At 34.5% G+C, this 61516-nt stretch overlaps 3 protein-coding genes and 1 non-coding gene across 5 annotated transcripts; 2 read left to right on the forward strand and 2 right to left on the reverse strand.

Annotated features, from left to right (window-relative positions):
• Nucleotides 1–2759: 2759 nt before the first annotated feature.
• LOC112535362 lies at nt 2760–2866 on the reverse strand. Its single transcript, XR_003079517.2, has one exon. It is a non-coding gene; the product is annotated as a small nucleolar RNA R71 (small nucleolar RNA).
• A 37025-nt stretch (nt 2867–39891) lies between these two features.
• Nucleotides 39892–52343, forward strand: LOC8286566. Of its 2 annotated transcripts, none has more exons than XM_048373159.1 (4): nt 39892–40293; nt 40515–41155; nt 42009–42227; nt 51937–52343. In XM_048373159.1, the coding sequence occupies exons 1-3, from the start codon at nt 40068–40070 to the stop codon at nt 42225–42227; spliced, it is 1086 nt and encodes a 361-aa protein (XP_048229116.1). In that variant the 5' UTR covers nt 39892–40067; the 3' UTR covers nt 51937–52343. The 2 variants fall into 2 exon arrangements, with proteins under 2 accessions (XP_048229116.1, XP_048229115.1); XM_048373158.1 differs by having other exon boundaries at nt 39893–40293; nt 42009–42209.
• Nucleotides 46079–50311, reverse strand: LOC125369880. Its single transcript, XM_048373160.1, has 2 exons — nt 47267–50311; nt 46079–47141 (listed from the first exon to the last, which is right to left on the reverse strand). The coding sequence occupies exon 1, from the start codon at nt 49356–49358 to the stop codon at nt 48426–48428; it is 933 nt and encodes a 310-aa protein (XP_048229117.1). The 5' UTR covers nt 49359–50311; the 3' UTR covers nt 46079–47141; nt 47267–48425.
• A 4152-nt stretch (nt 52344–56495) lies between the features above and the next one.
• On the forward strand, nt 56496–57272 carry LOC107260986. Its single transcript, XM_015717258.2, has one exon. It carries the CDS (start codon nt 56496–56498, stop codon nt 57270–57272), a length of 777 nt encoding a protein of 258 aa, XP_015572744.2.
• Nucleotides 57273–61516: the final 4244 nt, after the last annotated feature.

Here is a 61516-nt window from a genome sequence, read left to right on the forward strand (position 1 = left end):
ATCGGATCAACATACTGACCCTTCAACTATCAGCCTTGCAAAGCCAAGGGATGGATGCTAAATTAGATGGCGAGATGGATAGTTCAGGAGGGAACTCCAGCTTCTGACTTCCCTTTGCTTGTACTTTTCTTCTGATCTTATTTCTTTTAATTTCTACATTTGTATGAGCTTGTGCTTGTCGAAAATCAAGTAAGCACTTGAAAAATTGCCAAAACGGGTTAGAAATTGCATTTGGAAGCCGTGCAACCAAATCTCTTTTCTTTTGCCTTAATTTTGCCTAAGCCACCCTTTCGGGTTTTCAACTTAGCAGGCTAATGTCTTAAGTTTTTCCTAACTCGCTCATTTAGGTTTTCAACTTATCAGACACTATTTTTGCCTAAGCCTCCCTTTTAGGTTTTTAACTTAGCTTTTTCCTTTTCTTTTTGTTTCTTTTTTCTTTTCTTCTTTTTAGCTATAGGAGGAGCCTCATATATTGATTTCCCCTAGCTTTTCCCAATTCAAGAGGACTCTAGAACTAGCTGCTCTATCTAAGGATATAAATGCAAATGCAAAGAGAAAAAAAAATTATGCTTCTTTTCAGATCTCATTTATTTTACTTAGGACTTTCTAGCTTTGTTTTTCTTTCAGTTAGTGCATAAAATGGTAAATAGATATACATATGTTTGATAACAATTCTAAAAAACTTATTCATTTAAAAAAAAAAGCCTAGATGAGTACATTTTGATTTCTCATAATATAACTCTTGTCATCAGACAATCTTTTCAGATTTTCTAGCTAATTATTTTCTATCTCTTGCCTTGACTTTTGCCTGACCAAATTTTCGTGTTTTCCCGATCAAACATGCCATTTTTCTTTATTATTTTCATCATTTCATTTTTATTATACATGGTATTTCTTGAGATGATCTATATTGATTGGCTCAGTGAACTCGTTCTCCTCTAGGTCTGAGATATTAGCAGCACTTTTGGGCAGAATCTTCTTTACCAAGTACGGGCCTCCTAGTTCTACCTAAACTTTCTTCTCGGGTCAAACGCGGTAGGCCTTGTATGCTTCAATACTAGATCATCAGCTTTGATCTTTCTTAGCTTTACTTTCTTGTTAAATGCCATGGCTATTCTTTTTTGATACAACTGCATGTGGTATAAGGCTTTTATCCTTTTCTCATCAACCAAAGCCAATTGCTGGTATCTTTGCTCAACCCATTAGTACTCTAGTATTTCAGCCTCTAATACAACTCTCAAAGACTTCAACTCTACTCAATTGGCAAAACTACTTCAGTCCCATAAACCATAGAGTATGCGTTTGCCCAGTCGATATTCACTCGGTTGTCCGATATCCGAAAAATGCAAAGGGCAATCAAAATGACTAGTTCTTATGATTCCAAACCATCTTCGAAGGCATTTTCTTCAAACTCTTGTTGGTTGCTTCTACCGCTCAATTCGCTTGAGTTTTGTACGAAGAAGACTAGTGATGCTCGATCATATATTCTATAAGTTTGTTGTCTCACCCATGAACTGTTACCCCATTATCCATCACAACATGAAGCGAGACCCCATATCTACAAATCAAGTTCCTTTCTATGAATCCGACCATCTCTCTTGACCCTACAGTGGTGAATGACTCGGCTTCAACCCACTCAGAAAAGTAGTCAATTGCTACAACTATGAACCTATGACCATTCGAATGAGGTTTTATTTCTCCAATAATGTCGATCCCCTAAGCTACAAAAGGCCAAGGAGGGAAATGCCTACATGTTTTGGGTCGAAGCCTTGTAAGATGTGGGCTTCAAACTCTTATAGAGGAAAATATCTCAAATAGCAAGCAATTAGATACTTAGTGGAGATTTCTATTGTCATTACCATTTGTTGAGTCTTGGATAAGTGTGAGTGGTTTTCTTGAAGCCCGCCCCAAGCAATTGCAGCTACGTCACTAAATCCTTTCAGTCTGTCTGACACTTAGTTAATCATTTGCTTACATTTAATCATAGAATAGCAACTTTATTGATTTTGTTAGGGTTAGATATCATAAGATGCTGTAGTAGTTCTACGATCACCCTTACCCGAGAATACGACCTTGATACTCACCATTAGTGCTAGTTTGTATCGATAGGTTCACTATCTTAGATTGTAGCTACACAAATAGCCTATCAAGTTTTTGGCACTGTTGCCGGGGACTCTTTTATGTGAACTAGAGTGAATTTGTGTTTGTGTTAATCTAGCCATTTTTTTTGTCTTTTCATTTTTTCTATATATATTCTTTATTATTGTATTTATTCCTGTGTTCTTTGGTTGCTACCTTTCCATTTCAGGAAGTTTATGACCAGGAGCTTTAATCCTACTCCTATACATCCTCTTGCTGAACTAGAGTGATCCCTCCAATTGTTGAGGAAGCATATGCAAGAAGAAGAGGAGGCACGGATAGAGTTTGAAGCCCCTATGAATAGACCAGCAGGGATATTGCGACCACCTATGGCGGCCAACAACTTCGAAATAAAGCCAAACGTGATACAGATGGTCCAAAATCGCGTACAATTTGGGGGACTACCGAGCAAGGACCCAAACGCTCATATCACCAACTTCTTGGAGATCTGCGACACCTTCAAGATAAATGGAACAACTGATGATGCCATTCGGTTGAGGCTATTTCCTTTTTCTCTGAGAGATCAAGCGAAAAGATGGTTGAAGTCACTCCCGGCCAACACTATCACGACATGGAGATCATTGGCTGAAATTTTTTTATATAAGTACTTTCCTCCTACTAAATTGAGAAATGATATATCTTTTTTTGTGCATTTCGATGACGAGAGTATGTACGATGCTTGGGAAAGGTATAAAGATTTGCTCTGGTGTTGCCTGCACCATAGACTACCAGTATGGATGTAGGTCCAGACCTTCTATAGCGGTTTGAACCTTGCTACTAGGCAGATGGTAGACGCTGCAATAGGTGGGGCCTTGAACAATAAGATGTCAGAGTAGGTGCAAGATCTCATAGAGAAGATGGCCATGAATAACTACCAATGGCAATCCTCTAGGAGTTGGCCAGTCAAGTAGGGAGTAGTCAACCAGCTAGACTCCACAGCAACCTTGGTAGCTCAAGTGGAGCTTCTAGCTAAGAAGTGAGACCAGCTTCAGATGCCGGTTCATGCAGCCTAGATAAGCTATGAGTTTTGTGGTGGACCGCACTACGGTGCAAACTATAATGCGGGAGGTATGTTTGCTTCAACTTCTAATTTTTCATCTTCCATTGTTTCTGCTAACCTTGAACAGGTAGAGTACATGGGTAATGCACCTAGACAGCAGAATAACCCATACATCAATATATACAACCCCGGTTGGCATAATCATCCAAACTTTGGTTGGAGAAACAACAACACCTGTGGTCCACCAGTTTTCGGGGATCGCATCAAGAAGAACTATAGCAAAGAAGAATTTGGACCATCACAGCCTTCCTCCACCGAAATGAGAAGAAATCTAACTTGGAGGAGCTGATGATGAAGTTTGTCACGTCAATTGAGATGAAGTTCCAGCAGACCGACAGTGCTCTTAGAAATCAGCAGGCGTCCATTCAGAACTTGGAGAGTCAGATTGGGCAGATTTCTAAGATGTTGTCTAAGAGGGAACAAGGATCACTCCCCAGCACTACAGAGTCAAACCCAAGGGAGCATGTGAACGCAATCATGTTACGGTGAGGTAAATTTATTCCCAGTCCTTCTTCTATTTCTAACACTAATGTTGATGCACAGGTAGATTCAAGCAGGAAAGTTGAAGCTACCAAGGCAAAGGAACTAGAGAAGGAAGAGGCAAAAGAGGTTCCACTGAGGGAATACTAGCCTAAAATTATGTACCCTGCTAGATTAAAGCAGGCGCAAGTCGAGCAGCAGTTTAGTAAATTCCTAGACATTTTTAAACAGCTGCATATAAATTTACCTTTTATTGAAGTTATTCCGCAGATGCCTTGATATGCGAAGTTCTTAAAGGAGATTCTTGGCAACAAGAGGAAGTTTGAGGACTCGACGTGCGTGACGTTAAACAAGGAATATTTGGCAATTTTCCATAACAAGTTACCAGAAAAGCGACATGATCCAAAGAGTTTTACTATTCCTTGTGTTAAAGGTAACTTATCTATTAATGATGCCTTAGCTGATTTAGGGGCTGGAATTAATGTAATGTCGTACAGCCTGTTTGTAAAATCGAGGCTGGGAGAGACCAAACCCACTAGGATGAGTGTACAATTAGCTTATAGATCTGTTAGCTATCCTAAGGGTATTGTAGAGAATGTGCTAGTAAAAGTAAATAAATTTATATTTCCTATCGATTTTGTGATCTTAGATATGGACAGTGAGAGTAGTGTAGCCTTAATTCTAGGAAGACCTTTTCTTGCAACATCTAGAGCAATGATAGATGTTTGTGATGGAAAGTTAAAACGTAGGGTAGGGGATGAGACTGTCACCTTTGACTTGCATATTCCCATAAGGCAGTCTTTAGATTATAATAATGTTGTATATGTTGTTAATGTAATTGACGATGATATTGAGACACAGTTGCAGGAAGTGTTAGTTGAAGACCCTCTACATGTCACTTTGCTAAGGGGAGAAAAGTATGAGCTGTCAAACGAGGAAGTGTTGGAGCAGCTTGAATTTATGTTAGCAAATGAGCCAAATGGAAATACTAATGAGTTTACTGTGACTGACAAGATAGGTGTGCAGAAGCTGAGGCCATCACTTGAGGGACCGCTGGTTCTCGATTGGAAAGAGCTTCCACAGCGTCTTGACTATGCATATATGGATAAGGATAACGGGCTGCATGTCATTCCAGCAGCAGACTTGACAATTGAGGTGAGGGAAAGGACATTGCCCACTCGAAGGAAGTACGAAAAAGCAACTTCTTAGAGGACTGCTGACATTCTAAGGACCCATAACCTGGCAGCTAAATCGCAGCAGATGTCAAACCCGCACATGAAGGGAGTTATCACCGAGTCCAGCTAAATGACTCGAGAACCAAAAAGAAGCGCTTTTGGGAGGCACCCTAAATTTTATTTTATATTTTTAACATTTTAATTTAATCAGTCATTTGCATGCTTGATGGTAGTTAGAACACTTACTTAGTAATTAAACATAATTGTATGAATCTAGGGTTTTAGTAACTTAAATCAGATTTTTGGTAACTGGTGAAGACGAACTTCTCTATTTGATACATTTTACTTGAATTATAGCCTAAATGTGTGTGCGTATATGTGTTCAACACAAGTAGGGAGTTTGGCGACTTGATATGGCGAAGAAAAGCTTGGACTTCAACCGTTCACCACGGTTTCCATAGGCAGCACGGGTTGGATCCCCAGGTCATGCTGATCAGCACGGCCGGAGTTATACCCGTGATGAATATGCACATGAAGAGATTGGGAAATTAGCCGTCCACCACGATTTCTGAGGCCACCATAGGCTGCAACACGAGGCTGTGCCGGTCACCACGCTCGTGCCCCTGCCTGTGATGGACATTACGTAGAGCACAAAAAAAAAAAATCAACCATCCACTACGGCTTACGAAGGCACCACGGGCAGCAACACCAAGTCGTGCTGACCAGCACGGCCATGCCCTCGCCCTTGGTGAATTGGCATGAGGATGAAGCTTCAAGGTTTAGCACGAGCCAAGTCTTGGCCGTGCTGACCAGCACGGCCTTGCCCTCGCCCGTGCTGACCCCCGTGACTATATAAGCATGCCATTTCAAAAAATTTCCAACTTTTCCTCCTCTAAATCTAAGGTGCTGTTTCTCCTTCTTTTCGATATTTATTACCTGTCACGGCAATTTCAAGTAAGTTTCTTCGCCTTTTGCTTTTATTTGGTTTAATTTGATTTTTTATGTAATTTTTATTATTTGGGACATTTTGATATACTCTAGTAGTTGTCAATATTTATTGCTTTGGTTGGGTTATTGTTTTATTTTTGTTACACTGCTTAAGTTTAATTTGGATTAGATTTAGTTTAGATTAGTTGCTGTGTTTGTTTAATTTTGAATAATGAAATGTTAAGTGTGGGGTTCGGCAGCAATAAAGTTTATTTATGGCACTCTATTCTGAAAAAAAAATTAATAGCATAAACTTTTTTTATTTGGTGCGCAATAATGTGGGCTGGAATGCCATTGTGAATTGGAATTCTGTAAGAAATTAAGGCTTTAGTCTTAGCTTTAAGTCTAAAGCTTTTTGTTAGTCAAATTATAGCCGTTATGCTGCTAAATTTTTGGTATAATTTATGTTAACTTGATTTCTTGTTTGAATACTAATGATTGACTGTATTAGGCAATATAAGGGACTGCGATCAATCCCGTCGAAAGCAACCGCAACACGCCGCTATCAGCAAGTGCCCGCATGGTGAAGGAACCTCTTCCTCCACTTCACCTTCATCAGCACCAGCACCCCCAACACAACAGCAACTAGTCCAAGCACGAAGAACACCAGCTCCAATTCCACTCGCACATGGTCGACATCCCTTATGGACATTTCAAAATACTGATAATGAGAGCCGCTTCCAAGTCATGAGATGGAAGTAAGTAATGGTTGGACGTTGCATCGACTTTGTATCCTTGGAGAGAGTGGGATTGGGGTGCACTATTCGACACTCTGCCTTACGCACGGTTCTTCGACATCATTGAGCCAACCTACAGCGAGCTCACAATTGAATTCTTCAGCACCTTCTTTTTGCAGCAACAGATCACAAACTAGCATCAGCCTGATGCAGTTTACTTCAAACTTGGAGGAAGGGAGTTCTCAATGTCAGTTCCATAATTCGACATGTGTTTGGGTTTATGGACTGAGCAAGAGACCTCAGGCGAGGAGTATCCGGGATGCATCTACGTCAACCCAATCTTGTACAACACCATGTGGGATTCATTAGTACTCAGGCCAGAATCATACTACCTCAGTAGGTCTAAGGCGTCTAGCCTCCCGGATCATCTCCGCTATCTCCACACATTGTTAGCTTACACGATTATAGGTATGGGAGATAGTTTTTGAGGGTCACACAGACTGATGTATTCATCCTCTAGGCTATGTAACATCGTAAGAAGCTTGACATGGGATATCTGTTAGCTCGTCAAGTCCGTTCTTTCATAGTCGACGCCCAGAAGAAGATACACTACTGTTTTGGTCCGTATATGACTAGGTTGGCCAGGAGACTGGATGTATTGGACGATTGTATGTTCGAGATTTTTCTCAGATTGGTGATATGACACTATTAGGGATCAGACAGATGATCAACATGCAGATGATCCTGGCCACTCGACACCCACATGGCATTAAGCACAGGCTCGTCAGTGCAATAGTAAGGGAGGCTAAAGAGGCAGCAGCTCGAGGAGCCCAAGACCCTATGGTTGAGATTCCAGATGTTAGGATTCCTAACCCAGTCAGAGTGTTATGCCTACATCTGGAGCCTCCTCTTCTTATTCTGCAGGGACATCGAGTGCTCAGATTAGTGCTTTGGCTGACCAACTAAATTGAGTTTGTGATTTACAGTAGCAACACTATACTGAGTTTGTGCAGCACAGAAAGGAGTTTGGGCAGTTTTAATAGGAGACTAGGGCACAGTTTTAGGGTTTAAACGATATGCTCCAGCAGCTTATGCATGGGCTGGATAGGCAGGCCACCCAAACAAACCTGATGGTGGAGCAGATATAAAAGATGGCGGAGACCGGAGCACAAAATCAGCGATTCATCAATGATATGGAGTTCGATCTAGCAGGTTGCTTCACGGACCCTGTGCCACCACCACCGCCCCCTCCTTCAGCGCCCTCCCCTACTCCTCACCCTCCAGCCGATCCAACAAATGAGGATGCGCCTTTGGCAGACTACCAGCAGTGACAAAAATTTGTGCTTTATTTCTTCTTCCTTTTACTTTTTTAATTTTCTTTCTTTATTTTTATTTTTATTTTATTTTACTTTATTTTCTTTTCTTTTTGCATTTTCATTTTATTTTATTTCATTTTGCTTTCATGTTATGTTATTTTAGTAGAACACTTTGCTTTGCCTTCTTGATATATACATTTAATATAGTTATGTACTATACCTGATTTTATTTTTCTAACACTTTGGGCAGTGTTATACTCAAGTGTGGGGTAGGTATCTGTCGTTATATCCCTTGATTGTTTAGGCAATGATAATGGACTATTCTTAGGATGTTAGGACCTAGGTTTTTCATGACATTTAAGCTTAGTTTATTCTTTCGTAATTAATGACTTAATTCACACACTAGTAATTGATTGTCCCTCTCAATTTTTGTTCGTAGGAAGCAATTTCACTGTATTCAATATGTCAATTTGGCCGGGTTAAACCAGTGTTACTTGAGTTCCTTGCAAATTTACAACCTTTGACTTTGAACTTTGATTATGCCAATCTCTTATACAATTTATGTGATGATTCAATTGATAAGTCTGGGCACCAATTGCAAATTTTAGCCACTTCAAATGTGAGTTTTTGAACTAAAATTTAAGCATCCATTACATATTATGCTCATGATTTTTCTTGCTTGAGTGTGCGCTGTACTTAATTGTGTTTCTAGAACTTGCTCTATAATTCTTATTGAGGTTACATGAATTTTTGAATACCATTAGTTGATTTGGGCAAATTAGGAATTCACCATATCTGGCCAAAAGCCTACCCTTTGTTTCCATTAGTCAGCCAGTTTTGAGCCTTAACCTTTTCTTCATGATTTACACTTATACACTACACATACACAATTTTATACATTTATCTTTCCTTTCACCCTGTATACTGAATAATTATGTGTTATGCCTCTTCTTTTATGGAATCATAGTGCCTAATTTTGTTATAAATTCACTTAGTCTTTTTAGTCATTCTTTGATGCTTCCTTCAATCCAGATTGGATAACTGTTCTCATTGTCTATGTCAATAATCATGCAGCCCCTATGTAAGCTGTTGTGACATATATATATATGTTAAAATAAATAAATAAATAAAAATAAAAATAAAATAATATAAAAATATAAAATTTCTGACTTATTTCTTAGCTTTTAGCTCTTTTGAATTTAAGTCTTGTGAGCATCCTTTACTTCAAATAAGGCTTAGTAAGTATTTTTGTTGTTTTGGCATTCAGCTCCTAAAGCATTCATAATTGCATGATTTTTCAGTATACTTTACACTTCCATCCAAATATTCTTACCTTTACCTTAGCCACATTTCAACCCTTGAAAAGACCCTTTGATTTTGGTATTCATTTACTCGTAGTAGTAAAGATGAGATTAATGAGCAAGCTTATGGTAAACAGGTTGTGTGCAGCTGCGTTGAGGGAATTTGCTTGTTTACCTGTAAACACTGTGAGTGATTTGAGAGATTCCTATGATGCAATGGTTCCTAGTCCTTAATGCTGAATTGTTATATAAGTTGTACTTTGAGATGCTATCATTATAGTTTTTCTTTGAAGGTGTATAATTTGTTAGTTACTTGAATTTAATTCATTATATGTTGAATTAGGTTGAGTTGTGAACTTTAACATGGATTTTGAGGGGTGATTGTTGCTTGTATATGTATTGGGTTATTGATTGCTTGAGGACAAGCAAAAGCTTAAGTGTGGGATAATTTGATGTGCATCATTTTATACATGTTTATATGCCCAATTATTTACATTTTTGTGCATAATTATCTTGTTTTATGCCAGAATCACCTGTGTTTTGGTTCCTTTCATGTTTCAGGTGACTATCGACGAACATTATCAGTAATTGAGGGAAATACATGCAATTACAATCCAGAATCCATCAAACATTGAGCAAGATTAGCATTCCAAGGTTGAGCACTGCTTGGACTTTAGCCGTGCTCAACCATCAACACTTGACCCTCAAGAGTGCCATTTTGGCACAGTTTTTGAGGCAACCACGGCCCGTGGTGGCTCAGCACCGGCGAGGGCATGGCCAGAAAGAAGCCTTAAGTTGCGAGACGCGGAGGTCCAGCATGGCCTGGACTCCGCCCGTGCTGATATCATAAGACGTTGTAGTAGTTCTAGGATCACCCTTACCCGAGAATATGACCTTGATACTCATCGTTAGTGCTAGTCTGCATTGATAGGTTCACTGCCTTAGATTGTAGCTATACAAATAACCTATCATGGTTCTATTGTTGGCTTGTGATGTAGGTGCAGGCGGTACTATAGAAGCAGGAGCAGTCAATTATTGTTGTATGGTTAAAGCTTGGTGTGCTTCAACTTGTTCTCTCATTAATTCCATCAGACTTTGCATCTAAGTCTTGACACTCTCCATACCATTGCGAATGACTAATTCAGCATTGTAAGAGTTTTCTAGATAGTTTTCCATTTTACTGCTTTCTTATTTTTTGTCAACCTACCACCTATTCTGACCCAAGCAATTGTGGTCTTTGACGAATGGAAAGGTTAGAAATAATGAGTGCAAGTGCAAAATGCATGTATGAATGCATGCATGGAAATGCATGTATATATGTATGCTCTCTTCTTTAGTGAATAGCTGATTTCCTGAGAGGAACAAAGGATCCATTCTAAAGCATGAGATAATAGCCATACTTTTCATTAAAACACTAATTCTTTTTTCATTAAGAATGAGCAACCCTAACATTATTCTTAAATAATAAGAAATTACCAAGTATTTTTCCAAAAGGACTTGATTATAAAACATAAAAGAAATTAGGAAATTGTAATGGCTATTCATATTCCAATGATTCCATCTTAAAGAGCTAGCCCTTAGTGATGATCTTTTTGTCTAGCAGCTGTTGGACATCCTTCTTGAGATGGATGCACTCATCAAATCATATCCATACACACCATGATACAAGCAGTAGTTTTCCGTCTCACAGTTAATGCAAGTAGGTACCCTCCGGGATGATACTTACTTGGTAGACAATAAACCTTGATGATAAAGATCCACCAGAATGTTGGAGTAAGACATGAGGGGTTGAGTGCACTTCTTCTTTTACTTACCTAAGGCACTCGCCTTTGTCTTGGGCTTCGGTTCATCTTTTCAGTGAGCTTTGTTCCCTCTCTTCTCAACCTTTTTGTCCATCACCCTTAAAGTGATAGTCACTGTTTCTTGACGGCTCGATTCCAGGAAATATGCCATCTTGTCCAGCTCATACGACATTTGCCTAACCGAGCGAAATAAGGACCATACTTGAGACTTGAGGTTGTTAATCTCATCCTTAAGGCTCACGAACTCCATTTAAATCTTAAAATCCATCAGTATCTGATTTATATCAAGAAAAGAAATGGTTGTAAGCCAAAAACAAGGTTAAGTGTGTGTATGTCATGAATGCACATGTAATGTCCATCAAAAGAAAAGAGGTTAGCAACCATAAAATTTTATTCATAGCTAATCACAACCAAGTATGTGTGCACAATAGATGTAAATAAATCAAATATCAATGTAACTTCTCATGCAACACTCTCTTCTAAAGTCGAGTAGTGGCAAACTCTTCTTTCCTAGGTGCTTTGGTTTAGCTAAACCACTAACAAGGGATGATCAAAGTTTGATTCTCTCTAGTGTTTGAAACTTAGGCTTGAGATAATTCATAATTATAAATTCCCTATTAGACATCTTATGAGTCTCACATTCTAAGGGAGATTAAACTTTCATTTGTTATCCCTTTATCACGTATTTCTCAAACATTCATCATAGAAAGGAATTTTTTCATTATAAAAAGCCCAAATCTGGGTCTAGGACACTAACAAAGGAATAAAGTCATGAATCATACTCATCTTTGTTTAATGGATTCGTGCTACTCTTTTACCATTTATCTAGGTATTGCATCGTTGTGCCAATCCTGATGAGTGTTGGTCTTTGAGTAGTTCTGAGTGCTTTTAAGGGAATAATGAGAAAGAGTCAAAAGGTTATTCTAGGCAAGCATGCATTTACATGTTATTTGGTAACCTAGGCGAAGGATCTACGTCATTATATGAGCTTTGGCTGGGATAAACAAGCTTAGTTTCCCTTAGTAAGGAGAACGCTTTTTATACTAGAAGAGGCTTATCCCTTTTATATAGCTAGGTGGGAGTGTCGTCGCTACTTGACACGATAAGCCTTTTGCTCCCTAATACGTGCGCAAGGATGGTTGTCATCACTAATATGCGTCGTCTCCCATTCAAATAGAATTTGGATATCCCACATATCAGTGCCATCGGGTAAAGATAAGGCTATCTTAACTCTAATGCAAATGATGCAAAGCTAGATGAATAACATTAGGAAAATGAAAAGCCTCAGAGTCAATTGGAATCAACTTCTCATTATGTCCCCAATAAAGTCGCCACTATGAGTGCAGTTTTTTTACAGCCTACCCTAAGCGATTGCGGCTACGTCCTTGCGTTAAAGGTTGTCTCATATATTCTAGGCTCGATTCAAAAATGAGCTATCTAGAAAGAAGCCTCAAGAGATCACAACAACCGTGGTGACTAGGGCTGAGCATGGATCTCGGTGATTCCCGCCTGAACCGAATAACCGTACCGAAAAGTACCAAAACCGAAAAAATCGAAAGTTTTTATAACAGAATTGAATCGATCCGAATTTTTTTACTATTACGGTATGGTACTGGTTCTTTAGTAAAACCGCATCAGCAATCTGCATCAACCGCATTCGTAACCAACTGCCTCTTGTATTCGATTCTGACTAAACCGTAGAACCAAATTTTTTACATATATTTATAAATAATTATTTATATTATATAAATAATACATATATTAAAAAAATAATACATATACTCTATAAAAAATTATTTTATATTTATCATTTATATAATTCAAGCAATTGTTATCGAAATACAAAAAATAATACATATTAAAAATAACTATAATATTATAATATATTTTATACTCTATAAAAAATATAAGTTATATATTAATATGTCACATAGTATATTGATACTAGTAATCTAGTATACATACTATAATACTAGATTTAAAATTTATTTACTATCTAGAAATTTTTGACAAGTTAATTAAAAAATTACTTAATTTAATAAAGAGTTGTATAAATTAGTAAAATTTATAAAAAGATATTATTATATAAATATAATATTATTTACACTATATTTATTAATAAATTAATTTTTAATTATATAATATTTTTATTTTAAGAATAATAATATTAATTATACTAAAAGTAATTAATTTATATAAATATTAAAATTAAGAAATAAATATTTTAAAAATAATTTTTATATTATTATACTAATAAAACTTAAAAATTAAATATTTAGAAATAATTAATTTATTAACTTTTAAAATATTATAAATTAATATTAAAATATAAAAAAAAATGTATTAAATATAGAAGTTCTTTAACAATATAGAAGTTCTTTACTTCCTACAACAGCGGAGGTCCTCATTTGTTGTCAAGATTGGCTTAGAAGTTCAAATAAACCTATCCAACTAGAAGAATCAATAGAGGATATTGAAAGCGTAGAGTCAGGTAACATTTCTTTACTTCTTACATATGTTTGTTTATTGTTGATGCTGTTAAGTCTTATTGACGTAATCTTTTTCTTTTATTGTAGAAATTATTCAAGATCCTGAGATTGGTGAGTCCCTTATGCCAAGATTAAATGTGGAGTGCTAATTTTGAGGGGAGGTAATAACATTCTTTTGCTAATTTTGGACATTTATTTTAGTGCTACATAAAGTTTGTAAATTTATTTATTTTAATGACTGTCAGCTGTAAAATATTTTTATGCTAGCAGTAATATATATTTTAATGGTTTGCATTTGAATATTGAATGAATTATTGTATTTGCAAGTGACTGAATTGTGAAACATGTTGTTCAAGAATGTAATTGCAATTTTAATTCAGATTTTCATGCTACTCTTTTTAGGTTGGTAATCATATTTTCTCTAAATGTATTTGATTAAAGATGAGATTAAAGTTGTGTTTTTTAAATTTTTTAAAACCGAAAATAGCACCGAACCTAACTGTATTGAACCGTAAAATTGGTACAATACGGTATTGGATCCTTTTATGTTTGGTACGGTACTGGTACCTTCAATTTTAAAATAACCAAGGTTTGATATGGTACTGGTGATTTATAAATAACCGAATTGGACCGATCCGTGCTCAGCCCTAGTGGTGACCACAAATTATCGGAGAAAAGTGGGAGTCGCCACCTGGATATGATAACCAAGACAAATAGAGAGGGGTGAAAGATGGTTGCTCGGGTTCCTCGCAGAGAGCCTAACTTTCCCCTCCTTAAAATAGAGATTTGGGTTAAAAAACTTAGGTACGTGCAGGGAAGGGGTTAGGCACTCTAACACTCCTGAACACATAGTCCGACCTCCACTAGATTTTAAGGCTTTTGATTTCCCTAATCGTACTAACCTAGCTTGGTTCCTACCCATTTTATTACAATGACATTTCATTATCTTATTTAATCATGAATAATGTGAGGAAAATAGAATACTAATCTAGCATACATCTGCCTATATAGAAGGCATATTGGTGTCACTAAACCTAACAGAGATACGTTGGTACCTTAGATTTTATTTGACATGTCAAAGTGACCAAATAGAACCTTTTATTTAAGCATGTGGATGCCTGGTTCATTTTATCTTTGAGCATTTAGGTGAATGAAATATGGAAGGTAGGGGAGTCACATTGGTGAGTTGATTTATTTTAGTAAGCATGTGAAGTTATTAATCAACCCAATTCTAGTTTACCCTCAACATATGAGGTGAGTAAATAAAAGAAATATAAAGAATATGAAGGAAGGAATTAATGGGGTATAAAACAGATTAACAAAATATAACGAGGGGATAACTAGCATCTTAAATAAATTTAAACCAATAATCGACAAGGTATATAAATTATCATAATACCCAAGCAAAATTAAACCCATCCTCATCAAAGGGGGTTAGGCCCATTTTGGCTAACCAAACCTATACTTATAAATTATGAAGTTAGTCTAACACTCACAGAATAATTAGAATAATAAAGGAAATACAACCAAACACATTTGACATAGAAATAGTCACTCAAAAAAGACTAATCATGTCGAATCTAACCTAAAGAAAACAAATGGATAGTAAAACATTTAATTAAACATAATTATGCCACTAATCACATTATTAACCTATTTATCATGCCAACTACATTTAAAGCCTAAAACACATCAAGTCACACATTTTATCCTTTAAATGAAACAGCTTTAAACATATGGCATTGAACCTTAAAACAATCAATAAGATAAAAAATAATCAAACCCGTTTCACCCAAATCCTTTACTAATCATACATTAACAACTAATTAAACACACTCAACCATTAAAGCAAATATTAACCTTAAACTAATTAAACACGTTAAATGATATCAAACCAACATTAAAATTTACCCAACAGAAACTAAACATGTTTATCAAGTAATTAATATAATATATAAAAGCTTTTAAGACCTAAAATTAACCAAAATTATCATAAAAATGGAAGCACTAAGCTTCTATGAGCTTACCCTACGTGGGGTAAGCCTTAGCCCACTTGGGCTAAGCGAAAGCATGCATGACCTAAGGCTTACCCATGTGGGGTAATCTCCTAGAAGCTTAAAGCTTTTGTTTTGGAGCCTTTATACACTAAGTAATTTTCAAATGCAAAATTGACGTAAAATATGATGAAATGGACATAAATAAGCACACAAAGCAAGTTTATTCCATTGGTTTTGGCCCTCGAGGTATACCCTTGAAGTTAATCAAGGAAAAGAGTGGCTTTAAGGTGAGAGAGGACTTGCTTAACTTCTTTGGACACCAAGGAGCACCAAAACGCCTTTGGATAGACTGTATAACACCTGCAAAACAAAGATTATGAATGCAAGATAAGGTCGTTTGAGCTAGGGTTGAATGGAATATGGGATTTCAAAATGATGGGTATGGGTATTAGGAAGATGAGAATGTGTACTTGGTGGGATTATAGGAGGTTTTGCTTGCTGGAATAAATAGAAAGAGAGGATTAAAAGGGTTTCTTGAGATTCTTTTTGGCCTTTAGTAATGGGTGTCTAAAATGAAGGATTAATGGAAGTGAGTGAGGGAAAATCTTATATTTTAGGACTTATCTCTTCAAAAATTATAGCATATTTATTCTTGATAATTGCATATAGCATCTTGAATAAAATCTATGAAACACTTTTCATAATCTTCATTCAAAAACCTTGGCCAAGGATTTCCATGTTAAAGCATATCAAGAATCATTAGGATAAGGTCCCATGACATATTACCTTGGGCAATGACTATCCCTTGAGCGCTCCATGGGTAGAAGAACATATAATATCAAAGTATAATAATCCTCATATAAGATAATATATTGTTGTCTCAAGTCTAAGGATCATGCCTTACATAATTGTCATAAGAGTATTGCCCATAGACACTTGTGGTAAATTCCATATAGACTACTCAGTAAGGTCATGTTCAATGAATCTATTCTTGTAACACGCAACCATATGCTTATCTCGGATTCCCTATTCCTCAACCTTATGAGACAGATTGCTTACTTCACAAGTCAGCGATAACGCATTATGGTCGTATCGAACATTTTATCAATATCCAATAATCACTATCTAATTCTTGATCAAACATCGACTATGAATAAAGTTTAAAAACGTATGTAATGACAACCTCATCATAATAAACTCGCTTTATAATTTCTCTTACATTTGTATTTATATTCCATAGTATTCATCTCTAACAGTTTGGATTATTTCTTAATAATACCCGACTAATCGTACCATTAGAATAGAACAATACCTTTAGTATAATTATATGTCATCAATTGTGATGTATAAATTAACACAAATCATCTAAAAACTCTTTGTCTTTAGGGCATACTCTAACAATGGTTACATTTGAAGCAGCCAATGTCTTTATGCCATGTTAGTTAGCCGTTGGGAACATTTCAAGAATCACAACCGCGATGTAAGAAGTGCGACCATGATTTGCACTTTGGCAATGCATTTAATGCACTGCCTTAAAGCAGAACTTTCAGTGTTTTTAGGGATTTATGTGTAACGGCTCTTTGAGGTTTGTAGGCTATAAAAAAACCTCAAAAGGTCTTAAATGGTTGATCAACAACCTCTAAAAGTCTACTATTATTGTGCATTAGTTTTCCTTCTTCTTGTAATCAATTTCTATAATCTTTGGTTTTTGTAAGAGCTTGAATGCTCATATGAGGTTTGAGTGTTAGTCTAAGCACTTAGGATTGGATTTGAGAGTTAGCATGGGTAAAACTCTTATAAGGATTGTGTCTAAGCCGTAAAAACACAAGTGTAAAAGGTTTGGTGTGAGCCCTAAATACTAAGTTTGGAATGAGCTTAGGAAAACTCCTTTTGTAATTGATTAAGTGTATAGTGAATACCCAATTAGAGGTTAGGGAGTAGATGTAGGGTTGGTTAATAGTCGAACCACTATAAATTATATGTTGTACTTTATTCTCTACTCTTTTACTTTCTATAATCAAATATTTAATTTCCAACCATCCTATTATTCACCAATTCAAATCCCCTTCTTGATTTATAAGGGCGAACAAGTAGTATCAGAGAAAGGACTCTTCATCAAGCTTAAGTGTAAAAGTTAAAAGATCAAGATGGCCAATGAAGGGATACACCACCTTAAACCATATTTAAATGGGTCTGATTATGCCCATTAGAAATACAAGATATTATTGGAAATTGATATTAAAACATAATGGAAAGGCACAATGGAAGCAATTTAAAATTTCTCAATTTCCACTAAATATCTCATTGATTAAGATAGACATAACACACAAAACAAGCAAAAGATGGAGAAGGCTTATAAAGGAAGTTTTGGGCCAATCCAAAAGGTGCTTCTTGCTTTATTGATTCATGATTCTTCAAGGATTATTAATGCACTTTAAAGCTACTAAAGTGACCAGCCTCTTTTGGTGATCCACACAAGCTTCTAAGCAAAGATCTCATTAAACCACTTTTAAGAGATTGAGAAGAGATGTTGGAGATTGAATGCTAGTTCCAATCAAGGTGGATGAATCAAATAATCTTATTAATTGACTCACCTAGGATATGTATCTCAAAGAAAATAATTTTCTTTCTTAGATGTGCAACCATCCTTCAACCTTCACCCTTGACGCCCCATATCATCTCTTTCTATATATATGGTCTTTAATCAAAGTCCTAATTAGTTTAGAATTTCTACAAAACCATAACTTATTTTAAGTTGGGCTTTGTTATTCTTAATGGACTATAATTAATATAAGAGCTAATCCATGGATAATATACCCATTATAGGCCCATTAGCTCTTAATTAATTAACATTTGATTAGGCCTAATATATATGAGCTTAAGCCCAATGCATAAAGCCTCATTTTAATTCTCACTTAAAGTTTATTCGTGTGTGACCCAAAAGGTTCCTAACATGTTGGTAATGAATATGGATTATGAATTAAACACCTTTAATTCAATGTTGATTCTCTAATGTAATTTAAGCCATATTCATATAACAAGATTGACATTTAGCAATGCATCATGAGCACTCAAATGTGTAGGAATGATAAAAGTGCTTTAATAAACCTTCATAGTGAAAAATCTTACAATGTAATTCAATCTTTTCATTGTACTTTTATCCTAATTGATTCATAGAGTATGGATGCAAGTGCCAACTCTATAATTGAATCAATCATATTTGTTCTTGATAATTGTATATTACATTTGAATAAGATCTATGAAACACTTTTCATAATAGAGGCATGAATTAGGTGAAACATATATAATGTTTCAGACATCATGATATATGTTTAGACAAATGTTGTTGTCGCCTAATTGATCTAGAAGTTGTATAGAGATACAAATAGTTGTCTACCTAATTTATTTTAATATATTTTGTTGAGCAAACTCAAGGTCATATTAAAATAGATGGGATTCTATACCACTAGGATAATTAAATTGTTAACATCTCGAATTAATAGTGAGGGTTATTGATTTGTATCAAAAAATAGTGGGAGTTAAGTAACTAGTTGCAAGACCTTTACTAGTTACTTGAGTAAATTGACTTATATTTTTTATCTTTATATTAGAAAGTTGTAAGAAAAGATGAGTGGCAATCTATTTTTGCATAGTATCCTTAACACTAACAAGCTTAGTTGGCTGAACTTTCTTAATTGGCATCGCAATGTAAGACTTGTTCTCAAATAAGAAAATAAGCTTTATATGTTGGACACACCTCTGTTGCATCTCCTTGCCACATATGCACCCGAGGAGGTGGTCCAAGAGTACAAAAAGCGTCAAGAAGATGATGACTAAGTTGTTTGTTTGATGTTAGAAAGTATGACTTCTGAACTACAAAGACAACATGAGAATATGGATGCTCAGACTATCATCTTACATTTGAAAGAAATGTTTGATAAGCGGTCAAGGATTTAAAGGTATAAGAACTTAAAAGGAATCGTTCCAATGTAAGATGGCTGAAGGTGCATCGGTGAATGCACATGGACTAAAGATACTTAGATATATTGAACATCTAGGGCGTCTTGGTTTTGTGATGGACCATGAATTAAGTATAGACTCAATTTTACAATCTCTACCTGAAAGTTATTCGCAGTTTGTTATGAACTTTTATATGAATAAGTTGGATACTATAATACCTGAACTTATTAATATGTCAAATACTGTGGAGGGCACCATAAAGAAGTAAAAGGGAGTTGATCTAATGGTAGAACCTTCTAAGACTACTAAGAGTACGTCTAAGAAAAAAGAAAAAGAAAGCTCAGAAGTCCAAGAAAGCCTTAAAGGCTATTGGATGTGTCAACAAGAATAAAGAAAAGTATCACCATTGTAGGAAGGAAGGACATTGGAGAAGGAATTGCAAGGTTTATCTCGCTGCTTTGAAGGATAAGAAGCAAGGACAAGCTTCTAATTCTAAAAAGAATGAATAGACTAGCTTGAAGGCAATTGTTATCATTTAGTTTAGTTATTAGTTTTGTTTTTCTTATTTAGAATTGATAATTATTATTATTTTTTTTCTAGAAAAAATTATTGCTATTATTTCATTTAATAATATTAAGCAATTGTTTCCTTATTTAGTCAAATGATTTGTGTTTCTAGAAACTCATACAATGGTTGTATGAAAATAAGAAAATAGATTCCTATTACGAGAAATCTAAAGCAATCCTAAATAGGTTTAAGGATTATATTATTAATATTAAGATAAATAAGTAACATAAACAAGTTATGCAATTTTTAAATCTTATGAAATCGATATTATAATCAAGTTGTCTTTGAGAAAAACACATATGTCGAATTCCTAAGTGATACATAGGATGTATGCTTGCTTTTAGGAAGAGTTATAATAAAGTATGATATCAAGATTAGACCATGATATGGAATACTGGGATCATTAGAATGTTTATAACTTGCAATTACTCAAATTGATAAAGTTTCATAAGATGATGAAACCTAACTTGTGAGACATAGTTATTCAATAAAAAGTGTTGCAAGCCTTCTCATAGGATATATACTCTTATAACCATTAACTCCAATATGTAATCAATTATGATATGACCATAATAAAGTCTATATAGGATGTAGACTATTTGTGATGTTTAAGAGAAACATGCATAAGAAGACAAAGTTGAAAGACTTGACCTAATAAATGTAAGTTTATAAGATATCCAAAAGAGTTTTAGGATTTCAACACTGTCATACTCTTAATAAAAGTGTTTGTTTGGAATATATTATCTTTCAAGAAAAGGAGTTTTCTGAAAGAAGTAGTAGGAGTTTGATAGATCTTGATAGAGATCATGATAAATAAACTAACATTAAAATGGAACAAAGCTTGAAGGTGCTTAGCATGAGATGCACAACCTTAAGTTAATCATATACATAAATTTTTAGTAAGTAGTAAGATATAACATATTTATAAGAAATGGAGATTTATTATGGAATATGTAATTATATCTCATTGTTGATGAGACTACTACATTAAGAACTAATGTTTGACATTATTTCTTAAAGTTGGTATCAAGCCATAAGATTCTATTGTGGATACCATATTATTTAACCAAGTGAAGACTGTGGTGGACCCATCTAAATGGATAAGATCCATTAAGGTGCAAGTGAGTTTCTGAAAGAACTAATATGGAAATCTTTGCAAAAAAGTTGAGCAAAGAAAACTTACTTAGTTACATACTTAATCAAAGGTTGATTATTAATGTAATTATAAGTTCCAATCAAATTAGAATAAACAAGTGTATATGAAGGGGTTAGTGGGAGTATAATAATATTTTCTAATATTGTACGTTGTGGACATATAAATAACGGTTTAGTGACAAATCTTTTATCAAGACTCTACCAAGACTTATAAATCCATAAAGAGTTAGAACATGCATTTTACTTTCTAAGATTGAAATCTATAGAGATAGATGCTTCAAACTGCATGAATGTTTTAAACTTCGTGTACATAGACATATATATTAAAAGGTTTAACATGGAAGAATCAAAGAAAGATTCTTGGTGATATCTCATGACAATATCTCTTTCCAAAGATATGTGTCATAAATACTCATTGAGAAAGAGGTTATTAATATAATGATTTAGGCGAAAGCATAATATTCTATTATGTACATATCACATGTTATGTACTAGACTTTATGGTTATTTTAGATGTTAATTATGACTCACATAGAATAAACTTACAAGATAGATTCATTTCATTTTAAAAGAAAAGCATGACTTTTGGAAAGAGTTTCAAAAGGTCATTCTTACAACTTGAGCTCAATAGATTTCATTATATTTAAGGCAACATATGAGAGATAATTGGATCTTTAATATATATTTTTTTCAAGAATATGGTATGGTTCTTAAGTATTGTTAATCTAAAGAGTTAGATAGACAATAGAGCCATTTTTAAAGTTTAAAACCCAACCAACGACACAAATGAAAGTGAGGTATGCAACCTCCTTGTTCCTTAAAGATGCAAGAAACTGGTGGGAGACAGTCCTAGGTAGCCAGGCACAACCGTTGACCATGACATGGGAAAAATTCCTAAAGGAGTTCAAGGTGAAGTATATGCCACCAATATATCAAGAGAGGAAGAAGCTTGAATTCCTGAATTGAAGCAAAATGAGATGTCTATTGCCGACTATGAATTACAATTTACAAGGTTATCCAGGTATGCACCGGAGGAAGTGGCAACTAATGAACTAAAGAGAAATAGATTTGAGATTGGAGATACGAAAGAAGTTGGTAGTGTAACCACCTACCTTTATTGCTTTACAAGAAGTTGCAACAAGAGCAGAAGAAACATTCCTAGAAAGGAATATAATGGAAGTAAAGAAAAAGAAGACAACTGGAACATTTACTCCATCTTTCTCTAAGGCTACCTCATTTACACCTAAGGGAGGATTGGGAAGTCAGCGAGGAAATTTCAAAGGCAAGGGCAGTTATCAATCTAGAGGACCAAGTAGTATGACTTCGGGTAAAAGTGGAGGGTTAGTGAATGTACAGAGTATTTCTAAGTTTTTAGGTAGAGGGCATGCATCTGTTTATGGCATTTATGGAAGGACCCACTCATGAGAGTGTTGGGGACCGAGAGTGTAGACTTATTATAGATATGGGAAACTTGGGCATTATGCCAATGAATGTATACCAGGCAGAGGAGCGGCTAGTATCTATCATTCAGGGGGATAGAGTAATATTGGAGATAATGTAGTATATACAGCAAGTGGTCATGGAAGAGGTAGGGGAGGTAGAAGTGGAGCTACATCGGCATTTATCCAGACTGAAGATGTGAGTCAATCGTTGCCACAGACAAGAGTGTATGTGGTTACAAGGCATGAAGCAACTACTTCTCCAGAGATAGTGACTGCTATAATTCCTATTTGTGGACATAATGCACATGTGTTAGTTGACCCACGGTCCACATTTTCATTCATTTCATGTGATTTTACATTGAAAATGCATTGTAGTATAGAACCTTTGGGGCATGACATTTGTGTTTCAATGCCTGCTGGAGGAGTAACCATTGTGAATACTATAGTTAGGGCTTGTTTTGTGATGATTTATGATATTAACATGCTAGTAGACCTGATTGTGATTAATTTGTGAGATTTTTTGATATGATATTAGGAATGGATTGGCTGTCTAAAAATCATGTTATAGTTGATTTTTAACGAAGGAAGTAAAAATGGATATAGATGGGGAAATGAAAACTATATTTACGGGTGACAGGAAAATTATGCCTACATGTTTGATTTCTACTACTACTGCTTTGCATTTAATGAAATCTGGATGTGATGCTTATCTTGTGAATGTGGTTGACACTACAATTGTTAGTCTAGGGATTTCAAAGGTACCAATAGTCAGTGAATTTCCATATGTGTTTCCAGAGGAATTATCGAGGTTACCACCTCAGCCAGAGGTAGATTTTGAAATTGAAACTATTCCAGGAGTTGCTCCTATTTCCATAGCACCTTACAGAATGGCACATTGAGTTGCAGGAATTGAAAAGGCAACTTGAGGATTTGTTGGAGAAGGATTATATTCGACCTAGCATATCATCATGGGGAGCTCCAGTGTTGTTTGTGAAGAAAAAAGATGAAAGTATGCGACTCTGCATTGATTACAGAAAGTTGAACCAAGTTACTATCAAGAACAAATATCCTTTACCTCGCATTGATGATTTGCTTGATCAACTCAAAGGGGCAGCTATATTTCTCAAAATTGACTTGAGATCCAAATATTGGCAATTAAGGGTTTGAGAGACTTCTATAGGTAAAACAACATTTTGAACACGATATGGTTATTATAAATTTATTATTATGCCATTTAGCTTGACTAACGCTCCTACAACATTTATGTCTTTGATGAATAATATTTTCCAACCATATCTTGATCAATTTGTGATTGTGTTTATTGATGATATTCTGATATACTCCGGTAGTTTGGAAGAGCATGAACATCATTTGAGAACAACATTACAAGTTTTGAAAGAAAAGTAGCTATATGGTAAGTTTAGTAAATGTGAATTTTGGATGAATGACATTGCATTTTTGGGGCATATTGTATATGTACAGGGTGTTCAACCAGACTCTTCTAAAGTGAAGGCTATTCAGGAGTGGGAATCACCAAAGAATATTTCAAAAGTCCGCAGTTTTCTGGGATTAGCTGGGTACTATAGAAGATTTGTGAAGAACTTCTCCATTTTAGCCAAGCCATTAACTAATTTGTTGAAGAAACAAGTGAATTTCCAATGGTGATAAATGTCAAGCTAGTTTCGAGGAGTTGAAAAATATATTAATTACAGCACCCGTACTTACATTACCTATACAAGGAGGGGAATATGTAATTTATACGGGTGCTTCACTTAATGGTTTGGGTTGTGTATTGATGCAGAATGGAAGGGTTATTGCTTATGCCTTTAGACAACTTAGACCTCATGAACAAAATTATCCCACACATGATTTAAAATTGGCTGCAATTGTACATGCTTTGAGAACTTGGAGACATTACCTTTATGGAAAGACATTTCGCATATTCACCGACCATAAAAGCTTGAAGTACATACCTAAACAAAAAGAGTTGAACCTCAGGCAATAGAGATGGATGGAATTATTGAAGAACTATGATTGTACCATTGGTTATCACCCAGGCAGAGCAAATGTTGTGGCAGATGCACTTAGCAGGAAGACTCTAGAAAGAGTTGCAGGTATGATTTCATATCAGATGAATTCCTTAATTTTACTAAGAGCTATGGATATGCATTTTTCAATAAAGAATGGGTTATTATTGGCTACAATGAAGACTAGCCCCTATATATTTGATGAGATCAAACAAGCACAAAGTAATGGTGCTTTGATCCCTTTTGCATTGATTAGCATTGTCAGGTGGGCCAAATGAGTTATCTCAAGCATAAGGCGTTTTGGGTAATTGCTTGTATTTAACTTATGTATATTAAGCTTGTGATGCTACATAAGTTTATAAATATATATTGGAATTATGTAATAATAAATGTTTATAAAGTTAAAGATATTGATCTCGTTAATACTAGTTTGGTAAAATTTCCACTATATTTTCGTTAAGATATGTTTTTAGGCCATATTTAATATGTGTATCAACTTAGCTTGGATTTAAAACTCTTATAAATGCTATTTATAAGTTAATTATGTGTTTTGGTATTTATTTGGATATTTTGAGTTTGGGCGTGATAGGTTTTGGTATTAGAGCAGGGATTAGACCGTTGGGACATGAGAATAAGTATGAGTATGCATGTATGTGTTTGTGTTATGCTGTTGGAAGTGTATGTGTTTATGATATGTGAATGTAAGTTAGAATTGTTAATATGTTGTAATGTGCAAAATGCTTGTATGGATGAATTGATGGGAATATAGGGGATTAAGATCACATCATACAAGCATATAGTAATTATGCATAAAACATTCGTTATAGTAAAGTTTGTTAATGATATAGGCATGGATGAACACTCCACTAGTCTAGTAGGTTCACATGAGTCAGTTCATGCACATCATGTTGAACAAGAATAGGTGAATGAAAATAAACCGCCACGAGGAAGAGCTGATGGGTATGCTCAGCAAATAGTTGAAGAGTTAAGAAGATTAGCTCAACAGTAACAACATCCACCTTCATTGGACACATCTGCATTAGATGCAAACTTTGGGAAGTTAAGAAAGCATGGGGAAAAAGAGTTTGAGGGGACAACTGATTCGATGATGGCACCTTCAACAGACTTCAACCACTCCTCTACTACCATCGGATCAGTTGTCTCCTCAAACTCTTTTTCCCCATGCTTTCTTAACTTCCTAAAGTTTGCATCTAATGCAGATGTGTCCAGTGGATGTGGATGTTGTTGTTGTTAAGCTATCTTCAGCTATTTGTTGAGCATACTCATCAGCTCTTCCTCATGGCGGTTCATTTTCATTCCTTTATTCTTGTTCAACATGATGTGCATGAACTGAATCATGTGAACCTACTAGGCCAGTGAAGTGCTCATCCATGCCTATATCATTGACAAACTTTACTGTAATGAATGCTTTATGCATAATTACTATATGCTTGCATGATGTGATCTTAATTCCCTATATTCCCATCAATTCATTCATACAAGCATTTTGTACATTACAATATATTAACAATTCTAACTTACATTCACATATGATTAACACATACACTTCCAATAGCATAACACACACATACATGCATACTCATACTCATTCTCATGTCCCAACGGTCTAATCCCGGCTCTGATACCAAAACCTGTCATGCCCAAACTCAAAACATCCAAATAAATACTAAAATATGTAATTAACTTGTAAATAGAATGATAAGGGTTTTAAATCCAAGTTAAGTTGATTCACATATTAAATATGGTCTAAAAACATTTCATAAAGAAAATATAGTGAAACTTTTATCAAACTAGTATTAACGAGATCAATATATTTAACTTCATAAACATATAATATTACATAATTCCACTATATATTTATAAACTTATGTAGCATCATAAGCTTAATATACATAAGTTAAATGCACATGAGTGCCAAAATGCCCTATGCTCGAGATAACTTCTCTGGCCCACCTGATAATGCTAACTGATGCAAAAGGGAGCAATGCACAACTTAAGCTATCTACAGCTGTGCTAACCTGGAAAGAAAAAAAATATTGCCAAGGGATGAGCTGCCAACTCAATAAGCATTTAATTTACTAAACAATAGTATATTAGGCAAAAATTACCAAAGTTATATTAAGCACATAAATTATACAATTAATTCACAAACAATTTCAAACTCAACCAATTTAATATTTCAACCAAACGAACAATTCCATTCTATATTAATTCCCATAAAAGTAGGGTCAGATGACTTAACCTCACATTTCTTTTCACTTAATTCACGTTTCAGTGGCTACTTGACGAGACTATCCGCCTGGCTCAGTCTCGCCATCTAACATACTCGGGTAGCTATCCGCCCAGCTCAACTTTTTCGATAATACACGTATCAATCCGAAAGTCATCCTTTCCCCAAATCATAATTAATTCATTTCACTTCATAACACATCACAATCAATTCACTTCACCACACATCACAATCAATTTCAAAGTCTCAATTCAAGTAATATCTCATCCAATAAATAATTCACAAGTATCAATTTATTCATTACCACTTAACAAGCCAAGAGCATAGCAAACACCAACTTGACTAACCAAGAACATGTCAAATAATCAAACATAGCAACTCCTACTTAATATACATAAATTTTAGTCTATTAAATACTTAAAATAATTTATAGGACAACAAGGTAGTCATATTCCTCTCTTCTTACCATTTCCTTGCCCTTGGACGCGTCTATTTACATATTCAATACAAAGTACAATTCAATAACAATGCATATATATATTAGTCCTCAATCTCCCTAAAAATATCTCAATTCACCAAATGATCATCTATACTTGATTTAATATGATGCATGAGATGAATGATAACATGACAGCGTGTTTGTTTTTATAGGCACCTTACAGGTACTAAATTTAGAATTACGCCAAAAATTATATAAAAATAATAAACTCTCATCTTCTAGAATCATACTTACATCCATTTATAAACTTTATCAACAAAAATCACCTCAAAATCATTTATATAAAGAAAGTTATGATAATTTTAGTACAACAGCTCTAATTCCTATTTCAGCAAAGCAGTAAAACGTTGTCTCTTAAACGACCAATCAAATGGATGAATTTTCTCATGAAATTTTGTAAGATTATATATAATATCATAAAGTTTCCATAGACACTAAATTTACTAAATTTTGTATAACTCAAGTTATAGTCAAAATACCGAGATTGTTTTACACAGGTCAAAAATCAGCAACATGCAAATATCTATAATTCATGTAATCAAATATCAAATTATATATTTTTCTACGAAATTATGCATGATTGATGCTATATCATATCCTAATTATAGTAGTACATGTTCAAATAAAGTTTTTCCCAAATTACCCAAAAACCTAACTTAATCACTCAAATAGATAGTTAAAAATAAACTCACCTTTATTAAGCTTCTTGCTCTTCAATTAAATCTATCAACAATGAAATTTTCTCCAAACCTTAATTATCTTCTCTACCAAAAGCTTCAAATGATGTTAATGGAGTTTGAGAAAAAGAAAAAAAAAAGAATAGAAGAAGAAAGGAAGAAAAGAAAATGAAGTGGTGATGGTAGAGATTCCCCACTCACCTTTTCATATTATTATTATTATTATTATGATTATTATTATTATTATTATTATTATTATTATTATTATTATTATTATTGTTGTTATTGCCACTTATCTCTCTCTTTAAGGTGCCACTTGTCCTTATAACTTTCCTCTCCATACAACCCTCACTATAAATTCTATCAATCAATTAACTCCTCACTCAAACTTATACTGCAAATAACTCCTCTAACTATCCTTGCAATTTTGTCCTCACTTAATTGAAATACCCATAAACTCTATTACACTCTTATATCCTTCTACCATTTAATATAGTGAAAGGTGCTACATAAAATTATGATGCAAATAACATGTTTAATGATATGCTAATGCATATTAATTATTATTTAAAATGCGACTGTGACAACCAAGGTCTCATTTATAATCCAAAAAATTTTATTGAAGCATTACCAATAAATAAATTATTAGTAAAATATAAAGATAAATCATATATCCATTGAGGATAACAAAGTTGATCCTCCAATAAAGCCATTTAACCTAGCAAGAACATGATGATCATAAGAAAGAGTTTGGTATTGGATACCATTATGATTGGCTTTGACAGAGCTTTAGTGTAAGTGGGAGATTGTTAGAGTATGCCTTAAAGACAAAGAGTTGCCAGATGATCAAATTTTAAACCTGTAATTCTAAACCTATAAGGACTTTGATTAAAGGCCATATATATAAAAAGAGATGATATGGGGTATCAAGGATGAAGGGTGAAGGTTGAAGGATGGTTGCACATCTAAGAAAGAAAAATATTTTCTTTGAGATACAAAACCCTAGGTGAATCAATTAATAAGAATAATTTATTCATCCCCCTTGCTTGGAACTAGCATTCAATCTCCAACATCTCTTCTCAATCTCTTAAAAGTGGTTTATTGATATCTTTGCTTAGAAGCTTGTGTGGATCACCAAAAGAGGCTGGACACTTGAGTAGTTTTAAAAGGCATCAATCATCCTTAAAGAATCAAGAATTAACAAAGTAAGAAGTACTCATTGGGTTGGCCCAACACTTACTTTGTAAGCCTTCTCCATCTTTTGTATTTATATTCCATGGTGTTCATCTCTAACGGTTTTGATCATTCCTTGATAATACCTTACCACTCGTACCATTAAAATAGAACAATGCTTTTAGTATAATTATATGCCAGCAATTGTGATGTATAAATTAAGATAGATCATGTGACAACTCTTTGTCTTTAGGACATACTCTAATAGATGTAGATTTATTTTGATAGTGATATAGTGGATATATAGGTTTGTGTGAGAAATGAATGTAGACCACCAACCTAGCAAGAAGATGATGTAGACATTCCTCTAGATAGAGACGAATGGGTGGATACTCATAGAAGAATAAATAGCAAAAATAAAAAGGTCATGATCATCCTCCTTAGCTGACTATCTAGAGAGGAATGTGAAAGAGTTCAACATCTTTCTATCACCTATAAGATTTGAAAGACCTTGGAGAATTACCATAAGGGTACCAAGCAGGTCAAATTCAAGATAATCCAACTCTTGGTGGCAGAGTATGAGCTCTTCAAGATGAAGTCCAATGACAACATCACCCATATGACCAACTGGCTTCTCACCATCATCAACAATCTAAGGAAGTAGGCAAGCACTATAAACTTGTAGATATCAATAATAAGATCTTTAAGGCTCTACCATTCAAGGACTATGGCTTAAAGATGGCAAGTATTGAAGAAGTAAATGAGGACTTGGGGAAGGTGTCAATGAATGAGCTTACTGGAAAGCTCCTTACCCATGAGATGACCTTAAGAAATAGGAAAAGCAGAAAAAAAAAAAGTAAAAAGAAAGCCATTGGGTCTCAGAAGCTCCACAAAGCAACCAGAGTAGTTTATTTTTCACTCTAAACGCTTGAATTTCCATTCATTCTTTGGTTTTAAAGGTTAAAGTTTGTAAATATTTCATGTTAATATTAGTATTTTAATTATATATATTTTTCTTCATTTCTATTTTAGATTACATGAATTTTATGAATAAGTATTATTTAAAATAGCATATTTTGAGGAGAGATATAAGTGTGGTTTTAGTCTCTATAAACTTACCATAAAAATAAAAAAGTTTAGTAGTCATAATACTTTTGCAAAGAAAATATCTTATCATATTAAATTATTTTTTATCATTTTCTTAATTATTTCTATAATTTCTCTTTTGCTCTTTGTACTTATTTAGGTTATCTAGCCCTTTACACACTAGTTCTCTTTTCTCTTTTACAAAATAAATAAAAGGCCTAATTACAAAAACAAAACACGATCTTTGGCATGTTTTACAGATTTAACATGATCTTTCAATTTAGTAATTTAAAACATAAACTTCTAATATTTTGCAATTCGAAACAACCTCGCCTTTCGTGGTGACTTATATCCTCATGGCAGGCAAAAGTCTCTAATGTGTTAAAACCTGTGGAAATAAGGTTCCATATCATATACATGTAAAAAAATAAAAAATGAATATAAATAATCCAAGAAAACACGACAATATTTCATTTAGTATTAGTTTTAAATTCACTCATTGAACTTAGTTTCACCATTTGAAATCAATTTGACAAACCCTAAATTGTTTCGTTCTCTTTCAAATATCATTTATATTTGAAAATCTCAAGTGAAATATGGAATCCCTATCATTCTATGAAATTGATGATTTTTCTTCTAGTTTATAAGACACATCGCAAGTTGGTGGTTCTAGTGAAATCGAAGCTTTTGTGATCCCAATTTCAGTGTTCCTAAGATGTTGCATTATTAGAGACAATGGCTAACATGTATGATTTATCTATTTTAAGCAGTGGTCCCTTATATGTGCCATAGGATTTTGTGTTTTGATTAATATATGAATAAAATTAAAGTTTTGAAGTACATTTAGGGGTTTCCTAAATATAAAGGTTTTACTAATAAAAAGTTAATATAGAGTTTTTAATCAGTAATTTGAAAATCATGAAGCTATATTAAAGCTAACTAGTTAATGGCTTCATAAGCATGTGTACATTGTGTTTATAACACATTATAATTGTTTCTATTTACTTTCATTATGGTGGGAAAATATTTTCATTTGGTGGAGAAACTATTTATTTAGGTAGGGAATTTAAGGACAAATTATGAATTTGATCCAGATAAATTTGGCTATTTTGATTTGTTTGGAGAAGTAGAATATATAGGGTACAGAAGTTGAGATAAGTTATTATTTAAAACCCTGATATGAATATGAATGATGTGTTGAAAGAGATTTAAAAATGATGTGCATGTCATGCAAATGTGACATTACATAGCTAATGGGATTAGAATGTTAAACTTATATGTTGATGAGGGAGTCTTAAAATAGGCTAAAAGTCATAAAGTTGTTGAACAAATGAGGTAATTCATGAACAAGATATGATTGTTGCATCTGATGATCTTGACGAGAATGAGGAGTAAGGAGATTATGGAGTGGATATTGATGTAGCATTAGATAGTGAATGGAATTGAACCTATGGTTATCAAGATAGGGATGATACAGAAGCTGATAAGGATTACTTTCCAGTCTAAGAATCTGATATAAATGATGGGTTAGAAGATAATGAGTTGGCTTCAAATGATGAAGAGTATATAGAGGCCAGGAAAAATAAAGCCAAGTTTTGGAGATATGTACTAGTCAATGATGTGGTTTATAGGTTAAACTTATTTGGAGGATTGAAGTTTGGAGGAGCTCAAGAAAATGTTAATCATGCAAATTCTATATGTGAGAATGAAAATGCAATGCATAGTTAATAGGAGGATTATGATGGAGATGTTAATTCAGAATCAATTAATAATGATGATGTTGATGATGAGTGTGGCACTACAATAAGAAGAAAGAGGAGGGTGATCTATAATCCTAGGTGTGACCATAAAACCTTGCAATTTGTATTGGGAATGAATTTTGAAGATGGAAATCAATGTAACGTAACTGCGCAGAGATATGCCACACTCATCATCAACATCATCATTATGAATTTTGAAGATGGAAATCAATGTAACGTAATTTGCAAATTATCAGCTCTAACAAGCATCAATTAGAGGCTAAATCTCTGAAACGTTGCCCTTGGAAGATTTATGGCAGCATGACACATAAGGAGAAAACATTTTCTATTAGGATATTGTTTGGCGATCATGCATGTTCTAGTTATATTGAAAATAGGCAGGCTATTCCAACATGGGTTACAAATGTGTATGTTAATCGGTTTAAGAGAAACCCAAATTGGTCTGTAAAACACTTAGAAGATGATTTCCTAGATAAGTTTTATTTAAAACTAATAAAATGGAAATGTTATAAAGCAAAATGGAAAGCATTAAAGATGTTAAGGGGTCAATATGTAACCACTATGCAACCTACAATCATATAAAGTTGAGATGATAGGAGTGGATAAGGCAGGGGTTTGAGTTGGCGGATGACTGTGTATTTAAAGGCTCTTTATTGGATTTCATGCATTAATAAAGAGTCTTTTCAAAGATTATAGGCCCGTTATTGAGTTTGATGGATGCATTAATAAATAATCAAATGTTTCCAATCTGTTAGACAGTGGTGGAGGAAAAAATAAGTTCTTTTAGACATGGTTCTAAAGGCTACTTATGGAAGAGTTGAATATTTTGGATGGGCTTGGATGGACATTTATTAGTGATCAATGAAAGGTGATTTACATTAATCTTTAAACTTTAGTTTTCTCATGAGTTGAATATTATGCTATTGTATAACTTTAAACTTTAGTTTTGGTTATTTTGATAGTTCGTGTACCTTTTCCATTCTTACTAGAGGCTTATTAATGCAATCAGTACATTGGTACTATTTGCAGAACATTAAAACTGTGCTTGACATGTGTACTGTAACTAGAAAAAAGATTTTAAAGGTCTAAGATTAAAGAATATCTTTTACAAAGCTATAAGATCTACATATGAGGTTGCCCTTAATGCTGCCCTTGATAAACTAAAACAAGTTAATGAAGCAACAAACTTATATTTCATGGAAAGGAATCCTACCAAATTTCATGAGGTCTATATTTTTGAAACCCCGAAATGTGATATGATAGATAATAACGTAAGTGAAATTTTGGTATGCCTATTGTTGATATGTTTGAGGATATCAGATATCCTTTAATAGAGAATAAACAATCTAAGTTGATGTAAATGAGTGGGAGGACATATAGGATTTTTCCTAGGATTAGGGCAAATCTTGAATAAAATAAGTATAACAGTAGATTATGTGTTTGCAAGCCAACTGTAGGAGATAAATTTCAATTATTAAATGGTGATAATGGGTTTGTGGTAGATCTCATTAAATGGACTTGTAGTTGTAGGGCTTGGGATATTTCTAAAATCCCTTGTATGCATTCTTGCTCATGCATTCATTTCATGAAAAAGGACTCTGCAGATTTTGTTGATCAATATTTTCATATTCAATAATACATTGAGATTTATAAACTTGCTTTAGAGCCATTAGATGGTAAGAAAATGTGGCCATTAGCATATGGAAATCCTATAAAGCCACTACCCGATAGGAAGATGCCTAGATAACCCAAAAAAATCAAAGAGAAAAGCACCTAATGAAGAGCCAAAGAAAAATGCAAATAAAATGTCAGAGGCTGCAATTGAAATGAAATGCCAACATTGTTGTCAGACTAGGATAACAAATGTAGTTGTATCAATGAAGTAGTGGATAGACCACCATAATTGAATGTTTTAAGTTTTTCATATATTTTATTTTGTGATAATTTAGAGTAGATTGAAACATTTTATGCCTTGAAACATTTTATGCCTTTTCAAATGAGAAGAGGTAGGTCTAGAAAAGTAATTCCTAGTCAAGGCAACAATGAAACACCTTCAAGCAACATTAGTAATAAAGGAGGCAATCAACTTCAAGTAACAAAGAAAAAAAATTGTCATATGATGTGTCACAATAATCATCTCAGCAACCAAGAAACACAACATAAACTATTTAGAGAGAGAGCTTTAGTAATACTAATTAAGTATAAAGTGGTTTTAGAAATTTAATTAAAATGTATGGTTTGAGTTTATTAAATAATTATAATACAACAAGTTAGGAGTGGATATGATGTAAGGATTTTTGAAGAAATATGCAATATGGATGTTTAATGCAGATGCCAGACAATAAAATAGTTAAATTTGTCTATAGTGCAAATGGGGGTAACAAGGGCAGCCTCAACTATTACATCTGGAGGGGGTAACTTACACCTTCATATGCAAGACAACCATTCATCACAACTAAAAAATCCATTAACAAGCACATTTGAAACTGTTGGAAGAAATGGCAGAGGAGGCGGACTACGCTTAGTTGGAAAATGGCAAAGGTGGAAGAAATGGCCCTGGTGGCAGAAGTAGTGCAATAAATGTATCTCTCTACTTTAAACCATTTGGGCACCCAAGAGAATAATGCATGGGAGCTATTAAACTATTGTCAAATTTATGCTTTTGTTTCCAAACTATTGTGAATTCTAGGCTTTTGTTAGATATGTAGCTATTTTATAAGCTTAATACCTTTAAGAGCTTATTAAAGTTTATATAACCTATCGTCTTTTAAAATTCTATTCTTTTTTGTTGCAATGCATACTCATAATGCCTAAACACTCTTGGAACTTCAAACTTTTGTGTTATTTTCATTTACAAATATCTGTGTCACTTATGTAATATACATAGAGTAGTAGAAACTATAGTACGAATAAGCCTAATAACCATAAATTCATTACATAATAACTTTAAATTCATTATAAAATCATGAACAACTAAAAATTAAGTTTGAAAAAAATCTAATATAACATCATTTGATTCCTGCCCAAATCACAACCACTACCAACATTACAACTTGGACATGTCCATGTAAGCACCATCAAAATAACAACCAATATAATCACAATTTGGCCATCCTTTTTATCCTGTAGTTTTTTTTCTTTAAACTTGTTTTTATCAGCAGCCAACTACTCATTCATAATTCTAGTTGTTCAATCTTTCCTTGATATGGAACCTCTACGAATAAGCTTAAGAACCCTTTTTGAATTGCAGACCCCCAACATATTAACATGAAAACCTAAGAACCAATTCGGTTTAACCCCTAAGAAAGATTAGAAGACAGATTTTTTAGAAAGATGATCAAGAATTAGAACCTAAGGAAAACTAAGTCCCTTAAACCCCAATTCCAAGTATGCCACAAGGATAGATCAACTCCTTGATAAGTAAGATTTGCATTCGAAAAAGAATAGAAAGACAAATTAAACAAGCTTTAAGGTAAAAATACCAATTATCATTCAACTTCAACTTAATTTTTACTTTAAAATTTGTACTAGCCTTATATAGGCCTTAGAAAACTCTAAATCTTAACTAATAAGGATTTACATCCCATCTAAGATAAAGATAACCTTACTAACTAAAAGAGATAACTTAAACAAAGTCCTAGTTAGGTTAAAATACATGTGTGGCCACCCAAAATAAGCCATAAAATCCTAATTTACATAAATCATATGAATGTGCCTCATAACATAAGCCAAGTTAGGCCCAAAGTCTTCATATGGTCCAATTCAGCTTCTTTGGTCTTTTTAAGCCTAATTAAATTCATTCAAGCCCAAATAAACTGAATTAGATTAATGAGCCTTCTTACTTAAATCCAATTCTTGAAGCCTTGATATGTCTTTAGCCTAAATGTCATGGATAAGCTCATTGACTTGAAATTTCAATCGAACTAGGACTCCTAGTTGAATTAGGATTCCTTTTGTTGCTTGAACTCCTAATATCATCAAGACTCCTTGCAGGATTAGAATTTCTAGTTGAGTCAGGACTTCTTATCAAATTAGAATTCTTTGAGCTAGTAGGGTTTGCATCATCAAGACTCCTTGTTGAAGTAGGATTCATTGTGCTAGTTTGGTTGGTATCATTCTCCCTTTCTTTGAAAAGATTCGTCCTCGAATCTTACCCAAATGTTGTGAAAGAAGCAAACATATAATCTCCAAGAATAATACTAACTCATTATCAACCTGTAGATCTTTCATAAAAGTTATTAGAGGAACTTTAGAACAAATAATATTTTGAATGCCAATAAACTCAACATTGTTCAATTGGCTCCATGGCATCAAGCAAAACACTTCATTTTTCACAAGCTCAACTTTTGCTTCATCTTCAACAATGATCTCTTTATCTTAGATTTCACTCAAAAGTTGCAAATTATTGTCTTTTCACCATCTTCATTCATCATGCCTTTAGTATCTTTATTGACTTTAATAAAGTATTGTAACTCCTTTACGTCATTAATCTTTTTATTTTCACTCTCCAAAACACTCTTTTTATTTTCACTCTCTAAAGTACTTTTTTTTTATTTTCCATCTCTTTCATTTCAGCCTCTACTCTAATTCTTTTTGAATTGGTCTTTACACTTCTTTTACTGAAAGTAGTGTAAGTGTGACTTTTCTCCCATCTTTTACAAGGAACCCATCATGGATAACCCTTCTATTAAATTGCCATTCCTACCAAGCAAGATATGGCTAGTATGCATTGGCACTACATCACATAACACTTCATCTGAATACCTCTAATAGTGAAAGCCACAATAATCAGTTTATTCACTTTTATCTCACCATAGTTGTTTAACCATAATAACTTATAAGGTTTTGGATGTGGAATGAGATTTAATCCTAAGTCCTCTACCACTAAAGTGCTAGTAACGTTTGTATAATTACCACTATCAATAATGACATGGCATATCTTAACTTGTACATAACATCTTGTGTGAAACAAATTGCCCCTTAATTGCTCATGGAAATCCTCCTTTTGATAATACATCTCTCACACACAGCTCGCATGTTTAACACTTAAAACAAATCAGAATTAAAGGACACGCCAAGAAAAAGACACAACTAGACTTAATAAATAATAATAAGCTTAAACACAATAAAACATATAAGAACAAAATGTAATGAAGAATTACTATACAAGAACAAGATGTAATGAAGGATTACTATCTTAATAAATGAATAAAATAACAAAAAAAATTAAATCACCAAAATGAATATTATTTTTTTTAAAACAAATCTTATTTGATAGAAAACAGATTCAAAATAAAAGACAAATAAAGAACAACAGTAAGAACTGAATTAAAAGAAAGAACAAAGAAACACAAGGAATCAAAATTGACTAATGAAAATTTGAAGGATAAAACATGATCTAGAGCCAAATTTCTGATACCAAATGATATGGAACCTCTATGAATAAGCTTGAGAACTCCTTTTGAATTGTGGATCCCCAACATATTAACATGAAAACACTAAGAACCAATTTGGTTTAACCCCTAAGAAAGGTTAGAAGACAGATTTCTTAGAAAGATGATTAAGAATTAGAACCTAAGGAAAACTAAATTCCTTAAACCCTAATTCCAAGTATGCCATGAGGATAGATCAACTCCTTGATAAGTAAGATTTGAATTCAAACAAGAACACAAAGATAAAGCAAACAAGCTTTAAGGTAAAAATACCAATTATCATTCAACTTTAACTTAATTTTTACATCAAAATCGTACTAGCCTTATATAGGCCTTAGAAAACTCTAAATCTTAACTAATAAGGATTTACATCTCATCTAAGATAAAGATAACCTTACTAACTAAAAGAGATAACTTAAACAAAGTCCTAGTTAGATTAAAATACATGTGTGACCATCCAAAATAAGCCATAAAATCAATTAACATAAGTCATATAAATGGGCCTCATAACTTAAGTCAAGTTAGTCCCAAAGTCTTTATATGCTCCAATTCAGTTTCTTTGATCTTTTTAAGCCCAATTAAATTCATTTAAGTCCAATAAACTGAATTAGATTAATGAGTCTTGAACTTAAATCAAATTCTTCAAGCCTTGATATATCCTTATCTTAAATATCTTGGATAAGCTCATTGACTTGCAATTTGAATCGACCTAGGACTCCTAGTTGAATTAGGATTCCTTTTGTTGCTTGAACTCCTAATGTCATTAGGACTCCTTACAGGATTATGATTCCTAGTTGAGTTAGGACTCCTTATTGGATTAGAATTCCTTGAGCTAGTAGGATTTGCATCATGAAGACTCCTTGTTGGAGTAGGATTCGTTATGCTAGTTTGGTTTATATCATTTCTTCAAGATCTAGGTTCTTCTTATACATCTTATCTCTTGCACTCACTACCTGTTTATACTCTTTACTTCTCCATTCAACATCTTTCAGCTTTTCACCCAAAAATTCTTCCATTTCATCTTTCAATTTCAGTTGCCCTTGCAAATTATCCATTTGATTCTTCATTCTCAACAATTCGCCTTTCTGAATGGGGGCAACTCCGAGTCAAGCCATTAGAAGAACTTACAATCATCATATTGGTTCATAGGAAAAAAGAATTTCATATAAGTTTCTTATAACAAAAATCCATAGAAATTTAACAATATAAACACATTTGCTTTACTCATACCTTCCTCACATGACACTCAGAAAATCTTCTTTCTAGATTATCTTCTATCCAAGATGTCAAAAGACCAGCGTCAAGATCATGAGAGCATTTTGTTGATGGAATCAGACTAGTATAGTAAGCCATTGACCATGACTTTCTTGAGGTCCTTGATTGCGAGCTGGAAAAGACATTATCAACTTCTTTTGGGGTTTTTTTAATTTTAGTGAGAAGATTCGATTATAAATAATGAAAGATGATGAAAATTAGGTTTTGTACATCTCAATTTAGGACTTAAATTTCAACTTATTAAAACATTACATTTAATATAGCGGGATGACATGTCACATGTTTTTTTTAAGTGTCAAAAATAGAGCACCTCAGAGAATTATGCCCACTACGTAAGATGTAAGTCACCGGAAAAAAGGTTAGGTTGCTTCGAATTGTAAAAATATTAAAAGTTCGTATTCTAAATTACTAAAATTGAAAAGTCATGTTAGATCTGAAAAATAAGCTAAAGGTCGTGTTTTTTCCTTTTACAATTAGGCCTAATTAAAATTAATAATATTAGTAATTAAAAATAGGTAGAATGCATATTTAAATATCTAAATCTTAGTGATTTAATTATTTTAATATCCTAGTTTTCAATTTAACTTAAGAAACATACAAATTCTATTTTTATAATTGTCTAAAATATTTTTAATTTTTAATTTAATAGACATCTGTTTTTTTAAATTTTTAAACATTTAAACATCAAAATAATAATATAAAGAATCATTGAATTTTACATTTAGTTTGGTTTTAATCACAAAACATTAAGTTGTTTTATTTCAATAATTCAACTTTATTTTCAATTATAAATTAATAATTTTATAAATAAAAATTGATGTCATATATTTTAAATTATCTTTTTATTCACTCTAAAAATTAGTAAAGTTACTCTTTTTATTGGCAATTTTTACTGGGTATTAATTTTTTATTTATAAAATAATTAAATTAAAATTCAATAATTTTACTGAAATAAATTAAGATTTTATAATTAAAATAAAATAAAAAATAAAATTGAGTAACAATTTATACTATATTAGTATTCTTCTTCTAAACACATACCTGCAGTATATGTTAATTTGTTGAAAGAAGTCTTATACGTTTAAATAAGATAAAAAGAAATAAGCAAAGGTGTTTATTAAATTACATTAAAAATTAAAATGTTAAAAGTGTTCATGTATTTAGCCTTAAGAATATTCCTTATTCTCGCTGGCTGTCTGTCTCTTGTACGAGAATCCAAACATTGGGTGCCTCTGGCTCATCTTCTCCGTTCTCTTTCTTTCAACTTTCTGTAACACAGAAATAGAAGCAGAAAAAGGAAAAAAGAAAAGAAAGAAAAGAAAGAACCAAAAGAAACGCAGATGGCATTAGCAGGCAACAGTATAATCCTACATAACAGAGCCCCTCTTCCCACAAGTTTGACACCCTCAAATTTTAGATGTAAACCCATAAATTTCTACTCAAAGCCACAATCTCTCGCCCACTACAACATTCGAATTAGTCCATTATCTTGTTTCGCAAAGTCCACTTTCATATCAGATGATGTTGAGGTGCAAAGTATCAATCCCACCGCCACACCCACTACTAGTAAGTTCTAACAACTACCCGTTTTCCCATTTCCACTTTTCAAGATAAAGACTTACTGCTCCAAGTGTGTGTTGGATGATTTACGATTGACACATTCCTAATAACTTAATACTGACAAATATGTGTGGCTTGTTATATAATTTGGAGTAGGGAAGTTTTTATTTTCGAGATTTTTCATTTGAAATTCTCTAATTCCTGTTATGTTATGTTGTATCCTATAGCATGGTCGGAATTTGCTAGTAATGTGTCTGGTGAATGGGATGGGTTTGGAGCAGAGTTCACTTCTGAAGGAAACCCAGTTGAACTTCCTGAATCTGTTGTGCCTGAAGCTTTTAGAGAGTGGGAAGTTAAGGTTTTTGATTGGCAGACTCAATGTCCCACTCTTGCTCAATCACAAGAGTTTGCTATTACTTACAAAACTATCAAATTACTTCCCACTGTAGGATGTGAAGCTGATGCTGCAACCAGGTATAGCATTGATGAAAGAAATATTGGAGGTATAGATAATAAAGTTTCCGCCTTTGCATATCAATCTAGTGGGTGTTATGTGGCCGTCTGGCCAATTCAGGATAATGGTATGGATAAGCAATTTGAGTTGGAGTATTGCTTGATACATCCTCAAGATAAGGAATCCCGTGTGAGAGTAATTCAGGTTGTTCATGTAGTTAATTCAAAGATGACACTAAAGAATATCAGGGTTTTCTGTGAGCAGTGGTATGGACAATTTAGAAATGGTGACCAGCTTGGTGGATGTGCAATTCGGGATTCTGCATTTGCTTCTACCGCTGCTTTGCAATCTTATGAAGTTGTAGGAGTTTGGCAGGGCCCTACTGCTGTTGCGAGTTTTAATGCTTCTCAAACGGTGAGTCGCAAAACTCAAGTTCTATATCTTTTTGGCTTATAATTTATTTGAAGAACATGATTTATCCATTTTGGGCATTAATTGAGGTTTCCTGTTCTTAAGCGTTAGCATAGCTCCAATCCTTTTCTTTATCTCATGAGATACTCCCTAGAGCTATCTAAATTAAATAGAGAAAATTGTCAATTTGTATGCATACACTAACCTCCCTACAGTTTTCAAGCAACATGAATAAAAGGGGAGATGGGGGTATCGAAATGGGATAGGCCAAGAAAGAGAAAAGTGACTATTATAAGTTGTACAGATCTTGCTTTGATTCAAATGAATTGAATGCAATGTTCCTCAGGCCAAAATGTCGGAAGTGATAAAATAAATGAGTGGCTGAGACAGAAATTTAATGCTCCAAATGTAAATTATGATGTGTGAATGGTTAGTTGACTTTTAGGGACTACTGCGAGTTGTACTGATCATCCCTTGATTTAAGCAAACTAAAAATAATGCTGTCATCAGCTTGAACTGTTAGAATCGATGAGTTGAAATCGATTATTTTGGAAGAATTTTTGACGATCCAAATAGAAATCATGATGTGCTATTATGTAGTTGCATTTTTGAAAACTTTGTTCCTTGTCTTATTTTTTCAGGAATAATATAGGCTTTATGCATATATTCATGTGTCATCCACTTGGAGAGTAAATAAGATAATGTGCCTTAATGATTCATTTCTTATGCTTTGCACTTTGGCTCCTTTCCCTAACATGTGATATCACTATCTTTAAACTAAGTAAGTATGCCTTGTTGAATGAATCCTATTCCATTTATTTTTCACTAAAATTCTCATATCTTCTTGATTGATTAGTGTTTCCTGAAAGAATTAAAAGGTGACACCATGCAGAAGTCAGTAAGAGATGAGCATGATCTTATATTGCTTCCAAAGCAATTATGGTGTTCACTTAAAGGAGGGAAAGATGGTGAGACTATCTCTAAGGTGGGGTGGGTGTCTGAACATGGATTTGCTACAACATCAACATGCATTTTCTCTAGTGATGCAAAGTTGAAGGTATGTTGCTACTGTTAGGTTAGTTTTTTTTTTTCTTCTTAGTTTGATTCTAGTTAGGATGTTTGACTTTTCTGGTTTTTGGTTTATTTTTTATGTTCCTTAAAAATCTAGAAATAACTCATGGGCAGCAGGGAGGGGGTGACTCAATTAGTTGGCAATGGAAGATTGATTAATTTGTCACAAAGAATCATCTATTGGTCAATCAAATTTCTTAGTCATGTTTGAGGTTCATCAATTTATAAGTCTAGTTCTTCCCATCCTTGAATGATATGGTAACAAGGAAAATAATAGAGGAAAATGGTAATCTCATGTATCTACCAACATCCTCATCTTCACTTGATCCCCATAATTTGATGAAAATGACAGATTGCTCTTTTTATCGTTGTTTGTTTGTTTATATCACAAACATTTTGCTTCTTTGTACATGCCAATGTATGCTCTTTCTCGCATCTCGCCACTAGTTTAGAACTGAAGGGTCTCAGAGTCTTCTAATATTTGGATGTTTTGGGAAAAACTGTCTTTATTCTGAAAGAGATGCCATCTTTAGGGAATCCTACATCTTCGTTATCTAGTTCAAGTTGTATGCCAGACTTGAGTCATCCAAGATACGTAATAATCCCGTGTTTGAGTATTTTACCTCAAATTACCTACCAACTAGCTTATGAAACTTCAGTATACTTGCGTCAACAATGTCTTTGTCATCATGGAGCAGAGCATATAAACTTGGAATACAACTCCTATTCTTAGGAAATAAAAAAGAAAAACAATGTGTCCATCAGATGAGTCAACAAAAGCCCAACTAAGACAAATATATGTCGGCCAATTTTTGCAGTTTGGGCAAGATTGTATAGCAAGTCTAGTCAGTCTTTAAATCAAATAACTGGATACTTGTTATCGGCCCTGCACCTTGGATCGAGTTATGGGTCCAAGTAAAGAGAAATCACAATCTGGATTGAGGACCTCTTTCTATTTATTTGTTTTTCTTCCTTTATTATCGGCCCTGCACCTTGGATCGAGTTATGGCTCCTTAGAGAGAAACCTAATGATCTCTTGAACATTTTTTTGGTGGAAATCAAAATTAGCCCTATTTCATTTCCTTTTTTTCTTTAAATATTTACATGACACAACTGATAATGAAAGCTACCCACTACCACTACTTAGATAACTATCTCCATGTTCATAGTACGTGAAGATTTACAACTTCCACTATGAAAACTAACAAAGTTATAAACTATGACAGACAAAGATACAAATAGCAAGAAATAAACTAACAAACTAGCAGCTATGTCTTTTAAGTCTTCAAGCTAGTTCGCTTTTTGGGCCCATGATGATAATGCTTATAGACTTGTATTGCAGCTGAATTATCACCCTTGGTTTGCTGGCTTACAACATCACTCCCCAGCTCAACAATATGCTTGTCCTCAAGCGTGAAAGATGGGTAACAAAATTGCATTTGCTGAATATCTTCCCTTGAAGCTTTAGCAGGGGAAAAATTTTCCTAATGAATCAAAACTTGTGGTACACCATTAAAAACCTGTTGATCAAGAACAGCCGTAGGAGTAGGACAAATCTGACCTTGATGAACTAATGATAAGGAAGGCTGAACCACAAGTTCATGGGCCCTATTAAATCTCTTAAGACATGAAACATGAAAAATAGGATGAGGATATAAGTTCTCTGGCAAATCTAACTTATAAGCAACAAAACACGTGCCAAAATGCGATAGGGGCCATAGTATTTCGAAGACAACTTTTGGTTTGACCGCGATTGTAGAGACAGCTGGCGAAATGGCTGAAATTTTAAGAGAACCATGTCTCCTACATTAAATTAGATGGGAAGAATCATAAATAGCCTTCATGTGTGTTTGAGCTTGAAGAAGGTGGTCACGAAGATCTTTTAGTACTACATCACGATCTTTTAATGCAAAATCAACCGCTTCTAAACGAGCTAACTCAGTACAGTAATCAACCAATCTTGGGGGTGGCTGGCCATACACAACTTCAAAAGGTGTAGTTCTAAGAGTAGTATGATAGATGGTGTTGTAACAAAATTCAGCCCATGAAAGCCAATCAAGCTATTGTCGGGGGTGGTCACTTATGAAGCATCGAAGATACCTCTCAATTGTGCGATTTACAACCTCAGTTTGACCATCTATTTGGGTATGGTAAGCTGAACTAAATTTCAGCTGAGTCCCACTGAGTTTGAAGAGTTCAAACGAAAAAGAACTAGTGAAATTCACGTCTTTGTCAGACTACTATTTCTAGAAGACCATGTAACTTGAAAACATCGCCAAAAAATGCCTGGCCACTAAAATAGCAGTACTTGGAAAATTGATCCACCACCACAAATAAAACTGATTTTCCATGAGAAGAAGGCAAACCGTCGATGAAGTCCATAGAAATGTTAGACCATATCTGGTGAGGCACTGGTAGTGATTGTAGAAGCCCAGCAGGATGAAGGTTTCAGCTTTAAGGCATTTGCAAGTGATACATGACCTGACAAAATTCTGAACATCTTTTTTCATTCCCTTCCAGTAGAAATCTATAGCCACTCTTTTTAAAGTCTTCTAATAGACTTCATGCCCTTGATTATGAATTGCAGATAAAATTAAAGGAAGAAAAGGAGAATCAGATAAGAGAAATACCCTATCTTTGAAAAACAACAATTTATTCTTGAAGGACCATGGTCCAATAGCTTCACCATCAACGACGCGATGAACCGGTTGCTGTAATTCGGGTGTACTAGCTATAAGAGAATGGATTTTATCAAACGATGGCAACCAATATTCATGTATCTGCTTGTTGGCGAGATAAGGCATCTGCTACTACGTTATCACATCCTGCCTTATATTCGCCTGAAAATCATAATTCAATAATTTGCTTAACCATTGTTGTTGAGGAGTAATGATGCGTTGGTCCAACAAATATTTTAGGCTGTAATGATCAGTACGAACAATAAAAGGGTGTCCCCATAAATAAGTCTCCAATGTTGGATTGCTTTCACTAACCCAACCAATTCTTTCTTAAATGCAAGTAAGTGTTGATATCTGACAGCCAAGGTGCGGCTGAAATAAGCAAGTGGCCTGCAATTTTGTTGCAAGAAGCCCCCAACCCCTAATCTGAGGCATCACATTCCAGCACAAATGGAATAGAGAAATCTAGTAAAGCAAGCATTAGGGTGGTAATCACTGCAATCTTTACTTTTCAAAAGCTAAGGATGCTTTATTTGACCATTTAAAGGAGTTTTCTCGAAGCATGGAAGTTAATGGAGCTGCAATACTGCTGTAATCCTTGACGAACTTACGGTAATAACCCGTTAACCCAAGAAATCCATGCAACCCTTTCACAGTGGTTGGTTTTGGCCATTGTAGCATCGCGTCAATTTTACTTTGATCTACTGATACCCCTTCACCTGATATGACATGGCCAAGATAAGCAACTTTAGATTCAGCAATAAGACACTTGGAGCGCTTCAGGAAAAGTTTATGCTGCCGTATAAGAGAAAAGATTATATGAAGATGGACTATATGTTCTGCCCAAGTTCGGTTGTAGATTAGAATATCATCGAAAAAGACTAACACAAACTTGCGTAGATATGACCGGAACACCTTATTCATCAATGCTTGAAAGGTAGAAGGTGCGTTAGTCAATCCAAATGGCATCATTAAGAATTTGAGATGCCCATGATGAGTTTGGATTGCTGTTTTGGCAATATCATCCACACACATTCTTATTTGATGGTAACCTAAACGTAAGTCCAATTTAGTAAAATATTTTGCACCATGTAATTCCTTTAGCAACTCATCAATGACTGGAATGGGAAATTTTTCTTTGATTGTCTTGGCATTTATAGCTCTATAATCTACACAAAACACCAGCTATTATATGATTTCTTAACAAGAAGTACAGGGGAAGAAAATGGTGACTGACTGGGCTGCATGATTCCTTTTGCTAACATCTCACACCGCCGTGCAATCTCCTCTTTTTGAACATGCGTGTAACAGTAAGGTCGGACAACTATAGGATCTAACCCACTCTCTAACACGATCTTATGATTAGATTTGCATTGAGGTGGTAATCCCATAGGTTCCTCAAAGAGATCTTTAAATCTGCCAATAGTGGTTGAGTTTCCAATTCCTTGTCAACTTTAACCATAGTAGTTTGATGAAAAGCATGACTCTTAAATTCCCTTGTTCCCCTCAACTCTAGAGTTCTCCCACATTTATTAAATCTCATCCACAGTTGTAAAATCCCAATGGATGGGTCCTAGAATTTTTAACCAATTAACTCCAATTACTGCCCCAAAACAGCCCAATGGCAACAAAAATAAATTCAATTTAAATACCTGATTACCCAAATTCAAGGAAACATTTTTGCACAGCCCTGGATTTCGTAGTCTTTCACCATTTACCACTATAACACGTAACTCTTTTATTTTGATTGGGAACTGTAACTTTCTCGCTAACAAGGAATCAATGAAACTATGCGTACTCCCTAAATACACTAGAACTAAAAGAGGATGGTCATTAATGGATCCTTGCACCTGCATTATTTGAAAATTTTGAACCCCTGTAATTGCATCAATAAAGATTTCTGGTGTATGATCCTCCTTCATTCCATCTTCTTGCTCCCCCTCCATCTCTTCTATCCCTTCAAGCCAAAATAATCATTTACATTGATGGCTTGGCACATAAACTTCATCACAATTATAACAAAGCCCTTCGCTCGCCGTTCCTCCATCTCTGCTCAATTCAAACGTTTGACAAATGGTGGTTTTGGGGAATTTGTTACCACAGTTTGCTTAGCACTTGAATTCTCTGACTTGCGCCAATTCCTTCGCACAGTCCCTTTGCACGCCCTGTCTTCCTCGTACATAATGTCATGGGCTTGGTCTTTTCTACCAACGAACCGAGCGGCACTAGCTAGTTTCTCCCTGCAGACAAGTAAGCTAGTCAGTCTTGCTCTTCGAATGCTAGGCAAAATGCTAGCTAGGATGGCAAGAAGAACAAAAGAGAGCTAAAGACAACTTGGAAGCTTTTGTAAAGAGAGCTTTCTTACTCTTTTACTTGATTATGCTTGATTTCTACTTGATGATTACAAATGAATTCTCTAAGCTATATATAGGCCTCCACCTCCTCAATGGACGGTGAGGATACATTTGATCTGATGGCTAAGATTAAGTATCTAGAATTTCTACACACTTCCATACTTATCTACACATTATACAAGCTTCTAAATTATTCTAGAATGTTCCAGATGCTTCAAGATGCTTCCAGATGATTCTAGATGATTCTAGAATGTTCTAGAATCCTCCCTTGCTTTGTAGCGAACTCTGGAGGCTTCTTGGGCCTCTGAACCTTCGTGCGAGAAGGGGAAATTTGCGGGCTGTGACATTCTCCCCCACTCATTCTGGCGACGCCCTCGTCGCGTCCCCGTTGTATGCCTCGATTAAGTCCTTGAAGTTCCTTGGCAAATCTTCGGCTTTGATGGGGAAAGAGCTTTACCATCACTAAGCCTCCCTCCTGAAACACTGAGTGCCTCCTCTTTCCATCCGCCCACTTCTTTATTCTCTTGGCGGTCTTGGTTAGATGAGCACATGCCCTGTCGGCTTTCTCATGCCATCCTTTGGACTTCGGTAATGGCTTTAACAAACCGGCGGGCTTGTTTTGTTCCACCTTGTCTTGATCCAACGAAAGAAAGTTAGCGCTAGTGATGGAAGCTAACTCTGCCTTTCTACTTGGCGCATCGGCCACTAAGTTTGCCTTTCCAGGGCTTGTACTCGTTCGCAAAATCGGACTCCGCAAGGAATGATTGCCATCTTACTTGCTTCAAAGTCTGTTTCTTTTGCTCGAGTATCGGTGGTTCACATAAAGCCTTGGACGACCTAGTGTGGCCAGCATCTAACAACTCTTTTAGTTGCCTCCGTAACTCTTCGAACTCAGGGGGTGTCATGCTATAAAGGACTGCTGTAAGCGGCCTTGTACCTTCTACCAGCTCCATTTTCTGATCCACCTCTCTTCGGTGAGAGCTTTTTCGGTAACTCCGCAGGCATTACGTCTCCAGACTCTTCTAGGACCCCTGTTATCTCCTTTGGCACTTCATCTTGCGGCAAGATTGCCACTTCTTCCTTTAGTGCCGCAAGGAATGTGGGCTGAGTCTTCTCTACCCCCTTGAATAGTTGCATGGCCGAGATCTTCATGGCTTTTACCTTGGCTTCTCATTTCAACGGTACCATGCAAGTATTTCCTTGCTCCAAGATACACATGGTGTTGGTAAAGGGAAGTGGGAATGCATTCACTTTGTCCAGGAATTCTATGTCAAGCACCATTTTATAATCATCCATCGTAATAATGGAAAAGTCCAAGAGGCCAGACCACTCACTGAGGCTTACTTTGACGTCTCGCACAAATCCACGTGTCGCACTCGGTGTCGAGTTGATAGCCTTGAGCCACCCTTGCTCCTTCGTATATTTGATGTTAAGTCTTTCGGCTTCTTTTGCCTCGAGGAAGTTGTTGTTAGCTCCGGTATCTAATAATGCTTCTACTGTGCAGCCTCCAACCTTCACCTCGACGAACAATCGACCCTTGGCACTGAGGAGTTGTAGCGATCCCATCTTGGACTCCTCTTGCACTCGTTGGTGTTCTTCCCTTTCTTCGACCAACACAGAGAGCTTGCTCTTCGTAGGGCATTCTCTTGCCTTATGCGGTCCATCGCAGAAGAAACACTTGAGACGTTGCCTCTCTCCACCTTTGTCATCTTTGTTGCCATGGATGCCTTCCTCACTGGGCTTGTCAAACTTGTAGAAGCCTTCCTTTTTATGGTGACGCTCTCCCCCACTCTTTCCGTTGCCGTTCCTTTCTTGGTCGGGCTTGTGCCTCTCTTGCCTCCTGATCTCTATCAAGGATTCGGCCACGGCAACGACAGTGTTGAGATCTTGGACACCACGGCGCTCCAACTCTAACCTTGTCCAAATCTTCAATCCATCTGTGAACGTAAACAAGGCTTCTTCATCGGTATAATTGGGAATCTCAAAGAGTGTTGGTGAATTCTTTAACATACTCCTTGATGCTTCCCATATGTGAGAGTCGCCGCAACTTGGCCCTTGCATCTCTAATAGCATTCTCGGGGTAGAACTGCTTTTGCATATCATCTTTGAACTCTACCCACAAGTTGATGGTGCATGTCCTTTTTTCTATGTCGTCACTCCTCCTCTACCACAACATTGCGGTATCTTCTAGGAAGAGTGCAGCAGCGTCAACCTTCTTGGCTTCTTCTACTAAGCCAAGTGCCTTGAAGTATCGCTCTAAGCTCCATAGGAAGTTATCAATTTCCTTCGCGTTCCTTAGCCTCTATAAGCTTTAGGCTTCGAAACATCTATCTTCGATGGAGTAGAGACTACCATAAGCATGCTTCCACTTCCCTGGATAGCTGCCTTCTTGCAGAGGATAAGCTCTTCCTCGGTTGCCAACAACCTAGCAACCATACCATCCAGCGTTTCCCTCAACGTCACAACCTCGGCAAGGAGAGCTTTCTCTATGGTCTTGGCTTGTTCTTAACACTTGGACATGCCCTCGTTTAAGGCAGCTTGCATCCCTTCTTGAAGCTCTTCTCTCCCATTCTCGAGCTCCTCGATGTGTTGCTCTAAGTCCCTGAACCTATCGTGTCCCTCAGCCACAATTAGCTCTATCTTGGCTAGCCTGGCATCCATGTCAGACACAACGTCCCTCGACCTTCCTCTCTCCTTCTTCGGTGCCTTGGACGCTTCCGGTTGGTCCTTCATAACCTCACTCTAGGGTTGCCTTACCTCCTCGGTAACTCTGGTAGCCTCACATGCTCCCGATGTCTTTGCCATTTCACTTCTTCAAGGATTGTGCTAACCTTGCTCTGATACCAACTGTCACGGGCTTGGTCTTTTCTACCAACGAGCCATGCAGCACTAGCTACTTTCTCCCCGCGGACAAGTAAGCTAGTCAGACTTACTCTTCGAATGCTAGGCAAAATGTTAGCTATGATGGCAAGAACAAAAGGGAGCTAAAGACAACTTGGAGAGTTTTTGTAAAGAGAGCTTTCTTACTCTTTTACTTGATTATGCTTAATTTCTACTTGATGATTACAAATGAATTCTCTAAGCTATATATAGGCCTCCACTTTCTCAATGGACGGTAAGGATACATTTGATCTGATGGCTAAAATTAAGTATCTAGAATGTTCTACATACTTCCATACTTGTCTACACATTATACAAGCTTCTAGATTATTCTAGAATGTTCCATATGCTTCAAGATGATTCTAGAGTGTTCTAGAATTCTCCCTTGTTTTGTAACGAACTCTGGAGGCTTCTTGGGCCTCTGAACCTTTGTGCGAGAAGGGGAAATTTGCGGGCTGTGACAATAGTCATGAAAGCTTTAATTTGTTGCCTTAAACTTTGAGGCTCTCTTATAACTACCTGCTCTGATACTAGGTTGTTACGGCCCTGCACCTTGGATTGAGTTATGGGTCCAAGTAAAGAGAAATCACAATCTGGACTGAGGACCTCTTTCTGTTTATTTGTTTTTCTTCCTTTGTGACCTATGATTGAGAACAAACAAGGGCTCCTTAGAGAGAACCCTGTGATCTCTTCAACATATATTTTGGTGGAAATCAAAATTACCCCTTATTGATTTCCTTTTTTTCTTTAAATATTTACATGACAACTGATAATGAAAACTACCCACTACCACTACTTAGATAACTACCTCCATGTGCACAGTACATGAAGATTTACAACTTCCACTATGAAAACTAACAAAGTTATAAACTATGATAGACAGAAATACAAATAACAAGAAATAAACTAACAAACTAGTAGCTATGTCTTTTAAGTATTCAAGCTAGTTCGCTTCTTGGGCCCATGATGATAATGCTTATAGACACTTGTATTGCAGCTGAATTATCACACTTGGTTTGCTGGTTCACAACACTACTCCTTTCTAATTTTTGTCTAAACTTTCTTTTCCTTATATTCTCTCTCAATTTGTTAGAGATGATTTTCATTAGATGCAGCAAATCATGAAGCTCGCTTTAATTTCTGTCCTGTAATTTAGGCAGGCTAATGGTAAGGTCATAACCTTCCTTAAGATTCCTAAAGGAACACTATAGCACTAAAGGATTGGGATTTTCTTCAAGCAATCTCAGGTTTGAATCCTGCTGAATGGCATGGGGTTGGGAGGGAGGGAAAATGAGAGCTGCTCCCTATTTTGTAGCTCATTTGACACAGAGAAAGAGAGAAATGTGTGTTAAGAGATGAAGAGGACATAGGTAGGTGGCATTAATAGGAGTGGCTTTTGGAAATTAGGATTGTCAATGCTGTAAAGGAATTAGAGGTGTCTTCCACAGTCCTTCCTTACAATCTTAGCCAAGACAAGTAAAGCTAACGAAGGTGAAAGCAAGTTATTTGACGTCTTTAGTTTTAAAGTCAAAAGTAATTTGGCAGGAATCTATTTGAACCATGAGCTAGTTAATTCACTTCCAGCAATCCAAAATTCTTTTGATCAAGAGTCTTATTCTAAGCATACTTTAATGTGATTTTGGTGATGTCCAAGTTGGAAACAGTGATAGTGTTAGAACTTTTACATGTTCAGTTGTGGTGGTTCTGTTCATCATTCTAGTATGAATTTGTGTTGCATTTTTGGCTGCTAAACGCTGTTGGCTAGGCTTTGTTCTTTAACACCATTTTTTTTCTTTGGCAGGAAGTTTCTATAGCAAGAGAAACTGCAACATTGCAGGGTGATTAGTGGTAACCACAACTTCAGTAACTTGCAAAATTTGGCATGCATGTAGATTAATGTTCAAGCTGTAGTATAAAAATTCTTAATGTCTTGCATTATTTTGAAGTGTAATAGGATCAATATGTATTTATTTTTCACTAATAGGAGAGCATATAGCATAAAACACTTCATTAACTTTTTGTTTTATTTCAGTCAGAATTGCAATATATATCTACAAATCTATGATAAAATAGGTGGGATATGGTTGCAAATATCCCACCTATATTATCATAGATGTATACATATGTATTGCAATTCTGATTGAAAGTGATATATAATGTTGTAAAATATTGATTATTTATAAAAGTTTTTATTATTTTTATAACGCATATTAAAAATATTTTATGATTCACATCAATATTTATTTATAGGCATAATATTTATTAGTTTTTCAATGGATATTTGTTATTAATGAAAATCATATCTACTAATTCATTCAAATGAACATATATAATATAAATATAATATAAAAATAAAAAAATATTAAACAAAAATTATATATAAATATTTATATTGTGGTACATATATTTTTTTAATAAAATTAAGTTAATAAATATTTTACGTTTAAACAATGAACATTCAGGACATATTTAATGAACATAAGTTAATAAACATTTAATACAAAATTAAATAACATAAGATAATAAATATTTAATATAAAATTAATTAACATAAATTATTTTTTCAAAAAAAGAAAAATTTGAGTTCATAAAACCAAATAGACAAGAAACTATTTTATAATTTGCCGTGATATTGACCTACCACTTTTACCTTCTACTCTTAGAAATACTAGATGGCAATTAAAATCTTAATTCTTATCATTATAAAATTTTTCTTTTTTTCTTTTTCTTTTTCCAGATTTTTTGGTGAATAACCTTTTTTTTTTTTTCAATTTCTTAACATTTAACTTTAACTTTAGTGATGGTAATCTTCGGCCTTTCATTTTTATTAGTTACTAATAATTTATATATATCTATAGTGAATTAAAAAATTATTAAATATTAAATATGTTGATCTTTAAGTTTATAATTAATATATTTGATGTATTAAAGAATTATTAAACATTTGAAGTATTAATTATTAAATATTATAAACTTAATATTTCAAAATAAATACATATAATTTAAAATCAGTAAATTAATATAACAAGAAAATTTATTATAAAGAAACACATGCTAAATACTTGGTGTAGAATTTAGTAAATGATGCTTTTATAAGAAATACGATTTCTTTTGTAGCACATATGTAAGAAATACTTTTTTTTTTTTATATCTAACAACATTAAAGTTTTTTTATATTTAATAATTTTTAAAAATTATTAAATTTTCCACTGCATTAAAATAATAAATACTAAAGAAAAAAAGTAGTACAACATTTTCTTTTTCTAAAATTTTCTCCAATAATTAATAATTATAAAAAATAATCAAAAGAATAATAAAATTATTAATTTATTAAATATTAAATATAAGAGTCAAATGTCATGATTCTAACATACTAAGTAACTACGGTGGCAGAAAGATGCTTTTAGTGAAGAATTGAATATTAATTTCAAACAAGGGGATGAATCAAATTAATCTTATTGATTGATTCACCTAAGTTATTTTTCTCATCAAATTTTTTTTTTCTTTTAGATGTACAGTCAACCTTTTTCAACCTTGTTGTCCCATGCATATCTTTCTATATATATGAAATTTAAACAAAATCCTTAAAGATTTAGGATTTCTATAAAATCTTGACTTATATTGAGTTGTATTTGTTATCATAAATGAACTTTTATTAATATAAAAATTAATTCATGGACAATAAATTCATTATAAGCCTATTTTATAAGGCCTATTAGCTCTTAATTAATTAGCATTTAGTTAGTCCCAATATATAAGAGTTTAAACCCAATGCTTAAGTCTCATTTTAATCATCACTCAAAATCTATTTGTATGTGACCTAAAAGGTTCATAACATGTTGACAATGAATATGAATTATGAATTAAATTCTTTTAGTTCAATGTTAATTTTCTAATTTAACTTAGTCCATATTTATAGATCAAGATTAGCATATAAAAATGTATCATGACCATCTAAATATATAGAAATGATTAAAGGGCTTTAATTAGCCTTTGCAGTGAATAAATCTTACAATGTAATTCAGTTCTTTCATTGTACTTCTATCCCAATTGATTCAAAGAGCATGGATGTAAGTATCAACTCTATAATTAAACCAATCATATTTATTCTTGATAACTGCATATAACATCTTGAGATCTATGAAACACTTTTTATAATCTTCATTCAAACAACCTTGGCCATAGATTTCCATGTTAAAACATATCAACAATCATCAGAATAAGGTCTCATGATATATTACCTTGGGCAATGAATTCTTTATTGATAACTTATTATCTTCATATGACTCTTATTATACCCAATAACTCTCCCTTGAGCATTCCATAGATAGGAGAACATAAGATAGCCTCAAAATATAGTAGTTCTCATATAAGACAATATATTGTTATCTCAAATCTAATGATCACGTCTTATATGATTGTCACAAGAGTATTGTCCATAGACACTTGGAGTAAATTTCATATGGACTACTCAGTGGTATCGTGTTTAATGAATTTTTTCTTATAACAAGCACTCATATGCTTGTCTTGGAATCTCTATTCCTCAATCTTATGAGATAGATTGCTTACTTTACAAGTAAGTGATAACACATTATGATAGTCTTAAGTGTTTAATCAATATCCAATGATCAATATCTAATTCTTAATCAAACATCGACTATGAACAAATTTTAGGAACGTATGTATGAGAACGTCATCATTATAAACTCGCTTTATAATTTCTCTTACATTTGTATTTATATTATATGTTTTCATCTCTAACGGTTTAGATTATTTCTTGATAGTACTTAATTACTCATATCATTAGAGTCGAACAATGCCTTTAGTATGATTGCATGCCATCGATTGTAATGTATAAATTAATATAGATTATCTGACAACTCCTTGTCTATAGGGCATACTCTAACAATCTCCCACTTGCACTAAAGCATTATCAAAGTCAATCATCATAATATCCAATACCAAACTCTTTCTTATGATGATCGTGTTCTTACTAGGTCAAATGGCCTTGTTGAAGGATCAACTTTATTATCCCCAATGGGTATCTATTTTATCTTTATATTTACTAATAAGTCATTTATTGGTAATGCTTTAATACAATATTTTAGATTCCAAATGAGACCTTGATTCTTTAAAAATGGCTTTATTGTTTCTCTAACTCTTTAAATCATTAATACTTAAAAACCACACCTTATTCTTGAAAAAGAATATTAAAGATCTAAATATCTCAAATATAATGAGATGTATTGAGCTTAAGTTGTAAGAATGGCCTTTTTGAAACTCTTTCCAAAAAATCATGTTTTCCTTAAAAATGAAATGAATCTATCTTGTGAGTTTATTCTATGTGATTCACAATCAAAATCTAGAATAATCATAAAGTTTAGTACATAACATGACATATGTTCATAATAGAATATTGTGTTTTCGCATAAATCATTCTATCAATAACCTTTCTCAATGAGTGTTTATAGCATGTTTTTTTTTGGAAAAAGATATGTCATAAGAAATCGCTAAGAATCTTTCTTTGATTCTTCCATGTTAAATCATTTAACATACATGTCTATGTACATGAAGTTTAGAACTTACTGAGATTTGTCAGCATATATGTCTATGTACAATAAGTTTCCTATTACCCTACAATTCTAGAAGAGGACCTTCATAGGTTAAGCTTATATGGCTTCCTAGTTACTCTTTTTGACAAAGTAAGTTTGAATCTATCTTGCTTAGCTTTGGTTTTCCTTTTCTTGATCATACTCCAATTCTCTTCTTCATTGTCCACTTCGTCAGCCCATGAAATATTTTTTTTGAGCTTGGATTGCTCTCACCAAATTGATTATTTACGGTAGGAGGCTCGTGCTAAGCTTCTGCACCATTCCCATCTACCAATATGCTTTCACATGATCACCAACAGCCACAGGGTCCTTATCCGACTGTTTATCTGCTCTTTGATGTAACTGTTGAGATATGATAACATAATGTTTGATGCAAGTACTGATATAATAAAATATTTTGTTATCCTCCATATCAGATTAGGTAATATTTTAATTAATGTTTGATATGTAAAAAAAAAAAAAAATTCTGCTCCATGCCAACAAATGGTATCGGAGCTTTCTTGATCTTGCGGGACTGTGTGAGTGTCTAAAGATAAATCTAAAAAAAAAAAATATTTTTTTCTTAGTTGATTTGCTTCATCTTTTCTCTTTTTCAATAACATCTAGCAGCACTCCTCTTGCACCTCCTCACATTAATGGCAAAAACTATCATGTATGGGCTGTAAAAATGAAGGCTTATCTTAGAGGTCTTGGACTATGGTAGTATGTGGAAGAGGATAGAGCTATTCCTCTTCTGAGACAGAACCCAATGCTGCATCAAATAAGGCAGCATGAAGAAGAAGTTGTCAAAGCTTTAAAGGCCCTGTCCTACATTCATGCAGTTGTTTCAGATCCTATATTCACCAAGATCATAGCTTGTGAATCAGCACATGAAGCTTGGGAGAAATTGAAGACAGAATTCCAAGGATCTGATAAGACAAGACAAATGCAAGTTTTTAATCTGAGAAAAGAATTTGAGTTGTTAAAGATGAAAGATGCAGAGAAGGTGAAGGACTATGTGGATAGAGTCATGAAGATAGTCAATCAGATAAGGTTGCTGGGAGAAGAGTTGGAAGAGAGGAGAATTGTTGAAAAGGTTATGGTGACTCTTCCAGAAAAATTCGAAGCAAAAATTTCTTCTCTTAGGAACGCTTGGGACATGTCTCAAATAACTTTGCCAGAGCTAACAAATGCTTTACTGGCTGTTGAACAAAGAAAAGCACCCAGGGAAGAAGAAAGTGTAGGAGAAAAGGCACTTGCAGCAGTACAAAAGATGAGTTCACAAGAAGGAGGATCAAAGAACCAAACTGTTCACAAGAAGGGAAAGAACAAGAAAATTGGAAGATGGAGAAGCAAAAAGGATAAATATCCACCTTGTCCCTACTGCAAAAAATCAAATCACACAGAGAACTATTGTTGGTTCCGGCCTGGTGCTCAATATAAGATTTGTAAACAATTTGGTCACACTGAGAGGGTATGTACCATAAGAAATGACCAGCAGACACAGGCACAACCAGCTCAAACAACAGAAAATAATGATTATTAAGAGGAGAAGTTGTTTGCTGCCACTAAAGTTGAAGAATGTGGTGTTTCAATCGAAAGTGTTGATGTATGGCTAGTTGATAGTGGATGCACGAACCACATGACAGCAAGCTTAAAAAGCTTTGAAGATCTTGATATGAACTATTCCTCAAAAGTCAGAATTGGAGATGGAAGACTTGTCGATATTAAAGGCAAGGGAGCAGTCCGTGTGCAAACTATCTCAGGTACAAAAATTCTTACTGATGTTCTCTTTGTGCCTGAGATAAATCAAAATTTATTATCAGTTGGTCAGTTAATGGAAAATAATTATATGCTGGTGTTTGAGAATGGAACTTGTGAATTCAGTAGTCCCACTGGCATGAGAATGTTCTCGGTTAAAATGAACAAAAGAATTTTTCCATTGACTTGGAAAATAATTGAGTTTGAATCTTGTCTCGGTCTTAAAGAAGAAACGTCACTGTGGCACAAAAAATTTGGTCATGCAAATCTTAAAACACTTGAATTAATTTATAAAAGGAATTTAGTTTCTGGAATGCCACAAGTGATTGAAAACACTAGTGTATGTGACACATGTCAGCTTGGAAAACTCGGCCAATTGCCATTTCCTGTCGGTCAAGCCTGGAGAGCTTCTATAAAGCTTGAATTGATTCACACAGATGTGTATGGACCAATGAGCACTCCTTTCTATAGTGGAAGCAAGTACTTTCTATTGTTTATTGATGATTACACCAGATATTGCTGGGTATATTTTCTCAAACAAAAGTCAGAAGTCTTTGAGACATTCAAGAAATTCAAAGCCTCTATTGAAAAACAATCTAGTTTTTCAATCAAAGCTCTGAGGTCTGATAATGGAGCTGAATATATGTCTAGCCAGTTCAAAGAATATTTGAAAGAGGCTGGCATTCATCATCAACTAACTATCACTTACACACCTCAACAAAATGGCGTGAGTGAAAGAAAGAACAGATCGGTGATGAACATGGCAAGGTGTCTTTTGTTTGAGAAAAATCTGCCAAAAATCTTGTGGGCAGAAGCAGTAAACACTGCTGTGTACTTGCAGAACAGATTGTCAACGAAGGCTGTGACTAGAAAGACGCCATTTGAAGCATGGTTTGGAGTTAAACCCACAGTCAAGCACCTTAAAGTCTTTGGCAGTGTTTGTTACTCCCTTATTCCTGAAGCAAAAAGAGGAAAGCTTGATCAAAGAGCAGAGAAAGGAGTATTTGTGGGTTACAGTATTGAATCTAAAGGTTATCAAATTCTAAATCCCATTTTTCAGCAAGTATATACCAGTAGAAGCATAAAGGTTGATGAAGAAAGCGAGTGGGACTGGAACAAAATGGAGTGTTCTACTCTTGAACAACCTGTCAGTTATGATCAGCATCAACAGTTTCCAACAGCTAATCATGATGACTCTGAAGATGAAAATGAGTATGTTGTTAGAGGCATAAGAACCTTAGAAGACATATATAATCGATGCGATATTGCTTGCTTGGAGCCCACAATGCCAAAAGGAGCTTTGAAAATTTCCGAGTGGAGAGCAGCCATGGAGGAAGAGTTCAATATGATCACAAAAAATAAAACATGGTTTTTAGTTCCTCGACCGGTCAATAAACAAGTAATTGGAACAAAGTGGGTCTTCAAATTGAAACTGAATCCAGATAGCTCTATCAACAAGTACAAAGCAAAACTTGTTGTAAAAGAGTATGCTCAGCAACAAGGAATAGACTTCATTGAAACCTTTGCACTAGTAGCAAGGTTTGATACGATAAGATTAATCCTTGCATTAGCAGCATGCAATGGATGGCAAGTATTTCAGCTTGATGTGAAGTCTGCCTTTCTTAATGGTTTATTGGAAGAGCAAGTCTTTATTGAGCAACCTGATGGTTTTAATGATGGAAGTAATCGAGTTTGCTTGCTAAAAAAGGCTTTTTATGGCTTGAAACAGACGCCAAGAGCCTAGTATGCTAGAATCGATAACTATTTGTTGAATGCAGGTTTTAAGAGAAGCTTGAATGAAGCGACTCTTTATGTTAAAGATCAACAGTATGAAGTTATCATTGTCTCTATTTATGTAGATGATATTTTGGTGACTGGCAGCATTTTGAAATCAATTGAAGAATTCAAGCTAAAGATACAACAAGTGTTTGAAATGAATGATCTGGGAAAAATGTATCACTTTCTTGGAATGGAGATTATTCAGAGTGAAGAAGGTATTTTTATGTCTCAAAATAAATATGCTCGGGAACTTCTCAACAAATTTGAACTCAACAAAGCCAAATCAGTGAGCACACCTGCAGTCCATGGTGAGAAGTTGAAGAAAATTGATAATTCTCAATCTGTCGATGTTTCAGCCTATAGATGCATGGTTAGTTCGTTGCTTTATCTGTTGAATTCCAGACCTGATATCATGTTCGCCACTAGCTTATTATCAAGATTCATGAATGCACCTTCAGAAATTCATCTTATTGCAGCAAAAAGGGTGCTGAGATATATTCATGGAACCAGTGATTTTGGTTTGTTTCATAGAAGAGCAAGTTCAACAAAATTATTGGGATTTACAGACAGCAATTGGGCTGGAACTGATGAAGACATGAAAAGTACATTAGGGTACTGCTTCTCACTTGGTTCTGCTGTTATTTGTTAGGGAACAAAGAAGCAAGCTTCAGTTGCACAGTCAATGGCCGAAGCAGAATACATTGCTGCATCTACTGCTGTTGACCAAGCTATTTGGTTAAGAAAAATTTTGTCTGATTTGAGATTCCAGCAAAAAAAACCAACATAAATCCTTTGTGATAACAAGTCAGCTGTGGCTATGGTGAAAAATCCAGTGTTTCACGGCAAAACAAAGCACATCAAGATAAAATTCCATGTCATTAGAGAAGCTAAAGAAGAAAAGGAAGTTATGATCAAGTATTGTTGTGCTGAAGACCAAGTAGCTGATGTCTTTACAAAGGCATTGCAGAAACAGAGATTTGAATTTCTTAGATCATGTCTTGGTATGTGCAGCATTACTTGCATCAAGGAGGAGTGTTGAGATATAATGATATAATATTTGATGCAAGTACTGATGTAATAAAATATTTTATTATCCTCCATATCAGATTAGGTAATATTTTTAATTAATGTTTGATGTGTAAAAAAAAAAAAAAACTTCTGCTCCATGCCAATAGTAACTGCTCTTCCATTCAAGCTACTCTAGCTCTACCATAGCCATATGCTAATCATCAAGATAAGGCTCCATTACACAAGATTGTGTTGTTTACAGATTCAAAGCCATGTCAAGGTCAGTGTGTAAAGAGGAGAAAGCATTCTAAATTGGAACTTTTGAAACAGATTTGGGCTTCGGTTTCCAAACTCTCTTAAGCATCTCATGATTTTCGGGTTTGGATTGAGGGAGCTCCTTAGCTGTATGTAACATGCATTCTGAGACTAAATGACCAATGTTAAAGCAAACATTACAAAACGCTGTCAAATTCTCATAAATCACATCAACAAAAAAACTCTTTCCTATTTTCTCAATAAGAAGATTTTCGGGCAGAGATAAGGATAACTCAATATCAATTAAGACCCTTGCATAATGGCCGAATTCCCCAATGATAGTGGAATTATCAAACTTCATAGACACACCAACACCACTAGCAATGTAAGCTAGAATATTTTTGGATGCCAATACTCCCAAAGGAGCTTGTAAAACCGAACCTGAATTTGCAAGTTGGTAGATTTTTGCTTCATAGGATCAAAGTCTACCGTCCGTAGTTGCAAGTGTAGAATACGCGGCTTTAAAGCTATAACACCTTTTCCCCAAATTTCATTCTTTTCCTCATTAGAGTTTAGGATCACGGGATAGAAACCCTGTGCCATTGATATCAATTTCCAGTTTGAACCCAAACCCCAAACCGAAGACAACTTTGTTTTAAGATCAATCAATTTCCAAGGTGACTTTCCTTTTAAAGTAAGACCCTAGCAATTAAGGCATGTTGACAGCCGCAATCTGTTTTTAATAAGTTTCATAATCAATCCAAATGGCTATGTATCCCCCTTTGTCAAAGAAGGGGATTAGAGCTACGAATCATCATAGTGTCATTCCTTAAAATTGCAGCATACGAAATTGGAGCAGGCTTTGAGGCAGTCGAAGAAAATGAAGTGGAGAACATCTCCTTATGGTCGAGGACTAAAAAGAAAGGTGGCATGAAGGCACTGCCTAAGGAGGAGCCGTGAACGATGGAAGTTGAGGCTAACAAGGAC

Source organism: Ricinus communis, chromosome 4 (assembly GCF_019578655.1).
Source record: "Ricinus communis isolate WT05 ecotype wild-type chromosome 4, ASM1957865v1, whole genome shotgun sequence".
Classification (NCBI taxonomy): domain Eukaryota; kingdom Viridiplantae; phylum Streptophyta; class Magnoliopsida; order Malpighiales; family Euphorbiaceae; genus Ricinus; species Ricinus communis.

Bases quoted from the DNA above. Each gene is read 5' to 3' on its own strand.
- LOC8286566 (XM_048373158.1), top strand. From the start codon at position 40,068: ATGGCATTAGCAGGCAACAGTATAATCCTACATAACAGAGCCCCTCTT. The intron at 40,294-40,514 runs GTAAGTTCTAAC...TGTATCCTATAG, and splicing joins CACCGCCACACCCACTACTA to CATGGTCGGAATTTGCTAGT. The intron at 41,156-42,008 runs GTGAGTCGCAAA...TTGATTGATTAG, and splicing joins GTTTTAATGCTTCTCAAACG to TGTTTCCTGAAAGAATTAAA.
- LOC125369880 (XM_048373160.1), bottom strand. From the start codon at position 49,358: ATGATATGCAAAAGCAGTTCTACCCCGAGAATGCTATTAGAGATGCAA.
- LOC107260986 (XM_015717258.2), top strand. From the start codon at position 56,496: ATGCTGCATCAAATAAGGCAGCATGAAGAAGAAGTTGTCAAAGCTTTA.